This window comes from Saccostrea cucullata, unplaced genomic scaffold (assembly GCF_032062105.1).
Source record: "Saccostrea cucullata isolate Sc308-1 unplaced genomic scaffold, CSIRO_AGI_Scuc_v1 ctg4277, whole genome shotgun sequence".
Taxonomy (NCBI): domain Eukaryota; kingdom Metazoa; phylum Mollusca; class Bivalvia; order Ostreida; family Ostreidae; genus Saccostrea; species Saccostrea cuccullata.
Genome location: NW_026939044.1, coordinates 1 through 72,089, shown reverse-complemented (window position 1 = coordinate 72,089; position 72,089 = coordinate 1). Strand labels below are relative to the sequence as shown.

General features: G+C 34.5%; 3 protein-coding genes across 3 annotated transcripts; 1 reads left to right on the top strand and 2 right to left on the bottom strand.

Moving 5' to 3' along the window:
- Nucleotides 1-25,470: 25,470 nt before the first annotated feature.
- LOC134252155 (uncharacterized) lies at nucleotides 25,471-28,394 on the bottom strand. Its single transcript, XM_062734592.1, has 5 exons — nucleotides 27,993-28,394; nucleotides 27,692-27,859; nucleotides 27,407-27,523; nucleotides 25,853-26,458; nucleotides 25,471-25,595 (listed from the first exon to the last, which is right to left on the bottom strand). Exons 1-4 carry the CDS (start codon nucleotides 28,109-28,111, stop codon nucleotides 25,897-25,899), a joined length of 966 nt encoding a protein of 321 aa, XP_062590576.1. The 5' UTR covers nucleotides 28,112-28,394; the 3' UTR covers nucleotides 25,471-25,595; nucleotides 25,853-25,896.
- A 29,682-nt stretch (nucleotides 28,395-58,076) lies between these two features.
- LOC134252154 (uncharacterized) lies at nucleotides 58,077-60,453 on the top strand. The gene is made up of 3 exons (XM_062734591.1): nucleotides 58,077-58,242; nucleotides 58,347-58,442; nucleotides 60,296-60,453. The coding sequence occupies exons 1-3, from the start codon at nucleotides 58,077-58,079 to the stop codon at nucleotides 60,451-60,453; spliced, it is 420 nt and encodes a 139-aa protein (XP_062590575.1).
- Nucleotides 60,454-63,902: 3,449 nt separating this feature from the next.
- On the bottom strand, nucleotides 63,903-71,846 carry LOC134252157 (putative nuclease HARBI1; the record flags this gene model as incomplete). The annotated part of the gene is made up of 3 exons (XM_062734593.1): nucleotides 63,903-64,138; nucleotides 71,207-71,318; nucleotides 71,734-71,846. Coding segments are annotated over 3 exons (461 nt in total), but the record flags the coding sequence as incomplete, so codon positions are not given.
- Between the last annotated feature and the right edge of the window lie 243 nt (nucleotides 71,847-72,089).

Sequence of the window (72,089 nt, the reverse complement as noted above, 5' to 3'; positions counted from 1 at the left end):
GGGTGAACATTTCCCTGTATACAGTATCTTACTATCACATAAGCTCTTCTGGTCTCTGACGTGTCGAGCTAAACATGAAACCTCCGATCATCACCTTAATTGCTGCAAAGAAACTGCTTTCCTTTTTGGCATGTGTTTACCTTCTGCTAATTAAATATGATGCCTTTGTCTAACTGAAATATTCATCCAATTTAAAATACATGTTTGTATACTATATGGCCATGTGTGATAACTGGATGTAGCTCATTGACACTCTTGGCATGAGTCCCCCAGCATCAAGAATCAAGAAGCTGACACTATCTGAAGGGGTGGGAAATTAAGATGACATTTTTAACATATACACATCTGCATGTTCTTCTGTTGTGAGAAGAAAAAACAGCAAACAAATCATATCATTTTTCACAAAACTCTGCTGATCATAAGTCACAGTTGTTATAATTAGACATCCTCATTGAAACTTATTTAAAGTTAATACTTTTCTCTTTTACTGATGAATTTTACAACAAAAAAGTCGAATTATTTAAATACATATCTTCAATTCTGTTTTAATCAGTGCAACAAGTATTTACCCTTCTTGAAAACTAAAGTTCTCTCTACTCTGTACCATTAAGGAAGCTCTAAACACTAACAGAAACTGTTTTTCTTTACTCGGGGGAAAAATATAATCATATAATGATACGCATATTGAGACTTTTTCATTCATTTAGAACATAGGGTACGTGCCTTTTTTGTACAGGAAAAATGTTCAAAGACAATGGACTATTTGTGAGCAGAAATCACCGTTGTTTACTTACTTACATTGGGAAAATTAATGAAAATAATTAATTAAATTTCTTACTCTTGGTCTAATGTAATGCTAAAAATATTTTAATCTATTATAAGTTATAGTTAAATTAATAAACGGTAAATAACAATTTCTTTAACTGCATAAAACTACCCAATAAAATAGAGCTCTCTAGTGTGCAGTGTTTAGAGCTCCTTGACTCATGCACTCTTGTATTGTATGCAATTCAGTTCTGAAGTTTCTGTCAACTGTATTATCTGCTCAAGGGCAGGGGTATCGCCTGGGCCCCCAGGTTCATTGTTGCTCATTCAGAAGTGTCCATGTTGCCCTACCAATTCTTACTACATGGAGACACTTACAATGAGCGAAATGTCTGTGCAGTATTAAAATGGATTTACTATATATTGTGTAATTATAAATATTTTCTAATTATTTTAAAACTGAAAATAGAAATGAAATCCATCATATTCAATATCAATATACTACCTGCATACGGAGTTTATATATCTCAGTTGAGCAAAGAGCATGCTCTACGCACGTTCAATTTCTATTTAAAACGAGGTAAATTATTGTCAATATTGACAAACAAATTAAAGGGCTACATTATTGCAGCTAGAGTAAAACCTTTAGAACTAAGAGATGGTGTACATTGATCAAATACCTGGTATGGTATGTGCAGGAGTATGGAAGCGTCTTGGGGAACATCTGTACCCGTCTCCTTGCCGATAAATATTTGTTGTGTTAAATGAACTGAATGTTTGTTAAATGGAGTATTACAAATTTTTATTTCAATAAAGTACTTTTACCTGAAATATAATTTGTGTATAATTAAATCAATTAAATAGAGTTGTTTCTTCAGTTTTTGTTATGAAATCTTATGGATTGTGAAAGTTGAGTAGTAGCAAATAATGAAACTTACTAAATTTGCAATACTTTAGAAATATCCCAGTACTGAGCTTATTGGGCTAATCATTTATCATCTTTGAAATAGAATTCGGCTGATAAATTGATTAAAAAGTAAATTTTAAAGTTTACCAGTCTTATTATCAAGATAAATATCGCGAAATGTTGTTGAACAATTGTCCAAATTACCCCTACATATAGGGGTAACTGGGTCAATCTGAACAAGATATATAAGATGTTTGTTTATTTCTATAGTATTAAAACAAAACAAAAATTTCACTACGGTTATCTAACACAAAAATGCAACTATGCAATACTTATGCGAAATATTAAAATTTACAGCTTATTTTTGAGAAGTTTGGAAATTTTATGAAGTGTCCCAGTTACCCCAATTTCCCCTATATTGTTTTATGGACTCAAGACCTTGAATACTGTTCGTTATCTCCAAATGTTTCAATCAAAAAAGGGTATTTCATTCAAACAAGTCCTTAAATAATTTTGAATGAAGGTTAATAAAGAACTACATTTTAGATTTAAGCGTTACCCCGTGGGGATCCGGGTTAGAATAGGTTCTCAGTACCCCCTTGCTTGTAAAAGGCGACTAAATGGGGCGGTCTTTCGGATGAGACCGTATAAATCGAGGCCCCGTGTCACAGCAGGTGTGGCACGATAAAGATCCCTCCCTGCTCAAAGGCCGTAAGTGCCGAACATAGGCCTAAATTTGCAGCCCTTCACCAGCAATGGTGACGTCTTCATATCATGAAATATTCTGGAGAGGGACGTTCAACAGTATACAATCAATCATCTTTTGGAATAATATGAGCCATTATACAAAAATTTTTATTTCATTAAACAAGCATTCTGAGAGTATTGCATAATCAATACATGTCCCTCTAGCGGGTTCCCCTTTTCTCGTTAAATACAAGCTCGTTTGGAACTTTAATTTAGTGCATATTAACGAACCCGATCGTAATCCCAGATATGAAATATTCCGTCAAAAACCAATGAAACTGAACGAAATTCAAACTTGATCTGTAACGCATCAAGATACACTCGCATACCAAAAATCATCTAAATATCTGCAAGTGCGGAAAACCACGTAGGACAGACTGACATGGGGAAAGATAGACGGAAAGACTCTGAGGAAACGTATTGTCCCCTCCGGTTTAACCGGTAGGGGAACAATAAGAAAGGAATAAAACTTTTTTTGCAGTATATGGAAGGGAATTACCGCCAAAAGCCTATGTATCTTGCTTTTATTCTTATTATGCCTACTTCTTTATGCTTTATTATTATCGTAACTATATGTCACTTTATTGTTTTCATATTCGTCTATATTACATTTCACTTTGACTTTTATCCTTTTTCATTTTGCCCTTATTTCTATGTTGCTTTATTCTTGTAAATTCATTTTACTTTCTTTTAAATTGATACAGTTTCTTAAATGGTTATATCTATTACGAACGTTAACTCAATCACGCAAACAATGAAGCATATTCAATGAAGACGAATACAAGTTGTCCGAATTTAGTGCCGCATTATAACGCTAGGTGGCAGGGGTGTTCGCTAAGAGTGTTGGTAAAATTAGGTAAGCAAACCCGGGCCGGGGTTATTCGAGTTTTTCAATTTTCTGCCTTCATACTTTATCAATCAAACTTGAATTTTTAAATGACTGATGTTTGTTATAAGTCCAGGTATGTACCCGATGCATGCCATTCCCTCGGAAGTCTTGCTAGATGGTAAGATTTCCCCTGGAAGACTGACTACATAGTGATGCTTCCTTCGGAAGACTATACAGTGGGACTTCCCCCGGGGAAGTTTCAATATATAGCTAGTCTTCCGTGGGAAATCTCGCTATATATAGCAATTCGCCCCCATTCCTAGCAACCCCTCCCCCGAATAGTTTTTTTTTAAATCATAAAACAATGTTTATATATACTAACGTTTTCAGTTTTTAAAGAAAAGTTGTCCGTTCTATATGAATAAATATTTAAATAATATCATTTTAATAGTGTTTTAACTTTTATAATTAAATCATTTTAACCATTTAGTTAAAAATAGATAATCTTCACGAGTACATATGGATAATGACTCTTCCCCCCCCCCCCCCCCCCCCGGATGCAGTCGCCCGCGTGGCACTGTGGTTACGGCGTCTGCTCTATATTGAGTCACGAAGTACAGTAGTAAAGAGTCGACCAATACGTCGTGGGTTCGAATCCCACTATAGGACGTGGAGTTCGGTCCTTCGGATGAGATCTAGACCGTATTATCCGAGGTCCCGTCTCGCAGTAGGTGCTGGCACGAAAAAAAAACCCCTCACTGCTCAATGGCTTATAAGTGCCGAGTATATAGGACAAATTTGCAGCTCTCCACCGGCAAGAGGTGGCTTCTCCATTTGAGTGAAAAATTCTCGAAAAGGAAATTATACAGTGTACAATCACACCACCAAAATCTCAATATATATACTGACTTTCGGGGTGGACGACCTCCTATGGGGTAAGTTTCATCGGTAGAGGGGAGGGTGGCCACGAAATATTTTCATAAACGTAACTTTTTACTCCTGGAAAAGTTCAGAGAAAGGCTTGTTGCCCCCCATCCCTTACACCTTTTGTTGCAGTACTAATAGTCAATTTATATATTAAAAGTCATGTACTTAGTGGCATACAGTGGCGTAGCATCGTTTTTGAAAGTGGGGGGGCCAGCCAGAGAAAAAAAATTTTTTACTTACCTGAAAAAGTTGACAAGCAAAAAAAAAAAAAAAAGGAAAAGTTGCCCAAAGTTTAAAATCCTATTTCGTTTTAGCACCAAGGGGGGGGGGGGGGGGGTCAGCGTCAGTGTCAACTACTTTTAGTACCAATTCTAATACTTCTCACTAAAAGTGGGGGGGGGGGGGCAACAGGCCTTCAATTAACATTTCCTATAGTATAAGTAAGGTTGGGAAAAAAAACTGGCCCCCCGGTTGCTACGCCCCTGGCATATGAGTAAAATTTATTGCTGAAAAAAGTTGACGCCCCCCTCCCTTCACCACCACCAAATAGAATTTTCGAGTTTTAAGATTTTTTTTAGCTCTCCTGGTTGATGACAAACACGGTGCGTACTAAAGATATTTCTTTCTTTATTGAAAAGTGCTGTTTTAATATTAAATACTAACGCAGAAAAAAAGACCGGGGTGTTTCTAGTATGCCTGGGTGCATGTAGTCTGGTTCTGACTTCGCCTTCCATGCGCGGATTTAAAGGGGGGTAAGACCCCCTGGAATTTACAAGGTTACTAAAACAAGGAAAAAAAGTTAACCCCCCCCCCCCCACGAAATAGAATTTTGACGTTTGAGCGAGTTTAGGTTTTTTTTTTCTTTTTTTTATGCTTATCAATAAATTTCTGGGATTGGATTTTTTTTTTTTGACTGGGTTGCCCCCCCCCCCTGGAAAAAAAATTCTGGATCCACGCCTGCCTGCCCATAACGCTCCTCACTCCTTTTGCAAAGCCCTGTCCCTAGAAGCACGCGCATCAGCAGTTACTATCTGTCGTGAAATAAAGTTCAGTGGAAGGTTCTGAAAAACAACCCAATTTGTAAGGGTTAACTAGTATCAAAATATTTAACATTTTTATATCAATTAAACTGAAATTCAAATATCCAACTTCCAACAAATAACTTTAGTAGAGTTATATTTTTCAGGCGAGAGAACAGTGACGTAGCATCGTTTTTGAAAGTGGGGAGGGGGGCAACAAGAAAATAAATATTCAAGCTACCCGGCTGAAAACAACTTGACAAGCGCAAAATAAACCCCAGGAAATTGTCCAATCTTGAAAATACATAGGCGTCGGAACCGGGGAGGGGGGGGGGGCTTAGCCCCCACTTCTTTCCAAAGATAGACTTATATAGACATTGAACATTCCTGCGTAGGTATAGCCCCCCCCCCCACTTTCCATGGACACGATGCAGTAAAGGTTTAAGATGAGGAAAGTGGTGGTATTTGGAAAAAAAAAAAACTTTGGCACTGGAGTTCGAACCTTCAACCCCCCCTCACGAAATAGGATTTTTGTGTTTGAGAAATGGACATTTCTTTTTTTTTCTTTTCGCTTGTCAGGTTTTTTTTGAAGGTCTAAAAAAAAATTCTTACACTTACCCCCCCCCCCCCCCCCAACTATCAATTAGCTTCCGACGCCAATGAAATCCTATTTCGGGGGCGGGGTGGGTTTTGAGTTAGATTCAACTTCTTCTATATATAGAATCAAAGAGCAAGAGCCATCTTATGCATAAAATGGCCCTGTACCTATAGCAATTAATTAACTACCACCCTCTTTCCATTTTCATATATCAAAATAAAGTAGACACTTGGTGCTTTCATGTTCTATAATGAAATTTTGTTTTGAGAATCCAAATATTTGAAAACAGCCTTTGAGAAATTGCAATGTTCTTGACATTTGCAGAAAATATGCGTATTTGACTACCTACAACAAAGAATTAAAATATGAGCACAGCCCATGATCCAAAAAATAAAACATGTTTTTTGATCTTCAGAAATAGACCTTTCATTCTGTATTGGCATATTTTGGATCAGAGGTTGTGCTCTATATGAAATATTGAAAAAACGCTTCAACTTTAGGTCATTTTCAAAGGAATTTACAGGATATGAGGAAAATGACGCATTTTGTGACGTCATAATGCATTGACTAGATGTGAAATTACGTCACAATTAATAGATACTTGGTCACCAACAGTCCAAGTCATAAATACTGCATTTGCAACCTAAACTGAGCGGTTTTGAATTTTCAGAAATTTTCAGGGCCATATAAAGCCCAAAGTGGCTCTACCTCTTTAAATTTTCTTCCTACTATATGTACTACATTAACTTATTTGACCCTTACTCTTACAAAAAGTGGGTCGGCCTTTTAATGAACATATTCAGTATAGTATAAAGTTATGTCTGAAAAACAGAGGCCGATATTCCTGTGTGCCCAGAGAAAATAAATATGGAGTTTCCATCATTGGATCAGGTGATCGATCCGGCATTCAGAAGTTCGATTGATAAAGTATTAAGGCCTATTGAAGAATCTCAAATAACCCGACCCGGGTTTGCTTACCTAATTTTACCAACACTCGTAGCGAACACCACTCCACCTAGCGTTATAATGCCGCACTAAATTTTGACGGTTTGACAACTTCCATTCTTCTTCATTGAATATGCTTCATTGTTAGCGTGATTGAATTAACATTCGTAGTAGAGATAAATGCTAATAATTTATTTAAGAAACTGTTTAAGTTTAAAAGAAAAGAGAATCAATTTACAAGAATAAAGCAACATAGAAGTAAAGACAAAATGAAGAATGATAAAAGTCAAAGTGAAATGTAATAAAGACGAATATGAAAACATTAAAGTGACATATAATTACAATAATAACAAAGCATAAAGAAGTAGGCAGAATAAGAATAAAAGCAAGATACATAGACTTTTGGCGGTAATTCCCTTCCATAGCAGTAGGGGGATTATTTTTGTTGTCATGAACGATATGAGATAACGAACAGTACTCAATATCAAAGTCTATAAAACAATACAAAATAGGAGCAGAGCAAACACGGACCCCTAAAACATCAGCGGTGGGATCAGGTGCCATGGAGGAGTGAGCATCCCCTGCCCACCGGTCACACCCGCCGTGTGCTCCTTGTCATGACAGGGAAATAACGGGAAAATCCGTTGTAAAGTCAGTGTATAAACAAGCTAATTCAGAGACTTTGTGTCCCCCGCTTAGGGAAAAAAGTAAACCATGCGCAGTTCGGGGGGAGGGGTCGAGTCGGATCCCCCTGACTGAATTATGCCATTATTGTAGAAGTATTAAATGTATACATGTATACTGAAACAAATAAAATGTGCCAATATGGATATAAAGATTTGATTGCTTATTCTTTATTATGTGTATAGAAGATCCTTTTTATATGGAATATTTATCACACTGTAATGATGATTTTATGAGTTTGTGCAAGCCAGACCTCATAAATTTTTCATTTCACATGCTATCATTTAAAAAAAAAAAGTATTTCAAAAAAAAAAAAGAAAGAAAATGGTTGGTCCGGGATTCGAACCCAGCACCTCTCACATGTGAAGCGAGAGACATTTTTTTTTTTTTTTGAAGCGAGAGACATACCACTAGACCACAGAACTGCTTGACGCAGAGGAAAATTAAATGCTAAAATGAAGTCACATGCATGAACATTCACGTTTGATGTCAAAATTTTACACAATGCATAGTGTCTAATTTAACCTTTATTAAACAGTTCTAATAGATGTAATAAGAATAGAAAGTCCGCCGAGAACCTGTTTTATACGTAATAACTCTCCTCATGCCCCTGTGCTAAAAATAGCGACATGTAATACAATAAATACTAATAAAATAAACGGGGCGGGACACTTTGAGAGGAGTGTGAGAGAGGTTCTAGGGAGTTTTGGCATAAAATAACATTGCAGAAGCTCAAAATCCTCTTTAAATATCCCCCAGAAGGGATAGTGTTATACACAGACAGAATGTATAAATTTTGAACTTTGACCTTTTGACCTCGAATCAATACGGATCTTCCCTTAGGCCACATGGAGTTGTTATGCCAAATTTCATTGCAAAAGCTCAAAGGGTTCTCGAGATATCGCGCGGAAACGAAAGTGTTATAACAGACTGCGAATTTAAGACCTTGACCTTTGACCCCAAAATTAATAGGGTTCTTCTTTAGTCCATAGGTATTTGCTATGCCAAATTCATTGCAAAAGCTCAAAGGGTTCTCGAGATATCGTGTGGAAACGAAAGCGTTACAGACAGACAGAATGACGGACGGACAGACCCAAATTAATATCCCCCACTTTTCAAGCGGGGGACAATAATGGACTTAGAATTACTATGAAAAACGTCAGTCAGCCTTTGACTCAATGATAAATTGTATTTGCTGACAAGAACTTACGAGGTGATGACTTTAAACGAGACTGCAGATATGTTTGTTTTATCAACTTGTTTCTCAGTAATTTACCTCGCTTTAGAAATTGTTCTTACGTAGAGCATTGTCTTGCGTATTGAATCAACTGAGATATATAAACGCCGTATGCAGGTGATAAAGGTATATTGCTGCATAAGTAAGGAAAGTTGACGATAGAAAATTAAAGTCATCACGTTTATCATAAAGCTTGGTTCTTAGATAACCATTAACGTCTTTTTCAAGAAAAAATATCCAAGTATGAAACAGATGTGTCAGACTCTGGTATCTTTTATCTCAAGCTCACCAGGATATTTCGTATCGACATACATGTAGGAATGGCAATTACTATTGTTAATTGACAATATGTCGTCAGTATATCTAAATGTTGAAATGAAGGCCACAGCAAGTGTTTTCTTCTTTTCACGCATAGAATTTTGCACAAATTCTGCTTCACATGAATACAAAAATAGGTCTTCTAATAACGGAGCGCAGTTGATGCCCATAGGAATTCCAGTAGATTGTTGGAAGACCTGGGGCCCGTTTCATCAAAAGTCGTACATTTAAGCCTTAACTTAGGCGTACTTCCGGTGCTTACGTCAAAATTTAGTCGGGCGTAATTTGCATTTCACCAAGTGGCGTAAGTCTAGTCGTAAAAGATACGCTTAGTCACAGGACTAAAACGTAGGGGAACCTTTTCTTATACGGGCCGGACCTTTTCTTATAAAAGGCGGACATAATATGTTATCGTATTAGGTCCGGCCGGACCTTAAAACGAGGCGGACCAAATATTATGCGACACGTCAGCAGGGGATGCTCACTTCTCCATGGCACTTGATCCCATCTCTGATGTTTGGAAGGTCCGTGTTTGCTCTGCTCCTATTTTGTATTGTTTTATGGACTTTGAAACCGAATACTGTTCGTTATCTCCATATCCTTCTTCTAAAGCATATATAAGGCGATATCACGCAGAAACGAATTATAACAGAGACAGAAATACAGTCAGACACAAATTAATATTACCCAGTTTCAGTGAAAGCTGATGCAGAGAGGACAATTTATCTTTAACAACACACTTGACTGATAACTTACTGTTTAACATATCCACATATTAAGGCCACATCTGGACTGTGTACATAATACGGTAGAATGACGAAAAATTATTAAACTTAATATAAAAATTAACTCTGGCACTTTTAATTGAAACCTTTCAAGGTAACAACAAATCTTTTACAAGAGTTCTTCTGAAGTCGTAATTTTTATCAAGTTAAATATTCAATCTGCCATTTTTTCCATTTGGTTAAAAAATAATTCTGAATTATAAATTTCCGACAGCTGAGACGGTATTTACTTCTGAAACTCATAAATACCAACCGAATTAACCCTAATGTTGTCGACTTAATACACAACTTCAAATAATCGTCTTCACAAATAAGTTCATAGCTGTTTTATATTTAAAATGGCAAGTTGCATCCAATACATGAAAACGAACAATGTCGAAATGTAGCATCATCCAGTTTAAGTCTGTAAAAGAATTGTATTTTAATGTATTTCTTCTCATGCTCTTATATTTTACGTCCTTGACATGGAAAGATTTTTAGGGTTGTCCTCTATATTTCGGAAGTCCTGGACGGAGATATCGGCAGTTGTCGAGGGTAGACCATTCTGTCTCTTTGATTGGCCCTCGACAAGGGGATGGAAACAATGTCCTTCTTTCCTGTACAACAGGGAGAACTTTTCCTTTATATAAGGGCGGTAGTTGTAGCGGTGGAAAAACGGCTTTCAGTTTACAAGGTCGAATTTCTAGACTATCGTCAATAAATCGGCTAAATTCTGTTTTATTCATATCATCTTTCCGTCTTGAATTGCAATACCAACAAGAAGAGTTGCCCACTTGCGATCTTAAAACCTTCTTTCTTTCCATCTCTAGCATATTTTTTGTCATCTGTTGAACCATATTTGGTAAAACTGAAGAATGTTCTGTCTTATCCATAGTGTCTTGTTTTGAGATTTTCTTTCTACGATTGGTAATTCTCTTTTTGGCGAAGTCGCAATTCATCTTCTATAGGACAACGTCTTTAACTTTTTAAATAATAATGCAGACTTCCTGAATTGAAAAGAGTATTTGTTTACCAAAAAAGATATTCCAATACACATTAAAAAGTCCAAATCGGAAAATTTTAACCAAAAGTATCACACATTTATCATCCTAGTTATACTGTTAACGAATTTCTTAAGGTTTAAAAGATGCTTTTGTTGTTTGTGTGTCTTAATTTTATGTGTCTAAATAATTAATGATTGTACCAGGAAATCTGAACTACAAAGGTTATGCTGGCGAATTGTCTACCGTCAATTTATGTGTTATTTGTGTCAGGCTTAAGCTTGCAGCATTCCATGGCTCTACAAATGGAAGAATTTAATCAGGAGACCGTATTGATTTCTTCTTAAGTGATATAAGATGTACAGTAATTGACAAGAGTTTTTCAGGAAGTGCTTTCCTACACATTAGGATATATCTTGAGAACAAATTGAATAGCTACGTAAATGATTTTTCTTCTATTGTTTTGTACAGAATTTCAGATTAAACCCTTATTTCCTTTATTTTCAAATACTGGTGCAATTTTCTGAGCTTTCTGAAAAAGTTATCCCCAATTACTCATAAAAAATAAAAATGATCCATCCTTCGTTAATACAATGGAATTGTCGAGGTTTTAAAGTCAATTTTAATGAATTAACATTACTTATCCAGGACCATAACCCGGAAGCTATATGTTTACAAGAAACACATTTAAAAGAAACAGATAAAATTAATATAAAAAATTACAGTATGTATAATTATTACTCAAAGTGAAAGAGCGTCTGGTGGTTCTTCTTTAGCAATTAACAATAAATACATTCATAGCCAACTAGATTTAAAAACAAATCTTCAGGCAGTAGCTGTACGCCTTTCACTTGAAAAAACAATTACCCTTTGTTCTGTTTATGTTCCTCCAAACTATCATTTACAAGCTTTAGAACTTACAAAGTTAATACAACAACTTCCAGCTCCATTTATGATTGTGGGTGACTTTAATGCCCATAATCCTTTATAGGGCAGCGATAAAATAACAGATAAAGGAAAGATAATTGAAGATGCAATATCACATCATAATCTTTGTATACTTAATGACGGCTCTAGAACTTATCTGCATCCGGGTAATGGTTCATATACTTCAATAGATATTACTTTAGTAGACCTTTCTTTACTTTTGGATTTCAGTTGGTCAGTACATGACGATTTATGTAGGAGTGATCACATCCCAATTATCATTAAACAAGATATATCCTCTGAGAATACTTCTATTCAATGCTGGAAGTTCAACAAGGCTGATTGGATACAATTTGAAAACTTGTGCTTACAAAATATTTCGTCTGAAAAGTTTGAGAACAATCCCGATCTTATTAAAAAATTTACTGAAATCCTATTAACAACTGCAAATAAATGTATACCTAAAACCTCGACAAATTCTTCTAAAACTAAAAACCCATGGTTTACTGAAGAATGCAATGACGCTATTAAAGCTCGCAAAAAAGCAGAGAGGCAATTTAATCGAATACCAACATCATCAAATTTAAGCAATTTCCGTATATTTAGAGCAAAAGCTCGCAGAACCATTAACTTTAATAAACGAAAATCTTGGAAAAAATTCGTTTCCAGCCTTAATTCTCATACTCCTATCAATAAGGTCTGGAATGCAATTAGAAAAATTAAAGGCAAAGGTCCTGAAAAATATCAACATCTTAATGTTTGAAATCAAATTATAACGGATAAAAAAGAGATATCAAATGAAATAGGTAAAACAATTTCTAAAAATTTCTCCACCGAAAATATCAGCCCTAAGTTTAGTAATTATAAAAAATCAAAAGAAAAGAAAATACTAGATTTTACATCTGAAAACAATGAATGTTATAATCACCCGTTTACTTTAGATGAACTTCAAAAATCTTTAGATAAATCTCATGACACAGCAGTAGGACCGGATCAAATCCATTATCAAATAATTAAACATCTTCCTTTAAAAAGTAAAGAATGTCTTCTGCAAATTTTCAATACGATTTGGGAGCAGGGTCATTTTCCACCTTCCTGGACCCAAGCTACAATAATCCCCATCCCAAAGCCTGGTAAGGATCATACAGATCCAAATAATTACCGTCCAATTGCTTTAACAAGCTGTTTATGTAAAACCATGGAAAGGATGATCAATGAACGACATATTAATTTCTTAAAACTAATAATATTTTAACTAATATTCAATGTGGTTTTAGGAAAAAACGCAGCACTATTGACCAGTTGGTAAGACTGGAAATTAAACCTATATTCGAGATGCATTTATTAAAAAAGAGCATGTTGTTTCTGTGTTTTTTGATTTAGAAAAAGCATATGATACTACATGGAGACATGGCATTTTAGAAGATCTCTACACTATGGGTCTTAAAGGACATTTACCGAATCTTATCAAGAATGTCTTGAATGATAGACATTTTAAAGTACGCTTAGGATCTACATATTCGGAAAGTTTTGAACAGGAAATGGGTGGGCCACAAGGAAGTATTCTATCAGTAACTCTATTCAGTATAAAAATTAACAATTTAGCAGAAGTTCTTGAAAATGATATGCATAGAAGTTTATATGTTGATGATTTTGTTCTTTGTTTTAAATCTAAATTCAAAATTGGGCTGACGTAAATGGATTTAAATTCTCAAAAAGTAAAACCGCTTGCGTTCATTTTTGTTCCAACGGAAGGCGCATGACGAACCACGTCTGCTGCTCGATGGAAATCCAATTAAAGTTGTTAAAGAAATAAAGTTTTTAGGTATCATCTTTGATAGTAAACTTTCTTTCGTATTAAAATGCTTAAAGAAAAATGCACAAAAGCTTTAGATGTTATTAAAGTACACTGTAATTGCAGAAACAAAATGGGGGGCAGATAAAAATACACTTTTAAAACTATATCGTTCCAAGTTACATTATGGCTGTATTGTATATATGGCTCGGCAAGAACTTCTTACGTGAAAGTTCTTGATGCAATTCACCATCAAGGCCTTAGACTGTGCTTGGGAGCTTTTCGACCTTCTCCTAAAGACAGTTTATATGTTGAGGCAAATGAACCACCCCTCGACTTACGTAGAATTAAACTTACCCTACAATATATTCTGAAATTAAAAGCAAATGTTGATAATCCTGCTTATAACTGTGTTTTTCATCCGCAGAATGAAAACTTGTATCATAATAAAAGAAAAACATGTATAAAACCACTTGGACTACGATCTAAAAAACATATTAGAGACTGAGCTTGCTTTGGATATTATAAAGCCTACAAATTTTTCTGAGATACCGCCCTGGAAATTAATAAAACCAAGTGTTGATATATCTTTAACTGAATTTAAGAAATCGGAAACAAATTCCCTTATTTTTAAACAAAAACTGGCCGAAATGAAACATTCTACGGGTTCTACAGTCGAAATCTATACAGATGATTCGAAAGATAATGATACAGTTGCGTCAGCTGCAGTGGGTGATGATAGCATATTCTCAACACGTCTTCCAAATGAAGCAACAATTTTTACTGCCATACAACTTGCATTTGAATACATAAAATCTTCCAGTGACAACATATTTACTATATTTTCAGACTCCCTCTCTTGCTTACAATCTATTAAAAACAAGAATCTTGATCATCCTTACATTTTAGATATATTAATTCAGTATACTCATCTCACTCTCAAGGGTTAAAAAGTTAATTTTTGTTGGATTCCGAGCCACATCGGCATCCCTGGAAACACTAGGGCTGACAGTGCAGCAAAAATAGCACTTCAACATGAAATTACTTTATTCAAAATTCCTTACACTGATTTGAAATATCTTGTTAAAATTTACGTTAATTCTCTTTGGCAAATTTATTGGAATTTTTGTGATGAAAGTAAGCTTTATGCTATCGAAAACAAAGTTAACAAATCAAGCGACTTCGGTCTGAAACGTCAAGACGAAGTAATTATATCAAGAATACGGATTGGTCACTCTAAAGTTACACATGCATACTTATTGAATCGGGAGTCTCAGCCGGAATGTATATCCTGTGATTGTCCGATAACTGTTAATAATCATATTTTATTAGAATGTTCTGATTTTACGCCCATTCGAAGTAAACTTTTTGGTAATGCAAAAACCATACATGAAATTCTTTCTGATCTTGATTTATAGCAGTTCACATTTATTAAAAAAACTTAAACGAGGACCGCCATTAATGGCTTCCTTTATGTAAAATGGGAGGCTCGTCTACCTCCAGGGGCGGACAGAGGTCGTGTTCATCGACGTAGCCAAAACTGAAATATGCAATTCTCTATACACCATTAACACTGACTTCGTGCTTCCATATTTCAATCTCTAGGGTCTGCTCCATTTGACTGATTGTATGTTGTTTAATCTCCCTCTCATGAATTTTTTCACTCATATGGAGACGCCATCACTTGCCGGTAGAGAGCTGCAATTTTTGTCGTATTTAGCGACAACCTTTCGTTGTAAACTGGCATACGCCTACCAGACCTTATTTTTCTTGCGAATCTCTTGGTTTATATTTTCTTTATCATCAGTTTACTGACATATTCCCTACTATATGAAAGTTTAAACGGACGTTCGGCTTTTTTCCAAAAGCGGGTTGGAGTTTGCAGAGAGAGCCGAAGGACTTTGAATGGTCAAATAATATACCTGAACTTTTTCAGATTGATTGATTGATTTATATTGTTTAACGCCGAGGCGGCAATATTTCAGCCATATTTCGGCGGACAAGTTTGTTTATTGACCGGTTTTGTGAAAGTTTTTGGTTTCTCTGGCGGCCCCCAATGAGCCTACTCTTTTTCGAACTCCAGAGAAACGGTCTTTTGCGTGCCAAGGGGGTTGTTATCCCTGACACGGGGCACCATTTAATGTCCCATCCGACGGACTTAAAATTTAAAAATATGTAAACTGTTATAGATATGTAAACTGTTAAAAATAAAATGATCTAAATATATTTCATAAAAGTGCTCTAATCATTTTTATATTTTACTGTAAAAATCAGTTTCATGTAAATATTCCAAAATTGCATGTACGTTAATATTTATAATATTATAATATAATATGGAAATCAAACCCAAGTACCTCTGACCCAGGGGTCCTGAAATTAACGTTTGTGGAAGAGGCACTTTACATCATCATTAATATGTACCTAGATCATTGGCATAATACCCAAGAGCAAAGGAAAAGATTTTCAAAGAATTCATGCATTTTCACTATATAATTACATGTAATAGAGCCCCGCCTTAATACCCAAACCCCTGACCAAGAGACCATGAAATTCACGTTTTTGGAAGAGGCAGCATTATTCAACATAACTATTTACATGATTCACTGGTTAAATACCCAGGAGCAGAGGAAAAGATTTTTAAAGAATTAATGTATTTTCACTATGCAATCAATAGAGCCCCGCCCTAACACCTGAAAACCTCTGACCCTGGGGTCATGAAATTAAAAATTTTGGAAGAGGCAGCCTTATTCAACATTACATATATACTTGGTTAGTTTATTTAATATTTAGTTTGTTTGTTTAATACATAGGAACAGAGAAGAACATTTTTAAATAAATAATGTAATTTCACTGTATAATCAATAGAGCCCCGCCCTCACCCCAGAGCTCATCATAACTATGTACATAATTTACTGGTTCAATGCGCAGGAGCAGAGAAGATTTTCAAAGAATTTATGCGTTTTCACTATAATTAATAAAGCCCCACCCTAACCCCAGACCCAGGGGCCATGAAATTATGAAAGGGGCAGTATTATTCAACATTACTTTGTGTTTGATTTGTTTATTTAATACCCAGTAGAGAAGAAGATTTTCAAAGAAATAATTCATTTCACTATATAATCTATATAGCCCCACCCTAGCACCTAAGAACCCCTGACCCTGGGGCCATCAAATTCACAACTTTGGAAGATGCCGCCTTATTCAACATTACTATATACTTGGTTAGTTTATTTAATGCCCAGGAGGAGCAGAGAAGATTTTTAAATAAATAGTGCACTTTTACCTTCTAATCTATTTAGCCCCACCCTAGCACAAGAACCCCTGAAACTGGGTTATGATATTAACAATTTTGGTAGAGGACTCAATTCTGATTACAATCATGGAAACAGTTTGACTGCTTGATGTCCAGGAGTAAAGAAAATTTTTTTAAAGATTGCATTAATTTTAGTGGTTTTGGCCCAACCCCTCGGGCCCTTCACCCATGGATACTTTACGCCAACTTGGTTGACATTGGTTGAGTGGTTTCAGAGAAGCAGAAAATGTTCAAATGTTAACGCACTATGCACGACGACGGACGAAAACGGATAGCAATAGGTCATCTAAAAATAAAGAATAGACAAAAAAATCAAAGTACTCAGAAGTACAGAGAGCCGGGCTCATTTACAGAGTAGAATGGATTTCTTACATAAATCACGTTTATATTCTGATGAAAAAAAATTATTTTTAAAACTATCAATATATCATAAATGATAAGACATTGACAGTGAGTTTTTCAATCCTAATACCACGGTCCGATTTTGTCAGAATCAGAATTAATCTGGTACCGCAGCTGAATGTAAACAAACAGGCCAGTCTGGTTCCCTCTCCTGCTTTACCTCGTATGTGTAGAGAACTACGGTAACACTGATTATCAAAAATCCTTACGCTAATGAATTATGTTCTTTGACTTATGAAGTTTTCAAAGTCATTACTACTAATGTTTATTTTATATAGATAAAACTTCGTTTTATTTTTGTTGCTTTATTTAGCGTTTTTATTATCTCAAAAGCGGTTGAGAGTAAGAACTATATTTTTGCACGTAACTTTAAAATGGCGACTATGGGGTTAACATCCTGCCTTGAACAGGATCACATAAGCCGGCAATTGCTCTTTGAGCAATAAGCCCGGCTAAAAATCAGAGATCAAAAGAATCGAAACGGATTTTGATATCTGAAAAACTCCCCTCTCCTTTTAAATAAAACGGCAAAAAAGGGAGGAGAATTCTACCTTTTCCTTGATGTAGCAGTCTCTGCGGCATCAATACACGTATGGTTTTAGGAGGACAAAAGTGTCGCTACCATCATAAGAACGATAACTACAATAGAGGACAAAGGTGATTGCTAAAGCAATAAAATCCGAAAATATGTCAAGTATCCCATCAAATAAATACTTGCAGAACTCTTCAAGGAAAAGATTAATAGAACTTCTGAACGTAATTTTGAACAAAATCTTTCCAAAATGTTGAGTGGCTGCTGGAAGAGCCAATGATCCGAATATATTATGTATGTGTTGCAGGAGTTTCCCTCACTGTACAACGAAATATTTTGTTATTATGTTCGAGTTTAGCCTGTGCACCTGATCCTCTTTGTGATATCCAAAGCATGTATTATAATTTGTGAAAGATTGTTTTCTAACATTTCTGAGAGATGTCTTCTTTAGACGTCTGATCTTTTTCGATGTTTTCTGCAGATCAGCACTATACAGTAACTTTTAGCATTGAGGAAATAGTTTTTGCAAACACATACTGCGACACGGGAACGTGATTTGTTCAGTTTCATGTGATGGATTACTCCTCACATCCTCTAATGGGATTCGAACCTGCGACGTAAGGATTTACTTCTTGCTCTGCGACACTTAAGCAAATGCTTGAACAACTTTTGCGCTACGCAAGCGACACGCCATTGTTTAGTAAACAAGAGCTACGTCAAATTATTTTATTGGTCATCTGAATTATCTGTCATTGAAGATAAGAAATCACAGGGGAATAAATTCTTTCTAAGTAAAGTATTAAATAACCTACACATTTAAGCCAATTTCAGATCCTCTGGCCCTGCAGCCATACATTTTACAAAAATCACCCCCATTATTACACAAAAACCTTAAACCAAAAGTCATCACATTTTACGATTTTGGTTAAGATTGACACTTAATTTTTATAATCATGCCCACAGTTTAGTGGACACGTTAGAGATAAATTTGATGAATCATTATATCCACCTAGGGTTCCAAGGAAGCAAGAACAGGAAATTAACAAATTTAATATCCCTTTATCCCTATATACTACAAATCCAAAGTGGTCAAAACATTGGCCGAATTATTAGAAGAATTTCATAACATTTAAGTTAAGTGATTCTGAACCAAGTCTACTGTGGCTATTGAACATCACATAGGGTAAAAAACAGACTCTAGGAACTCTTTTATTCGAGGAGGTAAACAATTTCGTCACGGGAGCCATATTTCGAACGGAGATTTCAGTGAATATTTTTTATTTTGGGATTTACATGCCTAAACTGTACGTTATGTAGAAATAATAGTGACAGAGTCAAATAAACAACTAAATGACTTACATGTAATTGAAGCGTACGGCAGTGTGGTCCAGGTGAATAATTCTTGCTATAGTCAACCGAAGTTGGGACTTAATCTCTATGATGAACTGATGTATAGTTAGAGTAAGTGTAGGTTTAATTGTAAGGATGATGCTTATTTTCTCCTAGCTGCAGATCTGTAGCTCTCCGAAAAATATATATTGATAGACCGGAGATCTACAGTGCCACCCATTGAAAAAACTGTATATTTATTGTACACGAAAAGTTGCGCTCGGTTTCAGATTTATTTCTCAAATGTCTTACCTCAACTGCACGAAAGCTTATTTTCTATAAATTCCTTAGACCCAAATGAACTACTCTCGTCACTTTAAACCCATTGGAAATATTTCAGATCGCTCTTATCAGCTTCGGAACGTCAAAAGTTTGAAATGTTCGCCTCTTGACAGCCATCTTGACCTGAGAGCGAGATCTCGGTTTATGGTCACGTGACAAAGGGAAAGAACTCTAACCGGCATTTCACGTGTTTACAATGGCAACAAACACTCGTTCCTGTCGATTTCAATTCATATCGTAAAAAATAAAAGATGACAACGAATTTTACTTGTTGTTCTTGTTTTTTCAGACATTCAGCAACAAACATATTTAAAATTTACACACACTTTCATTTAATTTTCTCATTCTAAACTCGTCTGAAAACATGTACCCTACTTATACTATGCAATATACAGTTTTAATCAAAAATCCGTGACGTACGAGGGTCATTCAAAAAATACGAAGACAATGCTTCTCATTGTTATATGATTATTACAAGATTATAGATCAACACATTTTCGTAAACATAAACATTTATTTTGTCTAAGTGTGAAGTTTCATTCCATTTGATTAAACAGAACTCATATTAGCCAAAATTAAAAGCAACATGTTTTGTTACCACGGAGCACGGTTAACCAATATTGTAACGTCAAAAACAACGCTGAGAAAGTTTGTCAAAAGTATACACATTTTTGTTATTTCAAACATGGTTTGTTGCGTCTTCTCCATTCAAAACACATATCCACAATACTTAATACCTGGTTTGCTAACAATTGTACAAATATAGCTTGAATTAGAATGTTATTGTTTTCAAATTCTTTGATTTACCATGCAACTTTATTATTTCTGCAACATTGAAGCACACATCACGTTCAATGACGTTCCTAACTCTTTTGACAATATTTTTAACTTTAACCTGTTTCTTTGCAAACAATCAATCGTCCGATTCAAACTCGCTACCACTCAAAAATTGTATTTTCAACTTCATACAAACACACAGATTTTTTTCATACAGATCCTGATTTATAAGGATTTTTTTGAGCTCGTAGAAAAAGTCTCCCGAATGTAAAGTCTAATTTTATTGCTACTTGCTGCTCCGTGACGTCCTCCAACGTCATGGTTTTTTGCCTTTTTTAATCAAGTCCATATGTATTTAGAAGCTGATATCCTTTTAATGGAACGAAATATTACATAACCTGATTTCATTTTAATTAATACAGCAATACTTTATTTAAACATGTAAATTTTATTTCGTTTCAGCTCCATTTATTAGAGGTATAGCTGTAAATACTATGAAGTGAAAACTAGAAAATTACTCAATTTTGATGGTGCTCCGTGACCCCATTTTTGCTGTTCTAAATCCTTGGTAATTTTAATAAATATGAGGACACATTCCAATTTTTTTAACTCAAATTATTTGAATCTATTGTTAAAATATTTGTACCAAATTTGGATATAATATGACGTTAAATAAAAAAGTTAGGACAAAAGTCTACGAACTTTTTGAATGACCCTCGTATTGCACAATTTAACATCGTCAATCATCAAAGAAATGGAAGATAGCACGTGTGTTAATTGTAATCTACCATTTGAAACCAGGAAAAAGGGGTTTAAAAGAAAATCAATTACAAAACTTGGTACTCCTTTGATAAAACTTACTGACATTTTGGACAAAAAAGTTAAAATTCCTTGTACACCATCTGAAAAATTATTTCTATGTAAGTTGTGCATCATTGACTGTGAAACTATATAAACATTCTGAAAACACTTTAAATAAAGGAAAAACATCCAAAATCTGCGATTCCAAGACAGAGAAAAAGAGAAAGCACACTGTCCTTACACCAGTTAAAATAACACCACTTAAATTAACAAAAAGAAAATGTTTGACATCAACACCCAAGTTTAAGCAAACTAATGAGACAACAAGACCCTCTTATTTGCAGAAATTAGGGTTTAAGGAAAAGGTCATTCAGAACCTGAAAATTTCCAGGTATGACAGGGTTTTTAAACTGTTATTCAAACACAGTAAAAGCGCTCGGAATGCACTGATGAAAGTCATTGGGAAGGCAATAAAGAAGGAGGTAAAAAATGCAAAGATTACGTCCTTTCAGAAGCCTGCAGACCTTGACGCATTTAACACATTCTCTTGGGGTACTGCCACGAAAGAGCTCTCGGGTGGTTTGCCTTTGCTCACCACTTTCCTCCAGGAGTCCCTGTGCAAAAAAAATAAAAAGGCAGTTGTGTAAGTTATTGAATTTTTTATTATAATTATTCCATAATAACTTTAATGCTAGTACTCAAAAAGTATGAAGATATGAAGAGTGGTATAGGAATAAAACAAAGAAATAGACTGCTTATAGTATTTCACTGGGTATAGCAGATTCTAATTTACTTTTATACCATAGATACTAGGTTTAGCATTACTCTATGTTTCTTATCTAAATTTTTCCTAAGGTTTAAAAATCCTCATCTAAATTTAAATTTAAACCCCATTTAAATGGGGTTGATTGCCAGTGACAAGATATAGCTTGATTAGTAAAGGACCCAAATAAGATTCAGAAACCCCCACTTTGGTTCCAAATCTGGTGCCATATTTTTGTGCCTCCCTAAAGCAAAGGGACATTAAATCTCATTTGTCTGTCAGTCTGTCACAAAAACTTTAACGTTGGTCATAACTTTTGAATAATGCTTTTTTTCCCTGTAACTTTTGACTGAGAAGAGATGGGGCTTTTATATTTGACATGTGGATTACCTGAGACAAGATGCCTTGGAGCATGCTATGGTTTTTGACCCCTTGACCTTCATGTTTGATTACTGTGTTATGACATAATTGATGAGGCATTCATATTTGACACAATATGCCATAAATAATGGCATATCATCACTAAGACACCGAAAGCGGGGGACCATAATTTTTTGAATTTGCTTGTACTCCTTAATCCTGTTACAAAATTAACTCACATTTCCATAGATTTGTAATGTCGACCATGATTTGACTGAAATGAGACACTCTACCCTTTTAATCCTAAAGGATCTAGACAATTTATATCAAGATCTGGGTTTCAAGTTAACATTTTCATTAAAAAATACATAATATAGATTATTTTTATTACCTGTATTAAATCATGATTCTAGATCTGTAGCTCTCCAAATATGCATTTTCAGGGATGATCAAGGTAAATTTGGCCCTCTAGTTCCAGTCCTAGGATTTATCATGGGAACTATCCTCTATATCCAGAAACCACTCCAGCATAACTTCTTACAGACAATTGCTTCAATTGAAATGTACAGGTCTGGATGCAATCAGAAGGTATATATAATAAATATATATATTTTGTTTAACGTAACAAAGATTACTGGTACTCAATATTTCTTTAATTTTTATATCAGATAATAAATGTAAAAAAAAAATTAAAATCAAAATTTCTCTATGGTTTCAAAAGTTGGGCTGGTGCAAAGGAATCAAGGGCACACGATTAGCAGTAGACAGAATATGCACAGAATTTGACACAAATATCAAGACATGGAAAAGCTCTATAGAGGTGACTTTAATTTCTTAATGAGTTAATTAAAAAATAAATAAGTAGATGTATTCAGACCATTTTAATTGTGATCAACTCACACCTGAATAATATAACATGGATCAAAGAATTCCCTATTATAATTTTTTGACATGGCAAAATGTTTCACATGTATGCATGTTATTTCATTATCAACGTTAACTCTTTACAGTTAGAACTTGGTCACCATGCCGAAGATCACAGACCTGATATGGACCAACCAGCAATGCCAGAGTCTGACTCGGAGTTATCAGACAGTGATCAGCCTTCCTCTGATTCTGATAGTCTTGAGTCTGAAGTCATCCTTAGCAGTGAGGAGGATGCTGACGTAGTCCCACTCCCTTCAGATGAGGATGCTGACATAGTCCACCTCCCTTTAGATAACTCCTCCTTAGCTGAAGAGGATAGACAAGATCAAAGTACATATATTATATACGGCACATATATCATTAAAGCTAACATGTATATTGAAACTTATTTTATATAAATACCTTTGATATTTTAGACCCTGGATATAGCATTTGCTGGGACAACGTCCAAAAGCTTAGTATTAGCCGACACCACCTCCGACAAGAAAACAGAATGATGCTTTGGGCCTTGTGCTTTGCTGCTAAAAACCGTATCTCTTTTCGCCATCTTGATGGGCTAAATGACAAATGCTCTGTGAGAGATATCCAAATGCATGTAAGTTTTTTTATCAATAGCTTACTAAATTCTATAAACAAATGACCATGAGCTCATTATCATTATTACTTTTACTTTGTGAAAAAAATTTCATAGGTATCAGCTTTAATGTATATCGATCATAATGATATCATTATTGAGTACATACTCAAATATGCATATACCACATTTCATTTACAGAACTACCTACCATCTGCTGGGGATTGACAGTTATTGAGGTGCAGGATGGAGCATGTTGTAAAGACTTTACTGTGTAAATATATCCCACAGTTCAGTGACATACACGTCGAGGACATCACCCATCAATATTCAGAAATTTCTGAAAGAAAATCTGAGATAGTAAGTAAAAGTATTCAAACAGTATGGAATGCAGTACAAATATATATTGCAAAATAGTTTTAGACATTGTAATAAACTTTATTTCAAATATAAATTATGCACATAATATAAACTATGTGATAATTTTTTCATAGGTGAACCTAGGGGTCATTCAGGAGAATCCATCCTCTGCACGTGGAACCCTGGAAATTTTGAAAATACTACACCAGTATGTACCAATAGGAGAAGATGACCATCCTTACCCAATACTTTGCCATGGTGACCAGCTGAGTGTCGAGAGGATGGTAGAAGCCAAATTGTTCATGGCCTTTAGTGAGGACCCTGATGACCAACTCACTGGCCTCATCCCTCGTCCCCAGGGTTTCCACAAAAGATGCATCATCCTCCAAGACTCCATGAATATGCTGTTTGATGGGAGAAGTGTGGGTGACAAAGGGTCCCTGTGTCACATCAAGAACAAGTTCGGCTTTCGAACTGTTAAGAAAAAGATATCAGACTGTATAAATTCAGTGGTAGACTTTTTTAATTTTGTAACTGAGGCATGTGTGTGCATGATTGCATGTAAAATTTTGAACATCAATGACATTGATGACATCATAGATGCACTACCTCATGACAAAACTGACAGACATACCTTTTTCAATGAATTATGTGAAAAGGTGGTAAGGTTAGCTTGGCCTCAGGTTGATAAGGAATCCATACGTCAGGTAACAGTGGTGGCGGACGACACCCAGGAGCCTACTGAGGACCAAGATCTTTTCCTTGATGACACTGTCATCTACTGGGAAGATGGTCATGAATTAGAAGACACACTGCCTTACTATGATGACTCTGAAGATGAATTTGGTAAGACAAAATTTGGTTCCAGCTGTTTCAACATAATAAGTCAATAATAAGGCATAGTACGGTATTTAATAGACAATTCTTTACTTACTAATAGATGAACCAGAGGCAGAGGTACAAGACAGTGGTGATTCAGTCTTCAACTATAGCCGCTGTTTACTATGGAGAGGACTCCTTCACATGGTCCAGACCAATGCTGAAAGATGCAACAATGGTGACCATATGATTTCAGACTGGAGGATGGACATGGTTGAATTCTGGAACAGGAATCACAATAAGTACCTCATTTTGGGACATAGATTATTAGCAGGTAGTTCACAATAAAAAAAAACTATTTTTAATGAAATCCCTGTTTTAAAAAATATAAAATATCAGCTATTAGTTAACTTGAATGTTTATGCATGTAGTTCCTATTCATTTGTTTACAAGGTGTGAGTGGGTGTTTACCTTCAAGACTTAGAGAAGAAGTCATTTGGAACAGCACAGCCAATTTGGTGGGCAAGCCTGGCCACAATATTGCTCTGGATCTCGTAAATGAATTTCTAAATAATGAATTCAAGTGTAAGTTTTTTAAACAGTTATTACATTGATGTTCACTGAAAACTATAAATCTCAAATGATCAATTTTCAGAGAAAAACATATTCTGTACTTACAGCAAACCTAAGAAACTGTCATGGCCAGTACACAGATGCTCAAGTATCCAGGTGCAGCAAGATTGTTGGAAGTGTAGGTAAAGCCATAGAAGAGATATTCTACTCAGAAGTTGTGAAGGACTTCATCCCAAAGGCTGCAGCAACTGATGGCACCTCTAAAACCAAAATCAACAAATTTATCCGTGAATATAGAGAAGAAGATTTATTTACAGACAAAGGTGACAGACATCACACTGGTTTTCATAATTTTGACCACAAAATAGAAATCAAGAATCCAGAGAAATTGCATGCGAGACTACAAAAATATGTCAAAAACTTGGAAAATGAAGAATATATTTACAATTGATGAGTTTTCTAGGAGGAGTAACTTCCCCTGTTTTAGAATATATTTCATATAATACAAAGTAATTACCTCCGGAAAATGTTACAGTGGATTATAGCTGCAGATCTGGATCATTACTGGGTGTGGCATGGACATGTGGCAGAGCAGAGGTTACAGCATCTACACCTTAGACACTCACACTCTGCACATTGCGAGTGACATTCAGGAGCTAGTGGTGCAGAGGAATGACCTATAAAATGTTTTAAGACAGATTCCCTGAAGCATTTTACTTGAGACTTGTCCATCATTTTACACAGTTCCTTCATATTGTCAGATGCTTGTAGCAGTGACCCGGGGGTCACATAATAGAGGGCCTTTGCTTTCCTTCCATCACGCCCCGCTCTTCCGACCTCCTGCCAATAGTCCATGATTGAGTCACAGGCTCCCCAGTGAATGACGACTTCAATGTCTGGGATATTGATCCCTAAACCAAAAGCTATGGTGCATATGACTAGTCTAATAACACTTTCGGGTTTTGTAAACTCCTTGAGTATGTAGTCCAGATCCTTGTCTGTCATTCCTGCATGGTATAGAGCAATATGGCTGTTGTGGAAACCCCTTTGTTCCTCCAAGTAGGCATGCTGTCTAAGGTACCCTAGAATATCCCTGTAAAGGTTTCCTCCACGACTCAAGCTCCTATATTTTAATTTAAGTGCTTTGAATCAAAATGAATCCAACATAATGGCAATAATGAAATATTGATGTACATTGTTATTAAAGTCTACTGTAACTAGAATAGACTTCTATATAGTGTTTTATTATATGATTGAATAATTTCCATCTCTCTGATTGGCTGAGATCCAACTATGTTAGAAAAATATTACGTTGTATTGACCTGCACGTGACGTTCCAGGTCAATACAAGGATTTATTTCCTCTACATTGATCTAAAAATAGATTGGGAAATTCCAAATTGATACAAATTGTTTTAGAAAGCTATTTAAACGACTATGATTTTTCTTTTCATGTGAACAAAACATAAGCAAATATATATTTTAGGTGAGGGTGGTAAGAGGGGATGCAGGGACCTCCCCCCCCCCCCTTCCAACACTTTTACTGAACAACAATTTTTGTTTCACTTTTTGGCAGTCAGTTTTCCCTGATAATACTGCTTTCTTTCAAAATATATCCTATAAAAAAGACTGACATTGTATATTTCATTCATGGCTGCTAAAATCGATTTTTTTTTTTTTAAAAATTCAAATTGATACGACTGGTAGGGTTTATTAACATTTTAATTCTGCTACTCTCTTGTATTTGGCTAGGACTTAATAAAATGCAAACAAGTAATGAGCTGTATCATTTTATCAGTGAATCATATAATAAAACAATTATTGCTGTTTTTTCGGTCAATACAATGATTTAGCCATCTTCGAAGTACAATATTCACCTCGCCCTTCGGGCTCGGTGAATATTGTACTCCTCAGATGGCTAAATCATTGTATTGACCTCAAAAACCAGCAATAATTGTATAATGTTAGACTTGTCATGCTTTACATGTGTGCAAATAATAAACTTACAGTTAATCATTCTATTGATTTTTAAATGTTCAGAAATTATTGTTCTGCCATATTTTAATTATTACCTGACATATATCAGCGTCTTCCTTGTCCTGATGCCTTTAGTTTTAATTTCGTTGAAAAGCCAACCCACCTCTCCAAAAATATCCTTAGATCTCTTATATTCAAGATAAATTTCTGGCCTGTCAAAAGTAAGAAATTTTAAAATTGTTCCAATTTAAATATAACTGTTTCACAAAAAGGGGACAAATTTGACTCAATGAATAGGCTTATGTCAAAAGGAAAAAAATAATTTTAACAGAGAGAAGAATACAATAAAACCCTTTTTGTTTCCTACAAAATATTTTTACCTGTCTGGAGACGCAGTAAATAATTTAAGCCGAGGAAGGTGAATCTTGGCCGTCATATGCTGTAAAACCTGGGGTGTACATGTTCCTGTTAATAGCAGGTATGGAACGTCTGGAAAGTGTGAGCGCAGCTCACCGAGTCGTGCGAACGTAGGTCTAAATGTATCACCCCTTTCATTAAAAAATTGAATAAATAATTATATATTTTAACCATAAATATATGAACATTATAAAAGCTATATTGATAGGGAAATTCAGTGGAAAAATAGTTTTTAAAAAATTAAGTTTCATATTAAATTCTTACCATGATTCTAATACATGTGCTTCATCAATGGCAATTAAGCACACCCTTTCTCTATACACTTCAGAGCTCAGTATGAAGTCTCCCCATAATTCTGTTTTCAGCAATGTCTCTGGAGACATGTATAATATAGAGTTATCACCAGTCTTGATCCCTGTTTTGATTGATATCAAAGATGTAAATTAAATTCTGCCAATAAAAAGTCTTTCATTTTTAAATTTCATGTCCTTAATCTGTGAAACAATTTTTTTGGTAGAAAATATTGCTATGTTTTAAAATAGTTGGATTTCTTTACATTTTAGGCATGTATTTTATTCACTTTTTAAATCATTTTTGCGGGTTGCTTATGAATATAGTTGTTATATGTATATATGTTATTGTTTACCATTTTCTGTCTGATTTTGATTCATACACTACAGTGAAATTACTTCTATTATTAATTCACAATCTACATTAAGTGACTAATGAAAAAAAACTACACATAGTAAATACCTTCAATGACTTCAACAGACATCTCCTCTCTGCTCTTTATAACAGCAGCTGATATACCATGTCTTGAATTATGCTGACATTGATCAAGCATGAGGCTTTTCAATGGCGAAATAACAATACATATATGCCTGATGTTGGAATCAAGATCTAAAATTAAGGGGGGTAACAGAAAACAAATACTCTTCCCAAACCCAGTTGGGAAAACGCCCACACAGTGCCTTTTCTCAAGTATTGCATTTACCACAGACTCTTGTTGGTCTTTTAATTCAAAATCAAAATGAAAACGTGGTTTGATCTTATCCTCAAATATTTTCTTAATGGAATCCGCCATATTTTCACGTGTGAATGTCAAAGCTAGTGTACTACGTCACAACTTCTACACTTTTGATTAGAGTACATGTTTTCAGACGAGTTTAGAATGAGAAAATTAAATGAAAGTGTGTGTAAATTTTAAATATGATTGTTTGTTGCTGAATGTCTGAAAAAAACAAGAACAACAAGTAAAATTCGTTGTCATCTTTTATTTTTTACGAAATGAATTGAAATCGACAGGAACGAGTGTTTGTTGCCATTGTAAACACGTGAAATGCCGGTTAGAGTTCTTTCCCTTTGTCACGTGACCATAAACCGAGATCTCGCTCTCAGGTCAAGATGGCTGTCAAGAGGCGAAAATTTCAAACTTTTGACGTTCCGAAGCTGATAAGAGCGATCTGAAATATTTCCAATGGGTTTAAAGTGACGAGAGTAGTTCATTTGGGTCTAAGGAATTTATAGAAAATAAGCTTTCGTGCAGTTGAGGTAAGACATTGGAGAAATAAATCTGAAACCGAGCGCAACTTTTCGTGCGCAATAAATATACAGTTTTTTCAATGGGTGGCACTGTAGCTCTCCGGTCTATCAATATATATTTTTCGGAGAGCTACAGATCTGCAGCTAATTTTCTCCAGTTTGCATCAGTCAGCAAGATAGGCATGGAGGATCTTCACACGGTATATGTTTCTTTGAATATGTATTACTAATAATTTCTTTTTATCTTTCAGGAATTGGTACAATCTTGATGACCTGATACCAGATTTTTTCCCACTACTTTTTATTCATTATTAAAGAATTTTTGAAGAAATCTTTTTATTTTTGAATTATTTTATTATTTCAAAGTTCAGTCTCTGAGCTCAAGAGTATATAACTGATTTTTCTTTTCTAGTTTAATTCATTATTAAAGAATTTTTAAAGAAATCTTTTTAATTTTGAATTTTTTTATTATTTCAAAGTTTAGTCTCCGAGCTCAAGAGTATATAACTGAATTTCCTTTTCTATTTTAATAGTAGCTGACCTAAATAGTAGCTAGTTTACTTAGTGTTTTTATTCTGTGTATAGTATAGTATAGTAATAATAGTTTTTCTTTCTTTAAGTGTTTATATTTAGAGTTTAACCGCTTCTTTCTGTTCAGCTAAAATCAGTATCGTCACTAGATTATTATTAAACAGTTTTTTTTCATTTATTATTTCTGGCTTTAGTTTCTCAGATCAATAGCATTTTTTTGTCTCTAGTATAATAGAAGCTGATCTAAATAGTAGCTATAGTTATTTTGTTTTTTGTAATTATAGTATAGAGATAGTTATCCTCAATAGTAGCTAGTTCCTTTTTTCTTGTTATAAGCAACGTCACTAGACTAATTTTTATGTACATGTATTAGTTCTTTTTTGTATTTATATATCTTTTTTGCTTTTTTTAAAAACTGCCAAGCAGTACATATATTTTTTTTATTTTCGTTCATTCATCACGTCATTACTTCATCAAAAAACAAAAAATGGCATCATTTCCATGTGGCAAATGTGGAGAAGAATGCGATGGAAACCGAAACATTGGCTGTGACAGTTGTGACCGCTGGTTTCACCAGAAATGCGAACTTCTAAATAACCATCAATTTGCATTCCTCCACAAAACAGATTTGCCCTATGTTTGCTACTTCTGTTGTATGGACTCAAGTGGAAATTTTGATTTCCTGTCCGGCTTGCAAAGGTTGTCGCAGCATTCTTTGACAAAAGATGCAGCTAAGTTAGAGTCCATCTTCATAAGGTCACTAGCAACAAAATTTCAATTCTCATCGGCTACAGGACCTTTCGTAAAGGATAATGTAGCAAGTGGCCTTATGGGTCCAAAGTCAGATTATCTGGCAGTAGAAACAACTGGAGATGGCAACTGCTTATTCAACTCGTTGTCACTTGCTATTCAGAGTAACGAGTCGTTGGCCACAGAATTAAGATACAGGACTTGTATCGAGATGATATCAAACCGAGATTACTACATGCATCTCCATGACAGCGATAACCTCTCCTTCGTAAGCGACAGTTTTGAGGAATCAATTGCCAATTGTGCCAAAAATTATAGCTTTTCCTCTCCAATCACAATGCAAGCTGCTGCCACTGTAATATGAAAAGCGATCAGATCCTTTTATCCAGCAGTAAATGGCATTTTTTATTCCTCCATCGGTATTCTAAACCGTACCTTCAAGCCCAGGAACTCATCATCTGAAAGAAATCCAGTCTGTATATTATGGTCCAGCGTCAGTCCCTTCTCAGGGACTGGTACTTGGACACCAAATCATTTCGTCCTCCTTCAACCTCAAGGAACAACTACATGTATCCTAGATGTTACAAACGAGTCTGATTTTCCTCCACTGCCAACAACGCCACAATCCAGGTACATGCAATCCAGCACACCGCTGTTAAGTGAGAGAAGAGAATACTCAAGCTCGTCTGACCTTGTCAGAGACGAAGAGGATCCACCGTCGGTAAACTTTGACTTGTTGGACTCAAGATCCTCTCTTCAAGAGCTTCTTCCAGATAATGAAATGAAGCCAAACTCCAAACTGATTGACAGTGACTCGTCATTGCAGCGTCTTCTTCCACACACCAATTCTACTGTTAGTGGCAACAAGACTTTATCCAGCACTGTTACCAGTGAAATAGAGAACTCAGAAAGCGGCCCTCAAAATTCTCTAGATGGGAAGTTTACCGATTTTGAAGACTGACTCTCTGAAAATTCTTTCCGAAGCAACAGTGGGGGAAAATCTGAAAGCAGTGCCAAGCGGACGGATGCTAGTTGACAGTGACATGAAATCCAAAAACAGATCATTTGTAGATGATTGCGGAGCCTGGAACAACCCCTCTCTAAAAACCCATCACTATTTGGCTTCAAACACAGGTACCTTTGACTATGTTGACAAGAAACAAAATCAATTTTACAAAAAGGAAAAGGGTAAAATGGTCTTACTCGATCCTCAACCAGATGTATATTCAATAACAGTTCTCAATCGCTATCATTCGACACTGAACCAGAAGTCTCTGTCGAGACTGTAGCTCTACTGGTTTGTACTGATCAAAAACCGATGCACAGAATTATGTATCTTAATGTAGTCTACTTGTGTGATAAGTTATATTGAAATCAGACCAAAACTGTAGAAGGAGTAGCGTTTTAAAGGAATTTCTCAGAAAATTCTATTTCTAGTAAGCATTGCAACACCGCTCATCGAAATCAAAAACCGATGCACTTTTTTATGTATCTTAGTGTAGTCTACTTGTGTGCTAAGTTATATTGAAATGAGATTAAAACTGTAGAAGGAGTAGCGTTTTAAAGGAATTTCACAGAAAATTCTATTTTTAGTAACCATGGCAACATCGTTCATCGAAATCAAAAACCGATGCACTATTTTATGTATCTTAATGGAGTCTACTTGTGTGCCAAGTTATATTGAAATCAGACTAAAATTGTAGGAGGAGTAGCGTTTTGAAAAATTGTTTACAGACAGACGGACAGACAGACGGACGGACGCCGGACGCATTACTATCGCATAAGCTCTTCTGGCTCCGAGGTTATAAAACTTTTACCGTACTCATACTCAAACTCCAACTCCAAACTCCGAGTACGAACTCCGTAGAGTACGTTTCTAAAATCGAGGTTATAAAACACTTGGAGTACGTTCTCTACCGAGTCAAACTCCATACGAACTCCAATTCTGGAAATGGAAATCTTCAGCTTTAGGAGGTAAGAAAAATGTAAACATAAATATTAAAATGCGGGGCCATGCACGTGCTAGTACCTGGCATATGCCTTATAAGGGCAAATATGTACGTCTGCAAATGTAAATAAACGCCTGCTTCATTCTGTCATTCCATAAATTTGATAACATGGAGAACAACACACAGTCAACACAAGAAACATCAAAACCAACACAAGAAACATCAAAAAAACGGAAATGGACAGAAAACGAGGAGACTGTGTAAATCCAATTCGTTGTGGAGAGGGAGGGTGATTTATTTGGGGATATTAAGGGGGTGGGTACAAAGAAGAAGTCAGTTGCCAGGAGAGAGGGATGGGGAGAAATTTGCGGACTCTTGAACTCGTAAGTATTAATGTCGTTACATAATTATATTGAAAGACTGAGACGTTGACGTTGTAATTTATTATTAGCTTATTTACATTATAAATATGTGTAGGTCACCAGCTGGTTAAATGTCACGATCACAGTTTATTATAGTTCAGTTTTCACTAAAAACTTGAAATCTGCTAATCTGATCAGTCTCTACGAAGTAATTATTTTTAATAAATGACCGCTGAAAGCGAATAATGATTCGCACGAGCTGCCATATTTTCACTTTCGCTTTAGTCAAACATGGAAGTTCGCAAGTTTGCGAGTTGTGAGGATTTAAAAGATATAGTGCAGTCTGAGAATTCAAAACGATTAACAAGGATATCTGTTAACATTTTTGGGAATACTTTGCACATACTATTTCATGGTTGAATTCGACTTTTCCACTCGGCGAGCAGAGTTTTAACGATGTTTACGGAGACCAAAGAAAATAAAGACAAGCATGCTGTGTATGATTGTGTAGATAAATTATCGTAGAAGACACAGGTATTAACATTTTGTCGGTGCATTTTATCTGCAAGTGTAAATGAGTGCAATTGTAGGGGAGAGGGTACTCTGTGTTATTTGGAGCTATAGTTACATATCTTGTCAATGTCAGGTCCAGTACAATCAGTACATTTAGCTACGTAGGCAGAATTACCTACTATAGCTTTTTTACCCACCCCAGGTATCTTTATTTAACCATTTCAATCCAAATTTTCACAGATGTTATTCTCATTAAGTTGCAGTTATATGGCCACTAATATTTATACATAGATACATGTTAAAAAAAAGCAATCCAAAAGAGAGATAGATTACACATTGCTGCTTTTGAACACTTTTAAGCAAAAGATGTATTATTTCTATTGTTTGAGTAACTGTCCACTGCCTTGTGTGCGGTGAGGCGTGGATGAGTATGATCACTTCACATTGTCTTGAATAATTACCATTGCACTTACTACTATGTTAACCGAAACTGGTTTTCTTCGTAAGTGCATTCAAGAAGTTTTGATCACAATTAACTAAACTGTATATACATGTAGACCTTAAACTTTCAGAACCTTAACTGCAATTGCACAGAAAAAGACACGTCTTCAAGAGCAATTTTTTCATTAATTGTTTTCATATGAGTTTAAATCACTGCATCAAAGTGCAATTTTGTTCACATCCTGAGAAAAATATTAATTCAACAGAAAAGTCTACTATGGTAGCTAAATAAAATAAAGCTACATGTACCTTAGGTAGGTAAATAAATTTAAAGCTTTGTATGTAATTTATGTTACATATCGATAGCTAAATCTAGTGATTGTACCTCAATGTACCACTGACCTGCTTGTGTTGTGTTATGGGTTTAAATTTCTTACCAAAACAAGTGCCTGTGTCAGAGTAACATTCAATAAATTTTGAAACATTTACATTCAACTTATTTAAGATAACAACAACAGGACATTAATATCTATGTAAACATTAGGAAGATATACATTCTACTAATAAATTTAGGAAATTATATAATACACTAGTGATAATAATGGACTTGATGCACGGTCAGTATGCATTTATAATGATCCAGGACAACAGATGTTGACCTCAGATACATGTATAATATTGAACTTGGACTTCGTGTATCTTTGGTCAATATCTGTCATTCTGGGTCATTATAAATACATATTGACCGACATTGAGTCCATTTTTGTGAAATATATAAAGGGGGTGGAGGTTACTAATAGTAATGATTGATAAGAAAATAAAACAAAATGTATAATATAGATCTGTAATGTGTTTTTTTATTAATATTAGGCAATTTAGCACGACCAAAAGAGATGCTGATGAGGTGAAGAAGAAATACTTTAATTTGAAGCAGAGGTAACATAAATTCAATCAGCAACCCATCTTTATTTTCTACACATAGCGTACTTTGTTATATTTCAACAACAAAGCCAAAATAAAATTATTGGTTGTTTGGAAATGCTTCCTGCCTTATTGAAATGCCCCCGCCTGAAAAAAAAATTATTGACCAAAAGTAGGAAGACTTTTTTTAAAATTTAATTTTTTTGCCTATAATCACATGCACAATACAAAACACTAAAATGTAGTGTCAGATTTATGCAAAATAAGGTTTCTTTGTTAATGATAGATAGTTTTTTAAAAGTCAGAAAATGTATTTACTGTTTACTGAGATTTTTACCAAAAATTAAAAATCTATATACAATTTTGAAAAAAAAATTTCCCTCCCTCCCTTCTGAGTCTGAAACCCTCCAGTCAGCAATTCCAAACAAAAAATTTTTTAAGGGTGGCCCAACAGAAATATATATATAACTAGATGAGATCTCGTTGCGAGCAACGAGTGGGTCTTCCGTCCAATTCTTGATGAGATGAGATAAGATTTTGATTGCGATTTTCATTCTAAAATAATGATTTACCACAATCTGTAAAAAGACATTGAACATTAAAGATTTAAAATATCGGCCTTTTGCCCCTATTGGCCCCTAATTTAAGGAATTGGCTCTCTTTTTTTCATATCATCTTAAAGCTCTTAAGATTTTGAAGATTTTTTGTTCAACAACTATTCAGAAATTCCTATTCGTTTTTTAAATATTAGCAAAAGAAATATTTAAGGGCCAACCCTTCAACTCCCTAATGGGGACGTTAAGAAAAAAATGAAACGTTGCATATTGTTCAGAACATTATTTTGAACATCTTTTGTTCAATATTGCTTGTCAAAATATTTCTCCCTTTGGAGATATAAAGCATCAAAGATTAAGCATTCTGGCCCCTTGTGGCCCCTAATTATGTACCATGCGACATGAAAATCATAATATATAGTTGTAGATGGTTGAGATGAACTTCTTTGCTTCAGTAATGTATTACAAAATATAAACTGATAAAGAGTTATCAATTGAAGACTTTTGGCCCCTCTTGGCCCCTAATTCGAGTGCCCAGCCCCTTTTTCGGGATCTCATCTTAAAGATCTTAGGATTTTGAAGATTTTGTGTTCAACAACTGTTCAGAAATTCTTATTCGTTTTTTAGCTATAAGCAAAAGATATAATTAGGGGCCAACCCTTCAACTCCTTAATGGGGACGTTTAGCAAAAAATGAAAGGTTGCATACTGTTTAGAACATTATTTTGAACAACTTTTGTTCAATATTGCTTTTCAAAATATTCCTCCCTTTTGAGATATAAAGCATCAAAGATTTAGCAATCTGGCCCCTTGTGGCCCCTAATTATATACCATGCGACATGAAAATCATAATATATAGTTGTAGATGGTTAAGATGAACATCTTTGCTTCAGTAATGTATTACAAAATATAAACTGATAAAGAGTTATCGATTGAAGACTTTTGGCCCCTCTTGGCCCCTAATTCAAGTGCCCAGCCCCTTTTTCGGGATCTCATCTTAAAGATCTCAAGATTTTGAACATTTTTTGTTCAACAACTATTCAGAAATTCTTTTTTGTTTTTGAGCTATTAGCAAAAGAAATATTTAGGGGCCAACCCTTCAACTCCTTAATGGGGACGTTTAGAAAAAAATGAAAGGTTGCATATTGTTTAGAACATTATTTTGAACATCTTTTGTTCAATATTGCTTATCAAAATATTTCTCCCTTTTGAGATATAAAGCATCAAAGATTAAGCATTCTGGCCCCTTGTGGCCCCTAATTATGTACCGTATGACATTAATATCATAATATATGGTTGTAGATTGTTAAGCTTAACATTTTTTTGTTCAGAAATATATACCAAAATATTGATTGTTAAAGAGTTATCGATTAAAGACTTTTGGCCCCTTTTTGCCCTTAATGTGATGAGTCAGCGCTTTTTTCTTGGTATAATATGAAAGATCTCGATGTTCTGCACAAATGATGTTCAGTATGTTTTAACAAAATAATTATACTTTAAAAGATATAAAGCAAAATGTCTTAAAAAATCAGTCATGATTCGTGTCCTAAATTTTGACCCCTACCGAGCTTCCATACTAGACACTTCCGGAAAATATCCTGACCCAGGTGCAACATGGCAACATGTCCTCTATTATCACTGAAAATTTCAACGCTCTAGCTTTAGCCGTTATTGAGTTCTGTCACAGACAAGGAGGTCATCTGAATTTTAAGAAAAGGGCGATAACTCTAGACCGGAAGTGATTTTCAAAAAATCCTTCAGCCGGAATTAACTTCAGATAATTGTGCACCAACCCTGAAAATTTGAAACAAATCGATCGAAAAATCTCTGAGGAATCGTCGGCACAAAATTTGTGCAGAAAAAAAGAATAATAACTAGATACGATCTCGTTGCGAGCAACGAGTGGGTCTTCCGTCCGATTCTTGATAAGATTAGATAAGATTTTGATTGAGAATTTCATTCTAAAATAATGATAAAGATTGTGAAGAAGAACAATTTTGCCTCCATAATCTGTAAACAGACATTGAACATAAAGCCTTAAAAATTCGATTTTTGTCCCTCACGGCCCCTAATATTAGGGATCAGCCCTTTTTTCTTCATATCATCTTAAAGCCCTCAGGATTTTGAACACTTTTTGTTCAACAACTATTTAGAGATTCTCTTTCGTTTTCGAGTTATTTGAAAAAGAAATATTTAGGGGCCAACCTTTCAACTCCTTAATGGGGACATTTAGCGAAAAATTAAAGGTTGCATGTTGTTCAGAACATTATTTTGAACATCTTTTGTTCAATACTACTTATAAAAATATTTCAAACATATGAGATATAAAGCGTCAAAGATTTAGCATTCTGGCCCCTTGTGGCCCCTTATTATGCACCATACGACATTCAAAAAATAATAAATAGTTTTAGATTGTTGAGATAAACATCATTGCTTCAGTAATGTTTAACAAAATATTGACTGCTAAAGAGTTATCGATTAAAGATTTTTGGCCCCTCTCAGCCCTTAATTTGAGTGTCCAGCCCTTTTTTTCTGATTTCATCTTAAAGCTCTCAGGATTTTCAACACTTTTTGTTCAACATCTATTCAGAGATTCTCTTTCGTTTTCGAGTTATTTGCAAAAGAAATATTTAGGGGCCACCCCTTCAACTCCTTAAAGGGGACGTATAGCGAAAAACTAAAGGTTGCATATTGTTCAGAACATTATTTTGAACATCTTTTGTTCAATATTACTTATCAAAATATTTCAAACTTTTGAGATATAAAGCGTCAAAGATTTAGCATTCTGGCCCCTTGTGGCCCCTAATTATGTATCATACGACATAAAAATCATAATATATAGTTGTAGATTGTTGAGATAAACATTCTTGCTTCAGTAATGTATAACAAAATATTAACTGCTAAAGAGTTATCGATTAAAGACTTTTGGCCCCTCTCGGCCCCTAATTTGAGTGCCCAGCCCCTTTTTCTTGATCTTTTCTTAAAGCTCTCAGGAATTTCAACACTTTTTGTTCAACAACTATTCAGAGATTCTCTTTCGTTTTCGAGTTATTTGAAAAAGAAATATTTAGGGGCCAACCCTTCAACTCCTTAAAGGGGACGTATAGCGAAAAACTAAAGGTTGTATGTTGTTCAGAACATTATTTTGAACATCTTTTGTTCAATACTACTTATCAAAATATTTCCCACTTTTGAGATATAAAGCGTCAAAGATTTAGCGTTCTGGCCCCCTGTGGCCCCTAATTATGTAACATACGACATAAAAATTATAATATGCAGTTGTAGATTGTTGAGATTAACATTTTTGCTTCTGTAATGTCTAACAAAATATTGACCGATTAAGAGTTATCGAAAAAAGACTTTTGGCCCCTATTGGCCCTTATTGTGATGAGTCAGCACTTTTTTCTTGATATCATATTAAAGATCTTGTCATTTTGCACAAATTATGTTCATTATGTTTTGACAAAATAATGATACTTTAAAAGATATGATGCAAAATGTCTCAAAAAATCAGTCATGATTCGTGTCCTAAATTTTGACCCCTACCGAGCTTCCATACTAGGCACTTCCGGAAAATTTCCTGACCATGTTGCAATATGGCAACATGTCCTCTATCATCCCTGAAAAAATCAGCTTTCTAGCTTTAGCCGTTTTTGAGTTCTATCACAGACATGGAGGTCATCAAAATTTCGATCAAAGGGCGATAACTCACGACCGGAAGTGAATTTCAAAAAAATGAAAAAAACGTATAAGGTTTAGATAAAGATACATCTTCTCCGAAATTTTCAAGAAAATCGGTCGAGCCATCTCCGAGAAATCTTCTGCACAAAAATTGTAAAGAAAAAAAAAGAATAATAATAATAATAATAATAATAATAATAAAAGTGAAAAAGAAACAATAGAATAATAGAAGGGTCTTCCGTTGGAGACGAAAGACCCTAATAATAAAGGTAAAATAATAGAAGGGTCTTCCGCTGAAGACGTAAGACCCTAATAAGAAACAATACAATCACTATAAGGTCTTCCGTGAAGACGGAAGACCTTAATAATAAGAAACAATAGAATCACTATAAGGTCTTCCGTGAAGACGGAAGACCTTAATTACAAATTGTCGCCTAGGTTCACGTCAGAATATGGCGGACGCAAAATAATTCCTGAATTTTCCTCTTTAACTCGAGCATTCCTGCATTGGACAGGTCTGATGTTTGATATGAGATGATAAACCCTGTGTAAACTTTCTTAGTTTAGCGGAATCATGAACATTTTCGGCGTGATGAATGAATTGTTTACAGTAGCGATGAGGCCACCGCGCAGCTGCGAGCGGATCCAAGGATTTATGAATGAATTAAAAAAGATGGAAATAGAGTTTGATTTCTTTTATTTTATTTAATGACATTATTCATATGCAAGTAAAAGATATACAAGAAAATGCGAGATGCTAATAAATGCAGCTGACAATCTTTATTTTCTCAAGATAATTTTTTTTTAATGAAATAATTATAAATTCTACAGACAAAACCTAGGAAGAATGAATGATAGCAAATTATCAGATGACATAAGGGGAACTAAATTTTTTTATGAATGAAACTTTTAAAACGTTACTTGTAAGTTGTATATGTTATATCTGCGAATTCTACCTGGCTGCGCGCTTCCGAGGGGGGGGGGGGGGGGCTGTTTAGAACATTATTTTGAACATATTTTGCCCCTAATATATCAAAGATTGAATATAGACTTGTAAATTACCATTATTTTGTAGATAGAATTAAGCCTTATCGTTTTCTTAACTTTAAGAAGAGTGTCTTGTTATATAAATGTCTTGGTCATTTTATGTATAATGTATAACATTAAAGCGGAATTAGCATCCATTTCAATAAGTGAGAAAGGTGGGGGCTAGGTTTCTTACAGTTTTCAAAATAAAAAAAAAAATGGGGGCAGGGGATAAGATGCACGCACATGATATATGTTTCACACATTTTATTTGCGAAAAACTCGACTCTGCGGAACCAGAGAAGGTTTTCAACAGGTCCATTCCCCATCACGGGGAAGACCTTACCTGCACAACGGCACCGCGTGTATTACCCGCGCAGCCTATTTATGAGAAAATGAAATGAATATTTTTTAGTGTTTAAGAAAACGTTGAACCTACGCTTGCGAAGGTTCTAAGACATTCAAAGATATTTAATTTCTTCTTTATCAAATCAAGAAACTGGTTATACGTTAAATCAGCAAATAGGGGCCTTTACTTATGCCATGAATATCACAGAAAAAGATAGAAAGAAAGACAAAGAAATTTTTAAAAATCGACTTTTAATCCCCTTTTTCGCGACGACCGGAAGAATTGACGACGGACAAAATGTTGTTCGACACATCTTCAAGTCATGATCTATGATATCCGACACAGTAAACTTTCATATCTTAAGCTGTTCGGGAGAAATGGACCGGACAAAGGTCATTTCCAGAAGTTGGTCAATACGAAAATAGTAAGAATACTAGATACGATCTCGTTGCGAGCAACGAGTGGGTCTTCCGTCCAATTTTCGATGAAATGAGATAAGATTTTGTCTGTAATATAAATTCAAGTACTATATATGTATTGTGACAGATAGAGAACATCATACAATGTGTTTCGAAAACTCTCAGAGGTCAAATAAAGTGAGATTTAAACGATTTAAATTTTTTTAAAAATTTAAATTGCTTCCAAATGTAAAATCAAGTACTATATATGTATTGTGACAGATGGAGAACATCATACTATGTGTTTTAAAACCTCTCAGAGGTCAAATAAAGTGAGATTTAAACGATTTAAATTTTTCAAAAAATTTAAATTGCTTCCAAATGTACATTCAAGTACTATATATGTATTGTGACAGATAGAGAACATCATACAATGTGTTTTGAAAATTCTCAGAGGTCAAATAAAGTGAGATTTAAACGATTTAAATTTTTTTAAAAATTTAAATTGCTTCCAAATGTAAAATCAAGTACTATATATGTATTGTGACAGATGGAGAACATCATACTATGTGTTTTAAAACCTCTCAGAGGTCAAATAAAGTGAGATTTAAACGATTTAAATTTTTCAAAAAATTTAAATTGCTTCCAAATGTAAATTCAAGTACTATATATGTATTGTGACAGATAGAGAACATCATACAATGTGTTTCGAAAACTCTCAGAGGTCAAATAAAGTGAGATTTAAAAGATTTAAATTTTTAAAAAATTTAAATTGCTTCCAAATGTAAAATCAAGTACTATATATGTATTGTGACAGATGGAGAACATCATACAATGTGTTTTAAAACCTCTCAGAGTTCAAATAGAGTGAGATTTAAACGATTTAAATTTTTCAAAAAACTTAAATTGCTTGCAAATGTAAAATCAAGTACTATATATGTATTGTGACAGATAGAGAACATCATACAATGTGTTTTGAAACCTCTCAGAGGTACAATAGAGTGAGATTTAAACGATTTAAATTTTTTAAAAAATTTAAATTGCTTCCAAATGTAAAATCAAGTACTATGTATGTATTGTGACAGATAGAAAACATCATACAATATATTTTGAAACCTCTCAGAGGTCAAATAGAGTGAGATTTAAACGATTTAAATTTTTCAAAAAATTTAAATTGCTTTCAAATGTAAAACCATATACTACATATGTATTGCGACAGATGGAAAACATCATACAATGTGTTTTAAAACCTCTCAGAGTCAAATGAAGTGAGATTTAAACGATTTAAATTTTTCAAAAAATTTAAATTGCATCAAAATGTAAAATCAAGTACTATATATGTATTGTGACAGATAGAGAACATCATACAATGTGTTTTGAAACCTCTCAGAGGTCAAATAGAGTTAGATTTAAACGATTTAAATGTTTCAAAAAATTTAAATTGCTTCCAAATGTACATTCAAGTACTATATATGTATTGTGACAGAGGGAGAACATCATACTATGTGTTTTAAAACCTCTCAGAGGTCAAATAAAGTGAGATTTAAACGATTTAAATTTTTCAAAAAATTTAAATTGCTTCCAAATGTAAATTCAAGTACTATATATGTATTGTGACAGATAGAGAACATCATACAATGTGTTTCGAAAACTCTCAGAGGTCAAATAAAGTGAGATTTAAACGATTTAAATTTTTTTTAAAATTTAAATTGCTTCCAAATGTAAAATCAAGTACTATATATGTATTGTGACAGATGGAGAACATCATACTATGTGTTTTAAAACCTCTCAGAGTTCAAATAAAGTGAGATTTAAACGATTTAAATTTTTCAAAAAATTTAAATTGCTTCCAAATGTAAATTCAAGTACTATATATGTATTGTGACAGATAGAGAACATCATACAATGTGTTTCGAAAACTCTCAGAGGTCAAATAAAGTGAGATTTAAAAGATTTAAATTTTTTAAAAAATTTAAATTGCTTCCAAATGTAAAATCAAGTACTATATATGTATTGTGACAGATGGAGAACATCATACAATGTGTTTTGAAACCTCTCAGAGGTCAAATAGAGTGAGATTTAAACGATTTAAATTTTTCAAAAAATTTAAATTGCTTTCAAATGTAAAACCATATACTACATATGTATTGCGACAGATGGAAAACATCATACAATGTGTTTTAAAACCTCTCAGAGGTCAAATGAAGTGAGATTTAAACGATTTAAATTTTTCAAAAAATTTAAATTGCATCAAAATGTAAAATCAAGTATTATATATGTATTGTGGCAGATAGAGAACATCATACAATGTGTTTTGAAACCTCTCAGAGGTCAAATAGAGTAAGATTTAAACGATTTAAATTGTTCAAAAAATTTAAATTGCTTCCAAACGTAAAATCAAGTACTATATATGTATTGTGACAGATGGAGAACATCATACAATGTGTTTTGAAACCTCTCAGAGGTCAAATAGTTTGAGATTTAAGCGATTTAAATTTTTTTAAAAATTTAAATTGCTTCCAAACGTAAAATCAAGTACTATATATGTATTGTGACAGATAGAGAACATCATACAATGTGTTTTGAAAACTCACAGAGGTCAAATAGAGTTAGATTTAAACGATTTAAATGTTTCAAAAAATTTAAATTGCTTTCAATTGAAAAATCAAATACTATATATGTATTGTGACAGATGGAGAACATCATGCAATATGTTTTGAAAGTTCTCAGAGGTCAAATAGAGTGAGATTTAAACGATTTAATTTTTTCAAAAAATTTAAATTGCTTCCAAATGTAAAATCAAGTACTATATGTGTATCGAACAGATAAAGAACATCATACAATGTGTTTTGAAACCTCTCAAAGGTCAAAAAGAGTGAGATTTAAACGATTTAAATTTTTCAAAAAATTTAAATTGCTTCTAAATGTAAAATCAAGCGCTATATCAGATTTTAAAACACATTGTCTGATTTTGTCTATCTGTCAAAATACACTTGTATACATTTTGTTACATTTGGTAGCAATTTAAATTTTTCAAAAAATTTAAATCGTTTAAATCTCACTCAATTTGACAATTGAGAGATTTTAAAACACATTTTTTGATGTTCTCCATCTGTCTAAATACAGATTTTATCTTTGAATTTTCATTTGGATGAAATTTAAATTTTTTGAAAAATTTAAATCGTTCAAATTTTGCTTTATTCGTTCTCTGAAATATTTCAAAACACATTGTATGGTGTTCTCCATCTGTCGAAATACAGATTTCATCTTCGATTTTTTATTTGAATGAAATTTATTGTTTTTTAAAAATTTAAATCGTTTAAATCTCACTCAATTTGACCTTTGAGAGATTTCAAAACACAGTGTTTGGTGCTCTTCATCTGTCAAAATACAGATTTCATCTTTGATTTTTTATTTGGATGAAATTTAAATTTTTTGAAAAATTTAAATCGTTCAAATCTTGCTTTATTCGATGTTTGAGATATTTCAAAACACATTGCATGGTGTTCTCTATCTGTCAAAATGCAGATTTCATCTTTGATTTTTTAATTGAATGAAATTTAAATTTTTTGAAATATTTCAATCGTTTAAATCTAGCTTTATTCGGCCTCTGAGAAATTTCGAAACACTTTGTATAATGATCTCTGTCTGTCTAAACACAGATATAGCATTTAATTTTACATTTGGAAGCAATTTAAATTTTTTGAAAAATTTAAATCGTTTAAATCTCACCCAATTTGACCTTTGAGAGATTTCAAAACACATTTTATGATGTTCTCCATCTGTCTCAATACAAATATAGTACTTGATTATACATTTAGAAACAATTTAAATTTTTTGAAAAATTTAAATCGTTTAAATCTCACTTTATTTGACCTCTGAGATGTTTCAAAACACATTGTATGCTGTTCTCTATGTGTCACAATACATTTATAATACTTGGTTTTACATTTAGAAGCAATTTAATTTTTTTGAAAATTTTAAATTGTTTAAAACTCACTCTATTAGGCCTTCGAAATATTTCAAAACACGTTGTATGATCTTCTATATCCGTCAAAATACAAATGAAGTATTCGACATTTGGGAGCAATTCAACTTTTTGAAAATTTTAAACCATTTAAATTGCACTCTATTAATCATTTGAGAAATTTCAAAAATCACCATATGTTGTTATCGATCTTTTAGAATGCAGATGTATCATTTAGGAACCATTTCAATATTTTGAAAAAATTTAATTGATTAAATGCCACAATTTTTGACCTTTCAAAGATTTCTAATTATGTGGTCTTATGTTTTCAATCCTTAAAAATGCAATCATAGTTCTTATTTTACCTTTGAAAGCAATTTAAAACAAAATTGAAAAAATTAAATTGTTTCAACTTCATTATATTTGACCTTTGAGAATTTCCAATTACACTTTGTAATATTTTTTGTTTATATCAGAGGACACAAGCTAAAGATCATAAAGTACAGTCATTCTCACCAACTGCAAGCGTCCTTCACAATGAGTTTGACATGTTCTGTCAAAACAGCTTGCTAATATACCTGAGGTTATTGTTTCTAAATTAGTGCATTAAAAATCACAAGATATATACCGTTGGAAAAGTCTTGAAAAGATCTATTTGATGGTTTTAAAATTTTTAAAATCGGTCAAGAAATGAGCGAGATATGACGTTTTACATACATCAAAGGATTTCCACCGAAGATCAAAGAGATCTAAAGAGTACCGTCTAACCGCAAGGATCTTTGATAATGAATTGATTTGACATGTCCTGTCAAAATGAAAGGCTAACTTACCTGAGCTTATATTTTCTTCATTATTACACGTACAATAAAAAGAAATATACCGTTGGAAAGGTCTTGAAAAGATCTATTTGATGGTGTAAAAAAATTAGAAATCGGTCAACAAATAAAAAAGATATGAATTTTTAAAAGAAATGTTCTAAAAGTACATTTGCACTCTATTGTCAAAACACACCTGAGCTTATAAAATGTTCATTTTTGTACTCACATACAAAACAAATACATTTTTGGAAAGTGCTCGCCAAGATCTATTTGATGACATAAAAAAAATTTGAAATTAGATTAAAAAAAAATTTTTGAAAAATTTAAATTAAAATTTTTAAAAATTTTAAAAACTTCTTAAAAATTTAAAAGCCCGTTACAAATGTAGAGTTAACATTTAATCATACGTGAAAATTTCAAATCTCTATTTTGTGTAGTATTCTCAATGAAGGACGGACAAAAATTGTAGAAATTACGTCATATTTCACGACCGGAAATAAAATTAGAAAAAGTGAAGGTATTGGATTGAGCCATAAGTGTTCCCTTTCATCACCGAAAGTTTCATAAAGATCCACTGTACCGTTACTGAGATATCAGTGTAGGAAAAAAAATAATAATAAGAAAAAGAAACATTACAATAATAGAAGGGTCTTCCGTTGGAGACGGAAGACCCTAATAATAACTAGAAAGTCTGCTATTGCAAGCACATAGCAAGCAATAGCATATGTCGCCCCGTATTAGACAAGACTTTCATTTTTATCATCACTAAAACAAAAGTCCATAAGCTAAGTTTGAACAACCATTGAGTTATATCAGTCCTTTCCATTGCAAACGGAAGACCTTAATTCGGTACATCCCACTCATTATTTTTAGAATCGGTAGGAGAAGAAAGTAGTGCAGGAAAAATACAAGTTCATCAATTTGCAGACTTGCATAAAAGAAATCTGGCAGATGTACTGAACTCAGAAGATTTTAAAAAGTTACTTGAGAACATTTTCGCTGTGTGCTTCAAAAAAAAAAAGGGGGGGGGGGGTCGTCTTGAATATAGATAAAATAAAATATTTATAAATTCCTCATACTTGTTAATTGGCAGTATCTTTCCTATGATAAAAGCTTGGGAAATGTAATTTATGAAGAAGATCAGCCGAATTATTTTGTGTATTGTAACGCCAGTGAGAACTCTGAAATTTCCCTCTTTCACTTTCATTTTAGAGGTTCTACCGAAAAACGAATCTGACATGCCACCAACCAATTCGAGCATTTCTGCATTGCAGAGAGCTGATGTGTGTTATGAGATGATAAATCATGTGTGAACTTTCTCAGTTTAGCGGAATCATGAACATTTTCGGCGAGATGAATGTTTTGTATACAGTGGTGATCAAGGCTTTGCGAACCATCAGGAGCGGATCAAAGAATTTATGAATGAATAAAAACTATGGAAATGACGTACCAATTTTTTAATTTATACTTGCACTATCTAATGAAATGAATAATATACAAGTGATAGATATACAAGAAAACGCGAAATGATAATAAATGCAGCTGACAATCGTTATTTTTTTTTATATAGATAAAATAAAATATTTATAAATTCAAGAGACAAAACAGAAGGAGAATGAATGATGGCAAAATATCACATGACGGGAACTGAATTTTATGAATGAAGATTTTAAAAAGTTACTTGTAAGTTGTATATGTTATATCTGTGTATTCTACTTGGCTGTGTGCTTCAAAAAAAAAGGGGGGGGGGGTCGTCTTGAACATAGTAAATAGCCATAACGTTTGAACGGTAAGTACTAGGGCTTTCGTATTTCAAATATGTAATCCTTGTGAAAAGAACTTTTATTGGATACGACGAACTTTGACCCTTTGACCTAGACCTTGGAGAACACATGTGTGCATCTGAATCTTTTTTTCTGTTTCGTTTCTATGGCAACCGTGAGCGACTCATTACAATTATTTTGAAAGTAGAAATCACGTTGACACATTGCAAGGAATAAACATTGAAAGTTTCAAAACGATTGCCTGAGTAGTTATTGAGAAAATCGAAATTAAAGAATTTTAACTTTCACCTGGTTTCCATGGCAATAACCGATTATATGAAAATTTTAAATACGAGTTGCAGAACTACAGATACTAATCATTAAAATAAGAAAAGTTTCATGACGAACGTTTAAGGGACCAGAGAGAACACTCTCGGACAAAAATTGTCGCTTTTTACAGGTTTCCATGGCAACGGTAGACATATTGGAACTGAACGACCTCACTGCACAACTACAACCAGTGATCGTCCTTTAAGGAAAGTTTCAGGAAGATTGTCCCAGCCATCTCCGAGAAACAGCCTGGATAAAAAAAACATGCGTACAATATCAATATGTCGTCCCCGACTTCGTTCGGGGCGACATAATAACTCCTGAATTTTTCTCATCAATAACTCCTGAATTTTCCCCTTCAATTCGAGCATTTCTGCATTGCAGAGAGCTGATGTGTGTTATGAGATGATAAATCATGTGTGAACTTTCTCAGTTTAGCGGAATCATGAACATTTTCGGCGAGATGAATGTTTTGTATACAGTGGTGATCAAGGCTTTGCGAACCATCAGGAGCGGATCAAAGAATTTATGAATGAATAAAAACTATGGAAATGACGTACCAATTTTTTAATTTATACTTGCACTATCTAATGAAATGAATAATATACAAGTGATAGATATACAAGAAAACGCGAAATGATAATAAATGCAGCTGACAATCGTTATTTTTTTTTATATAGATAAAATAAAATATTTATAAATTCAAGAGACAAAACAGAAGGAGAATGAATGATGGCAAAATATCACATGACGGGAACTGAATTTTATGAATGAAGATTTTAAAAAGTTACTTGTAAGTTGTATATGTTATATCTGTGTATTCTACTTGGCTGTGTGCTTCAAAAAAAAAGGGGGGGGGGGTCGTCTTGAACATAGTAAATAGCCATAACGTTTGAACGGTAAGTACTAGGGCTTTCGTATTTCAAATATGTAATCCTTGTGAAAAGAACTTTTATTGGATACGACGAACTTTGACCCTTTGACCTAGACCTTGGAGAACACATGTGTGCATCTGAATCTTTTTTTCTGTTTCGTTTCTATGGCAACCGTGAGCGACTCATTACAATTATTTTGAAAGTAGAAATCACGTTGACACATTGCAAGGAATAAACATTGAAAGTTTCAAAACGATTGCCTGAGTAGTTATTGAGAAAATCGAAATTAAAGAATTTTAACTTTCACCTGGTTTCCATGGCAATAACCGATTATATGAAAATTTTAAATACGAGTTGCAGAACTACAGATACTAATCATTAAAATAAGAAAAGTTTCATGACGAACGTTTAAGGGACCAGAGAGAACACTCTCGGACAAAAATTGTCGCTTTTTACAGGTTTCCATGGCAACGGTAGACATATTGGAACTGAACGACCTCACTGCACAACTACAACCAGTGATCGTCCTTTAAGGAAAGTTTCAGGAAGATTGTCCCAGCCATCTCCGAGAAACAGCCTGGATAAAAAAAACATGCGTACAATATCAATATGTCGTCCCCGACTTCGTTCGGGGCGACATAATAACTCCTGAATTTTTCTCATCAATAACTCCTGAATTTTCCCCTTCAATTCGAGCATTTCTGCATTGCAGAGAGCTGATGTGTGTTATGAGATGATAAATCATGTGTGAACTTTCTCAGTTTAGCGGAATCATGAACATTTTCGGCGAGATGAATGTTTTGTATACAGTGGTGATCAAGGCTTTGCGAACCATCAGGAGCGGATCAAAGAATTTATGAATGAATAAAAACTATGGAAATGACGTACCAATTTTTTAATTTATACTTGCACTATCTAATGAAATGAATAATATACAAGTGATAGATATACAAGAAAACGCGAAATGATAATAAATGCAGCTGACAATCGTTATTTTTTTTTATATAGATAAAATAAAATATTTATAAATTCAAGAGACAAAACAGAAGGAGAATGAATGATGGCAAAATATCACATGACGGGAACTGAATTTTATGAATGAAGATTTTAAAAAGTTACTTGTAAGTTGTATATGTTATATCTGTGTATTCTACTTGGCTGTGTGCTTCAAAAAAAAAGGGGGGGGGTCGTCTTGAACATAGTAAATAGCCATAACGTTTGAACGGTAAGTACTAGGGCTTTCGTATTTCAAATATGTAATCCTTGTGAAAAGAACTTTTATTGGATACGACGAACTTTGACCCTTTGACCTAGACCTTGGAGAACACATGTGTGCATCTGAATCTTTTTTTCTGTTTCGTTTCTATGGCAACCGTGAGCGACTCATTACAATTATTTTGAAAGTAGAAATCACGTTGACACATTGCAAGGAATAAACATTGAAAGTTTCAAAACGATTGCCTGAGTAGTTATTGAGAAAATCGAAATTAAAGAATTTTAACTTTCACCTGGTTTCCATGGCAATAACCGATTATATGAAAATTTTAAATACGAGTTGCAGAACTACAGATACTAATCATTAAAATAAGAAAAGTTTCATGACGAACGTTTAAGGGACCAGAGAGAACACTCTCGGACAAAAATTGTCGCTTTTTACAGGTTTCCATGGCAACGGTAGACATATTGGAACTGAACGACCTCACTGCACAACTACAACCAGTGATCGTCCTTTAAGGAAAGTTTCAGGAAGATTGTCCCAGCCATCTCCGAGAAACAGCCTGGATAAAAAAAACATGCGTACAATATCAATATGTCGTCCCCGACTTCGTTCGGGGCGACATGATAACTCCTGAATTTTTCTCATCAATAACTCCTGAATTTTCCCCTTCAATTCGAGCATTTCTGCATTGCAGAGAGCTGATGTGTGTTATGAGATGATAAATCATGTGTGAACTTTCTCAGTTTAGCGGAATCATGAACATTTTCGGCGAGATGAATGTTTTGTATACAGTGGTGATCAAGGCTTTGCGAACCATCAGGAGCGGATCAAAGAATTTATGAATGAATAAAAACTATGGAAATGACGTACCAATTTTTTAATTTATACTTGCACTATCTAATGAAATGAATAATATACAAGTGATAGATATACAAGAAAACGCGAAATGATAATAAATGCAGCTGACAATCGTTATTTTTTTTTATATAGATAAAATAAAATATTTATAAATTCAAGAGACAAAACAGAAGGAGAATGAATGATGGCAAAATATCACATGACGGGAACTGAATTTTATGAATGAAGATTTTAAAAAGTTACTTGTAAGTTGTATATGTTATATCTGTGTATTCTACTTGGCTGTGTGCTTCAAAAAAAAAGGGGGGGGGTCGTCTTGAACATAGTAAATAGCCATAACGTTTGAACGGTAAGTACTAGGGCTTTCGTATTTCAAATATGTAATCCTTGTGAAAAGAACTTTTATTGGATACGACGAACTTTGACCCTTTGACCTAGACCTTGGAGAACACATGTGTGCATCTGAATCTTTTTTTCTGTTTCGTTTCTATGGCAACCGTGAGCGACTCATTACAATTATTTTGAAAGTAGAAATCACGTTGACACATTGCAAGGAATAAACATTGAAAGTTTCAAAACGATTGCCTGAGTAGTTATTGAGAAAATCGAAATTAAAGAATTTTAACTTTCACCTGGTTTCCATGGCAATAACCGATTATATGAAAATTTTAAATACGAGTTGCAGAACTACAGATACTAATCATTAAAATAAGAAAAGTTTCATGACGAACGTTTAAGGGACCAGAGAGAACACTCTCGGACAAAAATTGTCGCTTTTTACAGGTTTCCATGGCAACGGTAGACATATTGGAACTGAACGACCTCACTGCACAACTACAACCAGTGATCGTCCTTTAAGGAAAGTTTCAGGAAGATTGTCCCAGCCATCTCCGAGAAACAGCCTGGATAAAAAAAACATGCGTACAATATCAATATGTCGTCCCCGACTTCGTTCGGGGCGACATGATAACTCCTGAATTTTTCTCATCAATAACTCCTGAATTTTCCCCTTCAATTCGAGCATTTCTGCATTGCAGAGAGCTGATGTGTGTTATGAGATGATAAATCATGTGTGAACTTTCTCAGTTTAGCGGAATCATGAACATTTTCGGCGAGATGAATGTTTTGTATACAGTGGTGATCAAGGCTTTGCGAACCATCAGGAGCGGATCAAAGAATTTATGAATGAATAAAAACTATGGAAATGACGTACCAATTTTTTAATTTATACTTGCACTATCTAATGAAATGAATAATATACAAGTGATAGATATACAAGAAAACGCGAAATGATAATAAATGCAGCTGACAATCGTTATTTTTTTTTATATAGATAAAATAAAATATTTATAAATTCAAGAGACAAAACAGAAGGAGAATGAATGATGGCAAAATATCACATGACGGGAACTGAATTTTATGAATGAAGATTTTAAAAAGTTACTTGTAAGTTGTATATGTTATATCTGTGTATTCTACTTGGCTGTGTGCTTCAAAAAAAAAGGGGGGGGGGTCGTCTTGAACATAGTAAATAGCCATAACGTTTGAACGGTAAGTACTAGGGCTTTCGTATTTCAAATATGTAATCCTTGTGAAAAGAACTTTTATTGGATACGACGAACTTTGACCCTTTGACCTAGACCTTGGAGAACACATGTGTGCATCTGAATCTTTTTTTCTGTTTCGTTTCTATGGCAACCGTGAGCGACTCATTACAATTATTTTGAAAGTAGAAATCACGTTGACACATTGCAAGGAATAAACATTGAAAGTTTCAAAACGATTGCCTGAGTAGTTATTGAGAAAATCGAAATTAAAGAATTTTAACTTTCACCTGGTTTCCATGGCAATAACCGATTATATGAAAATTTTAAATACGAGTTGCAGAACTACAGATACTAATCATTAAAATAAGAAAAGTTTCATGACGAACGTTTAAGGGACCAGAGAGAACACTCTCGGACAAAAATTGTCGCTTTTTACAGGTTTCCATGGCAACGGTAGACATATTGGAACTGAACGACCTCACTGCACAACTACAACCAGTGATCGTCCTTTAAGGAAAGTTTCAGGAAGATTGTCCCAGCCATCTCCGAGAAACAGCCTGGATAAAAAAAACATGCGTACAATATCAATATGTCGTCCCCGACTTCGTTCGGGGCGACATAATAATAATAATAAGAAAATTGAAAAAGAAACAAAAGAATAATAGAAGGGTCTTCCGCTGAAGACGGAAGACCCTAATAAAGGTAAAAAAGAAACCGAAGAATAATAGAAGGGTCTTCCGCTGAAGACGGAAGACCCTAATAATAATAAAGGTAAAAAAGAAACCGAAGAATAATAGAAGGGTCTTCCGCTGAAGACGGAAGACCCTAATTACAAATTGTCGCCTAGGTTCACGTCAGAATATGGCGGACGCAAAATAATTCCTGAATTTTCCTCTTTAACTCGAGCATTCCTGCATTGGACAGGTCTGATGTTTAATATGAGATGATAAACCCTGTGTAAACTTTCTTAGTTTAGCGGAATCATGAACATTTTCGGCGTGATGAATGAATTGTTTACAGTAGCGATGAGGCCACCGCGCAGCTGCGAGCGGATCCAAAGATTTATGAATGAATTAAAAAAGATGGAAATAGAGTTTGATTTCTTTTATTTTATTTAATGACATTATTCATATGCAAGTAAAAGATATACAAGAAAATGCCAGATGCTAATAAATGCAGCTGACAATCTTTATTTTCTCAAAATAATTTTTTTTTTAATGAAATAATTATAAATTCTACAGACAAAACATAGGAAGAATAAATGATTGCAAATTATCAGATGACATAAGGGGAACTAAATTTTTTTATGAATGAAACTTTTAAAACGTTACTTGTAAGTTGTATATGTTATATCTGCGAATTCTACCTGGCTGCGCGCTTCCAGGGGGGGGGGGGGGGGCTGTCTTGAATATAGACTTGTAAATTACCATTATTTTGTAGATAGAATTAAGCCTTATCATTTTCTTAACTTTAAGAACAGTGCCTTGTTATATAAATGTCATAATCATTTTATGTAGAATGTAAAACATTAAAGCGGAATGCGCATCCATTTCAGTAAATGAGAAAGGTGGGGGCTAGGTTTCTTACAGTTTTCAAAAAAAAAAAAAGAAAATAATGGGGGCGGGGTATAAGATGCACACACATGACATATGTTTCATACTATTTATTTGCTTAAAACTCGACTCTGCAGAACCAGAGAAGGTTTTCTACAGGTCCATTCCCCATCACGGAGAAGACCTTACCTGCACAATGGCACCATGTGTATTGCCCGCGCAGCCTATTTATGAGAAAATGAAATGAATATTTTTTAGTGTTTAAGAAAACGTTGAACCTACGCTTGCGAAAGTTCTAAGACATTCAAAGATATTTAATTTCTCCTTTATCAAATCAAGAAACTGGTTATACGTTAAATCAGCAAATAGGGGCCTTTACTTATGCCATGAATATCACAGAAAAAGATAGAAAGAAAGACAAAGAAATTTTAAAAATCGACTTTTAATCCCCTTTTTCGTAACGACCGGAAGAATTGACGACGGACAAAATGTTGTTCGACACATCTTCAAGTCATGATCTATGATATCCGACACAGTAAACTTTCATATCTTAAGCTGTTCGGGAGAAATGGACCGGACAAAGGTCATTTCCAGAAGTTGGTCAATACGAAAATAGTAAGAATACTAGATACGATCTCGTTGCGAGCAACGACAGGTCTTCCGTCCGATTCAGGAAAAAAACTTATAAATTGGACTAAAAAGTGATTCAAAATTTTGATCACAAGGAGGAGTGAATCCAGGTCGCCAACGTGATTGCGCCTTTTTTTTCTCTTTTCTCCCCAACGCGCGAACCATTTAGCTATTGGGAATACTGCTTTAAATATACTTGTGCATACTTTTCCAACAGTACACCTGTCTAAGAATCATAAAAGGCGGGCCACTATTCATAATTTCGTGTCAAACGCCACGCGTAAACATTCGCAACCTTTCTTTGTACTGATCTATTAAAGAGGTGCAATAGCTTCAATGAAATTAATTAAATAAAACATTCTTATCACCTTTATTTTATTTCAGCGTTAGGAACGTATATTTCACATTGTACACATTACATATCGTATCTAGCCCATTAACACTAAAGCAGTGAAACGTAAATAAAGTTTTTTAAGATTGACACTGAGTTGCAACGTACTACTACGTGAGAGTCCAAGTAGTTTTTTGCATTTCATGTATCCTTATTTCAGAATGGTTTAATCAAACGCTCAGCTGTCTCCATAAGCCCCTACTCGTGAAATGTCGGAGTTGACATAGACAGCCGCCATCTTGGGCCCGCTTCAGATTTTCAAATATTAATATCTAGAGTTCAGATTAACCAATATTAAAACTACTTATATAGTAAGTATCAATAGAAGTGTCTCTATTAATATTCCAAAAATAAATGAAAAATATTGAAAAACAAAGAAAGTTGAAAATTTAGACTTTTTGAATTGGCTTTCGGTAGCGACAGGAAGTACTGACGACGAACGAAAAGTTGCGTCCTGGAAAGTATTGATCATCATCTATAAACTCTGAAAGTTTCACATTGATATCGTTTACCGTTTTTGAGTTTAATCGTGGACAAAATGGCGTTTTAAAATCAGGAAAATGGTCCAAAACTTGGCACCAGAGAGGAATTTCCAAAAACTGTCTTGGAACTTTCAAGAGTATCTTACAACACATCTTTCCTGAAAATTTCATGTAATTCTATCCAGTAGTTGTCGAGAAATCGTGTCAGAAAAATAATAATAATAATAATAATAAGAAACAGAGCAATAACTATAAGGTCTTCCGTGAAGACGGAAGACCTTAATTACAAATTGTCGCCTAGGTTCACGTCAGAATATGGCGGACGCAAAATAATTCCTGAATTTTCCTCTTTAACTCGAGCATTCCTGCATTGGACAGGTCTGATGTTTAATATGAGATGATAAACCCTGTGTAAACTTTCTTAGTTTAGCGGAATCATGAACATTTTCGGCGTGATGAATGAATTGTTTACAGTAGCGATGAGGCCACCGCGCAGCTGCGAGCGGATCCAAAGATTTATGAATGAATTAAAAAAGATGGAAATAGAGTTTGATTTCTTTTATTTTATTTAATGACATTATTCATATGCAAGTAAAAGATATACAAGAAAATGCCAGATGCTAATAAATGCAGCTGACAATCTTTATTTTCTCAAAATAATTTTTTTAATGAAATAATTATAAATTCTACAGACAAAACATAGGAAGAATAAATGATTGCAAATTATCAGATGACATAAGGGGAACTAAATTTTTTTTATGAATGAAACTTTTAAAACGTTACTTGTAAGTTGTATATGTTATATCTGCGAATTCTACCTGGCTGCGCGCATCCAGGGGGGGGGGGGCTGTCTTGAATATAGACTTGTAAATTACCATTATTTTGTAGATAGAATTAAGCCTTATCATTTTCTTAACTTTAAGAACAGTGCCTTGTTATATAAATGTCATAATCATTTTATGTAGAATGTAAAACATTAAAGCGGAATGCGCATCCATTTCAGTAAATGAGAAAGGTGGGGGCTAGGTTTCTTACAGTTTTCAAAAAAAAAAAAAGAAAATAATGGGGGCGGGGTATAAGATGCACACACATGACATATGTTTCATACTATTTATTTGCTTAAAACTCGACTCTGCAGAACCAGAGAAGGTTTTCTACAGGTCCATTCCCCATCACGGAGAAGACCTTACCTGCACAATGGCACCATGTGTATTGCCCGCGCAGCCTATTTATGAGAAAATGAAATGAATATTTTTTAGTGTTTAAGAAAACGTTGAACCTACGCTTGCGAAAGTTCTAAGACATTCAAAGATATTTAATTTCTCCTTTATCAAATCAAGAAACTGGTTATACGTTAAATCAGCAAATAGGGGCCTTTACTTATGCCATGAATATCACAGAAAAAGATAGAAAGAAAGACAAAGAAATTTAAAAAATCGACTTTTAATCCTCTTTTTTGCGACGACCGGAAGAATTGACGACGGACAAAATGTTGTTCGACACATCTTCAAGTCATGATCTATGATATCCGACACAGTAAACTTTCATATCTTAAGCTGTTCGGGAGAAATGGACCGGACAAAGGTCATTTCCAGAAGTTGGTCAATACGAAAATAGTAAGAATACTAGATACGATCTCGTTGCGAGCAACGACAGGTCTTCCGTCCGATTCAGGAAAAAAACTTATAAATTGGACTAAAAAGTGATTCAAAATTTTGATCACAAGGAGGAGTGAATCCAGGTCGCCAACGTGATTGCGCCTTTTTTTTCTCTTTTCTCCCCAACGCGCGAACCATTTAGCTATTGGGAATACTGCTTTAAATATACTTGTGCATACTTTTCCAACAGTACACCTGTCTAAGAATCATAAAAGGCGGGCCACTATTCATAATTTCGTGTCAAACGCCACGCGTAAACATTCGCAACCTTTCTTTGTACTGATCTATTAAAGAGGTGCAATAGCTTCAATGAAATTAATTAAATAAAACATTCTTATCACCTTTATTTTATTTCAGCGTTAGGAACGTATATTTCACATTGTACACATTACATATCGTATCTAGCCCATTAACACTAAAGCAGTGAAACGTAAATAAAGTTTTTTAAGATTGACACTGAATTGCAACGTACTACTACGTGAGAGTCCAAGTAGTTTTTTGCATTTCATGTATCCTTATTTCAGAATGGTTTAATCAAACGCTCAGCTGTCTCCATAAGCCCCTACTCGTGAAATGTCGGAGTTGACATAGACAGCCGCCATCTTGGGCCCGCTTCAGATTTTCAAATATTAATATCTAGAGTTCAGATTAACCAATATTAAAACTACTTATATAGTAAGTATCAATAGAAGTGTCTCTATTAATATTCCAAAAATAAATGAAAAATATTGAAAAACAAAGAAAGTTGAAAATTTAGACTTTTTGAATTGGCTTTCGGTAGCGACAGGAAGTACTGACGACGAACGAAAAGTTGCGTCCTGGAAAGTATTGATCATCATCTATAAACTCTGAAAGTTTCACATTGATATCGTTTACCGTTTTTGAGTTTAATCGTGGACAAAATGGCGTTTTAAAATCAGGAAAATGGTCCAAAACTTGGCACCAGAGAGGAATTTCCAAAAACTGTCTTGGAACTTTCAAGAGTATCTTACAACACATCTTTCCTGAAAATTTCATGTAATTCTATCCAGTAGTTGTCGAGAAATCGTGTCAGAAAAATAATAATAATAATAATAATAAGAAACAGAGCAATAACTATAAGGTCTTCCGTGAAGACGGAAGACCTTAATAACTAAATATTATAAATGATGTTATGATTTTTAATATTAACAAGTAACAATAAAGTTATTGTTAATTCACACAAAAAAATTAAATTAAACACAGCATGTTAAAAAACTTAAATGCTTTTTTTAGCCAAAGAGAAGATTGACCTTATCAAGCGGTCAGTTAAACAGACAGGTGGTGGACCAGCACCTCCCCCCTTGACATCTGCAGAGGAGGCATTGGCCAATTCACTGGACGGGAGGCCAGTAGTTGAAGGGATAGATGGAGGGATAGATACAGATGGTACTGACATGCATAAATCTATCACATGTTATCAAATACAAATTTGTCTAAATTATCAGTTTAATAGGTAGTTTCATTATACATGTATCATCAACACTTTTCAGCCATTGAAGAAAGCAGTCCTGCTCCATGCAGTTCATTGTCGGATGCACCTACATGTAGTGCTACACCTCAAGTGTCCGAAAAAAACATCATGAAGAGTAAGTGCCTCAATCGTGTAGTACTAAAGTGAAATGAAGTATGGATACACAAATTTATCTCATAAGTGTGGATGATACTACCCGTTGGATAAACCTAGATGCTATATCCACGGGTAGATGCTTTATCAATAGCACCTCTGGTTTGACACAACCCCTCGCCTCAAGATTTATTGAAACTTTTATTTGTGAAAATTCTTTCCCTTAAGTTTACTGTAGACATACTTTTTTCCACGGGGTCATAATATCGCGGAATCTCAATGTCTGTTTAATCCGTGGTTAGGAAATTACGCAGATTTTTTTTTTTTGACTACCGTATATACATACTTGCTTATAAGTCGGTTTTTTGGGAGTCTGGTCCAAAACTCTGTGTCCGACCTATAGGCGAGCTATAAAAAGAATGGTATTATATGAGGTCAGTCCATCTGAAATATTAGCTTATTCAATACAACCGACTTATAAGCGAGTATATACGGTATATGCCTTACATTCATATTGGTACACTTGGACAAATTTACGCGGAAAATTTTTAGCCGCGTACATAGCGCACATGGAAAAATTGGAGTACTTCTACACTAACAGTATTTTCACGATCCCTTAGTCCTTAAAATTTTCAGTTTGAACAATATCTACCCTGTATTTTCTTTCAAGGCATTTCAACATCAAAATTGCTACATCATTAAGGCGCAGATCCAGAGGGGGGAGGGGGGGGGTTAGACGATGACTTTTAATGTTTCAATACTTCAAACCTTTGACTTTTCATACCACTTTAATACAAATTCGCATTTACCGGGGGGGGGGGTCTGCGTTTTCCGAGGGGGGTGTCCAAGTTAACTTTTTTCTTGCTTTTGTATATTAATTTAATAACCTTGCAAATTCCAGGGGGGGGGGGGGGTCCTGACCCCCCAGACCCATCCCTCTAGATCTGCGCATGTCATTAAGTTATATGTCATCAATTTGAATTAGAAATCATTCATGTAGTTTCACAGGGGAAAACGTAAAGTTTTGTTAAAAGGAAAGTTGTATGAGATAAATAGAACATCTATAATTGTGTGATTTGATATTGGCTTTATCCAAGAATTATGTTATGTGTATATGATCGAGAGGCTTGCTAAGTGAATATACACTATTTTATCGAGTTGGATAAAGCCAATATCATATCACACAATTATAGATATCCTCTATACATCTACCAGTAGTTTTTTGTAAACTAGTTCATGTTGTTTTATCTACTGTGGCTAGAACAAGCATATTGAATTTAGTTTAGTTACATGTATGATAGAGAGTGTTGTAGTATACATGTATGTAAATTTAGGGCGATTGATCTGAATATGCTAGTATAAGCACCTTTATATTAGGCGAAATAATCTTTGTTTGCAGTTGCCCACCTGTAATTTTTTGGTTGGCAAAAGACAAAAAAATTAGTTTTCAAATTTCTGTCAAATTAACAAAAATAGTCCTACTAAACATAAATAAGATCCACTTGATATAAATTTCCTTGATTGATATATTAAAAAACAAAAATCAAAATTAAAAAAGGAGTTTCAATATCCGAAAAAAAAACTAGAAGCTTAAAGAAATGATACAAGATAGCTGTAAAAACAATATGGGGTATGGTGCTTTTTCAGTGGGTTGTTAGAGTACTGCAAACAAATATTTTTTTTTTATATTAGGCCATTCCAAGTTTTTTCTATGTTTAGCGTCCACCCATTTTACAAAATCCTACCTACCTATTCAAAAAAATCCCAAAAAAACACACAGACCAAAAAAGACGCTAAATAGAGAAAAAACTTGGAATGGCCTTAGGCCATAACTATTTTGCAAATATACTAATGCTTTTGTTTATGACAATGCAGAAACAAGGCCGGGAACATGTTCAGAAGTAGACAAATTATTGGCCGAAAACCTTAAAATGGACAAGCAAAGACTGGAGTTAGAGGTTCTGAAGCTGAGAAAAGAAACTGAAAAACTTTCGGAGGAGATTGCCTATTTTAATTGCCTATTTCAATGTTAAGAAATTATTTTATTTATCAATTAAAACTGCAAACAGAGTTCCAGATTCCTATTGCTGAGCCTGAAATGTAGATTACCTAGTATTGACATAGATCCCCCCCTCTCTCTTCAAATGATTAAAACATAAAGGCATGAATTAAATTATGCAGCTAGAATTTATTAAACATGTACTATGAATAAATATACAATGTACATGCATTAATATGACACTGAATAGGCCTTTCAACTAATTTTTCATGTTGCACATTTGGTAAAAAACATTGCATAGATAGATTTATAGGTACATGAAATTATCGATAATAACTTATGCATACATTTAATTACACCATTAAAAAGTTTAATTATTTATAATTGACTTTTCCGATGTTGTGTTTTAAGGATAGGTAACTCAGGTGCGAAAAATGACCAACTAAGTGCCGATTTATGAGTTATCGTTTATAGGAATGACATATAGGCTGCTTCAGAATTGGTATTGTTATGTACACAAAAGGGTTCCTTACATTGTTTTGTACACAATAGTGTTCACCATGAGAAAGAGGTTTGCCTTCACTCTACCTGAAATAACAGGGTCAAATGAATGGGTAACAGACTATATTCAATATTTTTAACTCTCTTTGACGATTATTATGAAGAAGAAAATTTAATGTCATGTTTTTTGATTTTTAATTATATGTAGTGAAATGGTGTCCGCAACTATACAGTAAAGAAGTTTAACATTGGTGCTAAATTTTAAAACCACTGGATTCTACTGAGAGCAAAGAAATCCTTAGTAAATGCTAAAAACTGCCTTGCGTGTAAACAGTTAGAAACCCCGAGTCTGCTCTCAACATGTTTTAATAGTGAGTTATCGTTCATAAAACTGACCCCTAGCGGCAATTGAAAGGCCTACACTGAAGTATTACATACATGTACATGTATACTGTACAAATAATTTTATTGACACACACAATAACAATAATAGCTTAAAATATTACCTAAGATCCTTTTCCACATTGTTATGTATAAAAATTAACATGTCATAATTCATTTTGATTTGGTAATTACTTAGATTTTTCAAATATTGACAACTTTGCAGAAAATTTGAAATTTGTACATATTCAACTGTGACCTAGTTAGAGTGATCTGCCCTTATAAGTAAGATTAAAGAAATTGTTAAAAAACAATTTCTGTTAGTGTCTAGAGCTTCCTTAATCAAAATTCATACTTTTACAATTTTTTAATTCACATATATAAGAAAATAGAACATATAAGATCAAAGTATAACAGTATAAGTATGTGTGAAAAGATGAAATTGTCATTCTTTACATTGTGATGAAAAATACTGGGTGTATACAAAACATATAATGCTGTTTTTGTATAATAGCTGTAATTTTATGAAAAGGTTGCCTTATATTCTGTGTTGGATACAGATGCAAAATGATTTTGCAAAACATTTATTGGATAAGTAAAGTGTTACAATGATTTTATATATATTACACTGACTTATTTTCAGAAAAAGTGACAGTGGTGATGTTCACATAATTAAATAAATTCTTTATTGATCACAAAATTTAGACTTTTCTTATTTTTTTCTAAATGATATGGATATTTGTACAAGTGTAATAATTTTTAGCTCACCCGAGCTTTCTGATCACCCATTGTCCGTCGTCCATCTAGATGTTCGTCCGTCAGTCTGTCTTCTGGCCATCTGTCTTAACTTCTCACATTTTCAACTTCTTTTCAGGAACCGCTGGGTCAATTTTAACGAAACTTTATACAAAGCATCCTTGGGTAAAGGGGGTTTTAAATTGTTAAAATAAAGGGCCAAGTCACAAGGAGAGACCAGAAGTCTCTGTCGAGACTGAAGCTCTACTGGTTTGAACTAGGAAGAGAAAAGTACTTAAGCAGCTGGGATTTGAAACTTTACAACAGCAATAAATAGAATAATGATCGTTGATAAAGTCTCTTTATGTTCTTAGTGTAATCTACTTGTGTGCCAAGTTATATTGAAATCAGACCAAAACTGTAGGAGGAGTAGCATTTTGAAGCAATTTTACAGACATTTCTATTTTTAGTAACCACGGCAACACAGTTCATCAAAATTAAAATTCGATACACAGAATTATGTATCTTAGTGTAGTCTACTTGTGTGCCAAGTTATACTGAAATCAGACCAAAACTGTAGGAGGAGTAGCATTTTGAAAGAATTTCACAGAAATTTCTATTTTTAGTAACCACGGCAACACCGTTCATCGAAATCAGAAACCGATACACAAATTTATGTATCTTAGTGTATTTTACTTGTATGCCATGCTATACTGAAATCAGACCAAAACTAGGAGGAGTAGCATTTTGAAAGAATTTCACAGAAATTTCTATTTTTAGTAACCACGGCAACACCGTTCATCGAAATCAAAAACCGATACACAGAATTATGTATCTTAGTGTATTCTACTCGTGTGCCAAGCTATACTGAAATCAGACCAAAACTGTAGGAGGAGTAGCATTTTGAAAGAATTTCACAGAAATTTCTATTTTTAGTAACCACGGCAACACCGTTCATCGAAATCAAAAACCGATACACAGATTTATGTATCTTAGTGTAGTCTACTCATGTGCCAAGTTACATTGAAATTAGACCAAAACTGTAGGAGGAGTAGCATTTTGAAAAATTGTTTACAGACAGACGGACGGACGCCGGACGCATTACTATCGCATAAGCTCTTCTGGTCTCTGACAAGTAGAGCTAATAATCAAGAAAAGACAAATATATGGTTAGGTCATCAAAAAATATTCTTCTCAAGAACCAGGGGCCACAATAGGGAATCCAAGTTTTACATTGAAAAAATTTAGTGGAAGCATCCTCAGGTAGTATACATGTAGGATGCATATTAAGTGGGCATATTTCCATTCTTGAGAAAAATACTACAATATTATTAATACACCAGTAAATACTTAGAAGATATGTATACATGTAATATACATGGAGCGGCCTGATTTCCGCCCCCGATAAATATACTCCATCTGATCATTGAAAATGTGAGAAGTTAAGACAGATGGCCAGAAGACAGACTGACGGACGAACATCTAGATGGACGACGGACAATGGGTGATCAGAACAGATCAGATCAGAACAGATCAGATCATGTACTAGGTTAAAGTTTTTGTGGACAAACAGAGAGGCAGACAGACAGTTGGACATGACAAAAACTATATACCCCCGAAACTTTGTTTACAAAGGCATAAAAGTGCAATTACTACCATCCTCCTTGGCCTTAGACACAGTTAGTAAATTATACTTTAACGTGCACATGCACTGTTGTATCAAATGTGTACAAATTCAAAAGAAATTATTTACAATGTGATTCCTCATAAACATTCCATCATTTCTTCCTTGGAAGCGCACACCATCGTCATTAACTGGATTTAAATATCCATCCCCGTTCGGCATCACGTCACCTCTCTGGATTCCTATGTTATGAAGGGCAACGCAGGCTGTAATATAAATGGCTGCCTGTGGGGGCTCTGTTGCCATTTCTGGAAGCGACGCTTCAAGACGCCAAAGGTCTGCTCAATTAATACTCGCGTCCTGCACAATGACTGGTTGAAATTCTGCTCTGCATTAGTCGTTGTATTCAGTATTGGGGTCATCAGGAATCTCCTGCATGGATATCCTGAATCCCCCAATAGTAGCCCATCATGCTGACCTAAAATACAATTAAATTAATTCAATGTTTTTTTTTTTTTAAATCTAAATTATTACATGTATCCTTATTTTCATTTATTTTAAAAACAAATTGGTCATTTTCTTAAACAAGAGGCCCAAGGGCCTTGAATGGCTCTTCTGATGAATCGTACAATCTGTCACATACTTCTTTTTGAAGTCTTCAGCTCTTATTAATAAGTATCCAAAGACCCAAGATGCATCAACTGACAAAGTTTGATGATCAAAAGCTAGGCCTTAAAATGTCCAAAATATATTGTCTCAAAATCAATTTGAAAACAAATGCCTCAAAATTATAAAAGAAGGTCACTGTGACCTATTTTTGAGTTAACATGATGTAAAGCCCTAAGATTCACCAGTCGTACAAGATTTGATGATCCTTAACTTTATAGTACACAAAATATTAATTAACAAATTTATTTAGTGTAAATTTTGGTCAACTTTGAAGTGACTTTGAGACCACGCCCTTTGCCCCAGGGTAATTTGTTTAAGAGTCCCAATGCTAGTTTTAGTTTATTAATGGTTAATTTTTTTTACTACTTCCACAATAAAAGCTTTATGTACCCCTTGGGCTAAGGATACCCTGTTACAAAGTTGACAATAATTGGCCAGCAATTGAGGGGTTCTTGAGTTATGGTCTAAAAAGTTCACCACACACAGCACAAATTTTAATGGCCATAGTATATTATACATGTAGCTCTTTGAGCCTTTGGCTCAGAAGAGCTAATAAAATTCAAAAGATCTTATAAATTTGGAGACCTTAGGAACAGATTGGACTTATTTTATAATTATAACTAATAAGCTGTTGCACTTGGTCAGTTCAGAAATTCACACCGTCATGTAGTAACATTTATTGTTTCGACCTGTTAATGGATAGATATCTATTACAATAAATAACAGTTTGTTGTAATTATACAATTCTCATTATTATTAACAGTCATTTTTAAATATTAAATAACTCACACATTGACGGGCTAAATACATGACATTGTTTCGCCGTTGAGGAGTCCGTGCATCTCAAACCGGATATTACTTACGAAATAATAAAGTCCGAAACGATACGGACGGAATGTACAATTCCGAAACGTACACTCCCCCCACCATTTGTCCAGGGATATGAAAAAGTTCACATGTTCACAGTTTACATTTACACCTGTTCTTCAACTGGAAGAATCACAACTAATCGTCGAACTGATCTGCAAACCACCGTATCTGGACAACCACAATATTTAGGATCTTGGTTCAAATTTTTGTATCTAAGTTTTACATCCCGAACTTTTCCATCACTTCCTGGGTTTGCCTCCAAAACTTGTGCCAGTTTCCATTGACCACGCACATTATTTGAATCTTGAACAAGTACAATGTCACCATTTTGAATGTTTCTCCTTTCATGATGCCATTTCTGTCTTATAACAAGGGTATGAAAGAAATCTCGTGTCCATCTTCTCCAAAATGTATTCACCACACGCTGAACAAATTTCCATCTTATTCTGGGGTCCTTGCAATCATCCCAGTCTCCTACAGGGACTCTGGTGCTTGCCCGACCTAACAATAGATCGTTCGGACAAAGGTATGTACCTTCAGTAGGGTCGCAATTTTTTGTACCAATGGGACGTTCATTTAGTAGATTGGAAACTTCAAAGAGAACTGTTTGTAACTCTGAAAATGTCATAATTGCTGACCCAAGGGCAGACTCAATATAAATTTTTGTTGAACGAATAAGCGACTCGCTGCAACCATTTTCCCAGGGTGCGTCCGCTGATTTTGTTGTCTGCCAATCCATGCCTCTAGCTTTCCCAAAATTCTTGATATCTTCCCAATCCCAAGTATGTACAACTTTTTGTAATTCTTTCCCGGCAGCAATTAGTTGAGTACCTGCATCAGAAATCATTTTTCTGGGATATCCTCTGATGGAAACAAAACGTCGTAGTACCATAAGGAAACTGCCCATGTCATATCCTTCTGCTACATCAATATATACTGCTCTTGAAACTAAGCAATTAAACAAGACACCATAACCTTTCCCATGGGTCCTCTTCTTAACTGTGTCCTTGATTACAAGAGGTCCAAACAAATCAACAGCACACATGTAGAAGGGAGGGGTCGGTTTAAGTCTTGTCTCTGGCATTGGACCCATCTGTTGACCTTGCATTGATTTGAATTTTCTTCTACATATTACACACCTAAATTTAATTCTGCTTATAATGTTTTTTACTTTACAGTACGGTCAACGCGGATTAAGCATTAAAGCGCCCTCCCCCGCGGTGTTTTGATCCTTTCCGCGATACACCCCCGCGGTTATTTCATAGGTATCCAAAATCTGCTTCGGATCTTTGCTAGAGTAACGTCTATTCCTGCATGATCTTCATTGTGTATTGCTTTCACTACATATTCTGTAAATACATGATTTGTAGGAAGAAGTGCAAATGTGGTCTGATTCCAGGTTTCTTCAATCCATTTACTCATTCTTTGTCCAACTGTAATAATTCCATCCTTTGTTCGTTCAGGGCCAAGACGTCGAAACCTCTGCATAACATTGTTTGGTAGGTCCATTTGAGCATGTAAAATCCAAGCCTTTTCAGCCTCTCTTATAACTTCAGCTGTCACATTTTTAAGAATCTTCTTGAATGAGTGCACCTTGAATATAAGTTGCAAAATACCAGTGAGTCTATATAGCTTATTCAAGGATGAGATTCTCGTGGTGTCTATCAATTCCAGTATCCGAGTCGAGGATTCCTTTGGCTTCACTTCAATATTTTCTGTCAACACACTGTGCACCAATGAATCCGGAATTTCTAAAACATCAACAGTTTGTTTCATTGGCCACTTTTCAATAGGATAGTGTAAGAATTCTGGTCCTTTCTGCCACCTTGAATCATTGTTTAATATGCTGGGATGTGTAATCCTTGTTGTAAGATCCGCAGGATTTTGATCAGAAGGAATCCAAAACCATTCAGCCTTTTGTGTCTTTGATTGAATCTCGGCTATCCTATTGGCGACAAATGTACCAAAACCGTAACTTTCCTTTTGAATTTGGGCACGGACAATTGCAGAATCAGTAAGATGAATTACTCTCTGAAATGTAAAAGTCATGCTTTCCACAATTTTTTCCCTTATTCTAGCTGACAGCACAGCACCGCAAAGCTCAAGCCTTGGAATGGAAAGTTGCTTAACTGGCGCAATCCGATTTTTTGCAAAAATTAATCTGACGTCATAAGTGTCTCAAGCAGTCTCCCATCTTATGTATGCACACGCTCCAAAAGCAAGATTGCTGCCGTCAGAAAAAAGCACCAAGACCGGATTTCCAAAGACATTAGTTGGTTTTAAACATCTGGGAATGCACAGGGATTCTAACTGAAAGAGTCCATTGAAAAATTCTATCCATTGTTGTCTCATTTCTGCGGATAAAGGTTTATCCCACACTTCAGACTTACTCTGGTTTCCTTGGCATAAATTTCTTATGAGAGATTTTGCACTAAGAGTGTAAGGAACGATCAGTCCTAAAGGGTCATACACTCCTGCAACTTGGCTGAGTACTATTCTTCTTGTCAAAATTTCAGGAATTTCCTCCAACTTATTGGTTGATTTCTCTTCATGGCTTTTATGCTTTGTTTTCTTGGAGAAGTTCAATCGCACTTTAAATGTAAATACATCATCAACAGGTTTCCACACTAGTCCCAACACCTTTTCTGATTCTGTATTTATTATGTTGATTTCATTAATTTCCTGATGATGGTCTCCTGATATAATCCAATGCTTTATGTGAAAGCCACCAAAGTCCAATACTTGATTGATATCCTTAGCCAATTGCAATACATTTTCAAATGTGGAATCTGATGCTAAAATGTCATCAACATAGCTGTTGTTTTTTATAACACTAGCAGCCTTTGGGTAAACATCTTCCAGCATTTCAGCTGTTTTATTGAGAGCTATAATAGCTATAGCACCACTGGGGCGATCTCCAAATGGAACACTGGTCAGCACATAATGATCTGGTGGTCTGTCAATTTCACAATTTCTCCATAAAAATCTGTGCGTATGCTGATCTTCAATGGAAAGATGAATCGAGTTATACATTTTGGAGATATCGCCTACAAGACCAACCTGATTTTCTCGAAACTTCAACAAGATGGAAAGAAGGTCATTTAAAACTTTTGGTCCTTTAGCCCAGTAGTCATTAATAACATGACCCATATAGGAAGCAGAAGAGTTGAACACAATTCGAAGAGGTGTGGATGATGATTCTGGTTTTAAAACCTCATGATGTGGAAGATAGTGCACAGGTCCTTTGTATGAAGTAACTTCCTCTGGTGATAATTTTCTAGCAGCCTTTCTCTGCACCATGTCATCTATCTGTTTTTGATATTCCTGAGTGTGTTCATCGCCAGTTTTTTTCAGTCGTTGTTCCGTTGACCGTAAACGGCCTATAGCAGCTTTTATGTTATTAGGCAGTTCTGAAGGATTCCGTTTCCATGGGTAATTTATGGTCCAGCATTTGTTGGCATCATCATGCTTTAATCCAGTCTCAATCATGTTCAGTTCATGCTCCTCTTCAATGGTGTAATGTCCTGAACCAACAACACAATGTCCACATCGACACCCTCCACATCTTGGTTGACAGTAGGTTCCTAAGCTTTCAATGTCTAGAAAACTATCAAACTGATCTTTTAGCGATTTAGTATTCATGATATGCATGGAATTTAATTCACTTCCCGACAAATGATTGATACAAAACGAGTTTGGCATTGCGGATACTTTAATCAGAGAATGACTTCCCCTCACACAATAACCAAATTGATTTTTCATCAGTTGAAGATTCCCGACGCCGTCAACTCTTGTGGGTAAAAGAACGCTACAGTCTGATCCAATCAGTAAATCAACCTCTCCACATGGTCTGTAGATATCAGAGTCTGTAATTCCAATAAATAATTGTGCTATTCCACTGACATCTACCTTGCCTGCATTTGTTGTAATTTGCTCCATACCGTATCCCTTAATTTGCCAGGTATTGCCATCCTTGTCTGTCAAGGGGATTATATATTCTTTGCTATGTAGTTGTTCCATAACATTTCCCACCTTCGTGATACTGAGGGTTACATCTTTTCCTTGTAAATTAAGTTTCCTTGCTGCACGATGTGAAATTAACGAAATATTTGATCCTGGATCCCACAAAGTTGATAGCGAAATATCCTTACACTTAACTTCACTGATCATAAGTAGGACATCTTCTCCAGGTTCTTTGCTATTAACAATTCTCACAATGTTAGCAACATTTCCCTCTTGACCTTCTTGATGCAGTGACGAGTGATGTAATTTTCCAGTATGTTCACATCCTTTCTTTTGAGGACAGTATTTCGAGATAAGTCCTGTTTTTAGACAAACAGCCTCGATTTTTTCTGAGTAAGTCCATTTTGGCACCAACGTCCTTTCCGTTGAAATTCCAACACTGAGAAATATCATGTGTATCACTGTTATGGTACCAGCTACTCCTTTGTGATGGCGAGGGTCGACTAAATCTTGGTAGATTTTGATTTGTTTGATGTCCTTGACGAACAATTTCATTGATGCTTGCTAGGCCGTCTACAACCTTTTGGAGGACTTCTTGATTGTGCTTCATCTGAACACTTAGTTGATCAACTGGAGAATGTGAATTTGTCTCTGCTACATGGTGGATTCTTGCTTTGGAGTTATTCCTTATTTCTGATTGCATGTATTCCATGGCATTCTTTTCTTCTAACAGAAATTCAAGTAATGGAAGAAATATCTCTAATTTCCCAGCGTGTTTTTTCTTTTGCAAAACCCATTCTCTCTTTTGTACAGGGGGTAGAATTTTTTCGATTTCGCTTACCATTGTCGCCGTATTCATCTCTCTCTCCATTTTCATTCGTTTCAAATCTAAATAACATCGTTTAATCACTTCTACACTATTTATAAAGCTGATATGGTCCCCATCGGCTATGACCTTGAGCTTCTGGATGTCACTCAAAATTGAATCTGTTAGTTTCTCTGGTCTGCCATACTTTAACTGCAGTCTGTGCCACATTTCTTCGTAATCATTATCCACTCCTTGAATAACCTTTAATGCCTCTCCGTGTAAGCACTTTTTCAGAGCGAATGGGTCTAAGCCATACGATGGTACCATAATACATTCATAGTCTCTTTTGAAACTTGGGTATTCCCGTATTGCACCGCTAAATGAAGGTGCATCAAGTTTTTTAACTTTAACTGTTTCCTTTTTTGTTTTTGTCTCTAATTCTTTTTGTTTAATCTTTTCTGCTAATCTTGTCACATGTAAACGGCAGTCACATAATTCACTGTACATTTTGTCCATGTCTTTATCAACATTTTCATGTTCACTTGCTTGTAATTCATTTTCTAGATCTAAAAGTTCTACATATTCTGCATGACTTCTTTCTAAATCATTATAGGACGTTTCTAGATCACCAAGAATATTTTGTAGTACACCATGGTCCTCCATATAACCTAATTCTCTAAATCTGTTGTATATTCTATAAAACTTGCCCTTTTGCGTTGAACGTCGACGCTTCTTGCCCTGTAGCTCAGGATCTTTCGACTCTTCGGGTGGCGGCATGTTCCCTGTGTGTCGAAATGTTGCACTTGGTCAGTTCAGAAATTCACACCGTCATGTAGTAACATTTATTGTTTCGACCTGTTAATGGATAGATATCTATTACAATAAATAACAGTTTGTTGTAATTATACAATTCTCATTATTATTAACAGTCATTTTTAAATATTAAATAACTCATACATTGACGGGCTAAATACATGACATTGTTTCGCCGTTGAGGAGTCCGTGCATCTCAAACCGGATATTACTTACGAAATAATAAAGTCCGAAACGATACGGACGGAATGTACAATTCCGAAACGTACATAAGCAATTGGTTTTGATCACTTTTCACACTGAATATCAGTTCTCCTAAAAAAGACATGTAAAAGTTATAACTATCTGTTAGGAGCAAATATTTCAATCTTGGGAATTGAGGCACATTATTTGTTATTTAATGAAAAAAAGGAGGAATCTCACCATTTTCAAACTTTGCACACAGTGCTGATTGTCGGAACACCCTGCTGTCATGAACAGATCCAGGCCAGTTTGCAATGCAACTTGTTATCTTAAATGTGTGGTCACAGCACATCTGTATATTAATTAAAGTGTAAGGGAATTTCACAATGGACAAAAATTTAATTTATTAACAATATAAGTATATATAGTACATTATGTTCCTGAAATGTGTATGAAAATAAAAATCTAGTAAATCAAGTCAAAATGAAATGATTTCAGATGTACCAAGATACTGTATTACTTTATTGGTCAGTAAGCATATGATAAGCATTATGACTTATAGGTAACTACATGTATATTCTTCTTTATTTCTTCTTTTTTTCAAAAATAAGTTTCTAAAGGATATAATATTATACAACTCTTACATTTTTGAATTGAATGCATTATTTTTCTGTTTATTCATTTAAAATTTCCTTATCATAAAAGATTAAATGACTTTCCAATAATCTCATTAGTTCCAGATGATCAAACTAGACTCATACTTTTACCTGCACATTCAAAGAATGATAGCCTTTTCTGTTGACATAATCTGCTTCATTCAGTTTTGGCTTCCTAATTCTTATCTGAGTGCCATCCAAGCATCCAAGGACATTTGGAAAACCTAAATTTCATTAGAATAACGAATACATGTGTCACACTCACTGGCCTCTCTAGATAACTTAATAATTAATGCAATTATTTAACATCAAATAATAATTAAGCTCTGTAATATATACTATATATTGTATTTATAAAATATTAATTATACAATACAAAAAATTTCAAATTTGATAAATAATTTTCTTTTTCTTGTGTTATTATTGTATATCACTAAAGTATTCAAAATTATATAGAGTCCCTGTTC

Bases quoted from the DNA above. Each gene is read 5' to 3' on its own strand.
- LOC134252155 (XM_062734592.1), bottom strand. From the start codon at position 28,111: ATGTCTCCAGAGACATTGCTGAAAACAGAATTATGGGGAGACTTCATA. The intron at 27,524-27,691 runs GTAAAAATATTT...TACTTTTGACAG, and splicing joins TTTACTGCGTCTCCAGACAG to GCCAGAAATTTATCTTGAAT. The intron at 26,459-27,406 runs GTAATAATTAAA...ATTAAAATATAG, and splicing joins AAGACGCTGATATATGTCAG to GAGCTTGAGTCGTGGAGGAA.
- LOC134252154 (XM_062734591.1), top strand. From the start codon at position 58,077: ATGCTTTTTTTAGCCAAAGAGAAGATTGACCTTATCAAGCGGTCAGTT. The intron at 58,243-58,346 runs GTACTGACATGC...AACACTTTTCAG, and splicing joins TGGAGGGATAGATACAGATG to CCATTGAAGAAAGCAGTCCT. The intron at 58,443-60,295 runs GTAAGTGCCTCA...ATGACAATGCAG, and splicing joins CGAAAAAAACATCATGAAGA to AAACAAGGCCGGGAACATGT.